Source organism: Neovison vison, chromosome 13, assembly GCF_020171115.1.
Source record: "Neovison vison isolate M4711 chromosome 13, ASM_NN_V1, whole genome shotgun sequence".
NCBI lineage: Eukaryota > Metazoa > Chordata > Mammalia > Carnivora > Mustelidae > Neogale > Neogale vison.
Genome location: NC_058103.1, coordinates 95,585,908 through 95,657,996, shown reverse-complemented (window position 1 = coordinate 95,657,996; position 72,089 = coordinate 95,585,908). Strand labels below are relative to the sequence as shown.

The window sequence follows — 72,089 nt, the reverse complement described above, 5'->3', positions numbered from 1 at the left end:
AACACAGAAAAAGTTTACTTTGAAAATCACTGATATATTCACATTGATGAGAGATAATATTTACAAACCTGAAATAAGAACATGATACTTTTAAAAAACTAAAGAATAAAAATACTATTTTTGGGAGCTAAATAAAATAAAAAGAGTGATAAATAAAATTAAGACAAATCAATAGAGTGTTGAAAGAGTCAAAGAAGTCTCCACGAAAGTAGAATTTTAAAAAATCAAAGAAATGAAAAATATGAAAAAATTTTGAAAAATCTAAGCAAGAGGTAAACATTCAACTCATATTTGTCCCAGGAGAACAGAGAGGACAGAGGGGAAGAATTTAAAAGAAACACTGAAAGGAAGACTCATAGCAGGAAGATTTAAGTCTTAAGGTACAAAAGATGTACTGAGCACCCACCCTAGTGATGAGAAAACAATAACTAAGGTGCATTATTATGAAGTTTGACTACCCTAGAGATTGAGAAGATTATAAAATTATTGAGAGAGATAGAAAAAAATATAGGCCACAGAAAGTATTCAAAATTCAAAAGACATTAGAATATTCAGTAACAACACTGGGCCCTTCAATAGGGTAGAAAAGTGCCTGAATCTGATTTTCAGCCTAGAATTCTAGATAGAACAAAACCATCAGTCAGGTATGAAAGTAGAATTAGACCTTTTCAACCATGCAAAGATTTGAAAAACTTACTTTATAAGTACCCTTTCTTTGAAAGTATGGGTAGGATGTGTGCCAGCAAAAGCAAAATAAGGAAGTGATAGGCTCAAGAATTCCATGTAGGGGTGGCCCAAAGCACTTTTAAGATGAGAACTGTGTAGCAGTCATAGGAGTGATAGAAACAGATGAAAGTATAAGGACAGAAGCTCCAGGAAGGGAGGCTTCAGGAAACAGAAGTGGGAATTTATATTATCTATGATGATGGAGCATCTTAGTTATAAGGGCAAAGGCAATAGGATGGACCAAGTTGATGGGCGTAGGGACACATTTATAGAAAATTGTCTGTATCATTTAGGACTCTAAGAGAAAACTGATGACACACTCCAAATAGAATAATTCACAAAGAGAAATTCACAGAGGGACTGTCTATAAAATTGCAGACATGGACGAGGCAGAGGGGGCAATACCATAATCAGGGATTAGAAGCAGTAGAGCTGTTTAACACCATGATACCTTAGGGGACTGGCAGAGAGAATAGATAAAGAAACTCAAAAGGAGAGAGATTTTCTTTTTCCAGACTTTATTTTCTTAAAGCAGTCTTAAGGTTTACAGCAAAATTAAAGGAAGGATACGAAGATTTCCCATATACCTCCTGTGCCCACACATGCATAGCTTCCCTCATTTTCAGTGTCCCCCAACAGAGTGGTGTATTTGTCACAACACATCATAACCACCTAATGTCCATAATTTACATTATAGCTTTCCCTTGGTGTTGGATATTTTGTAGGTTTGGACAAATGCAAAATGACATGAATTCATCATTATATTATTATAGAGTAGTTTCACTTCCCTAAAAATTGTCTTTGCTCTGCTTTTCATCCTTCCCTATCCACACCCTACCTCCTGCTGTTCAAGCCCTGGCAAGCATTGATCTTTATACTGCCTCCATAGTTTTGCCTTTTCTAGAATGTCATATAGTTGGAATCATACAGTAGGTAGCATTTTCAGATTGACTTCTTTCACTTAGTGATATGCATTGAAGTTTCCTCTATGTTTCCCTTTCTTTTTTTTTTAAAATTTATTTATTGGACAGACAGAGTTCACCAATAGGCAGAGAGGCAAGCAGAGAGAGAGAGGGAAGCAGGCTCCCTGCTGAGCAGAGAGCCCAATGAGGGGCTCGATCCCAGGACCCTGAAACCATGACCTGAGCCAAAGGCAGAGGCTTTAACCCACTGAGCCACCCAGGTGCCCCTCTTTTTTTTTTAATTGAAATACAATTGACGTGCAATGTAACATTAATTTTAGGTGTAAACCATTGTGATTTGATTAATTTTAATTTTAAAATTAAATTTTAATTAAAATTAAAATTAATTTTAATTAAAACATTAATTTTAGGTATAAACCATCGTGATTTGATAACCATATCACCATTGTGATAGACATTATGTTATACTCACCACTGTAGCTATCATCTGTGTAGATATCATCTGTGATCTTACAACACTATTACAATACCATTGACTGTATTCTTTATGCTTTATCTTTTATCTCTGTTACTTATTTATTCCATAATTAGAAGCCTGTATCTCCCATTCCCCTTGACCCATATTGCCAACCCCCCAACCTCCTCCTCTCCATCAGTTTTTTCCCTGTATTTATGGGTCTATTTCTGCTGATTTATTATTATTTTTTTAAGATTACACCTGTGGGTAAAATCATATGGCATTTGCCTTTCTCTGATTTATTCCAGTCAACATAATATACTCCACCTCTACCTATGTTGTTGCAAATGGCCAGATCTCATTACATTTTATGATTGAGTAGTATTCTATTGTAGATATATGGCACATCTTTTTTTTTTTCTATTCACCTGTCAGTGGACACTTGGGTTGCTTCCATATCTTAGCTATTGTAAATAATACTGCAATAAACATAAGGGTTCACATATTTTTTTGAATTAGTGTTTCCATTTTTTTCAATTTTCTTCTTTCAAAGAACCAGCTACTAGTTTCATTGATTTGTTCTACTCTTCTTTTGGTTTCTGTTTCATTGATTTCTGCTCTGTATGATTTTGATAGATTCATGCCTCACATTGAGGTCTTTTATCCATTTCGAATTTATTTTTGTGTATGGCATAAGAGAATGGCTGAGTTTCATTCTTCTATAAATAGCTGCCCAATTTTCCCAGCAACATTTATTGAATAGACTGTTTTTTTTCTCACTGTATATATTTTCCTGCTTTGTCAAAGATTATTTGACCACAGAGTTGAGGGTCCATATCTGGGCTTTCTACTTTGTTCCATTGGTTTATGTGTCTGTTTTTGTGCCAGTACCATGCTGTCTTGGTGATCACAGGTTTATAGTAAAGCTTGAAATCAGGCAATGCGATGCCCCCAGTTTTGTTTTTTTTTTCTTTTTCAACATTTCCTTAGCAACTTGGGGTCTCTTCTGGTTCCACATAAATTTTAGGGTTGCTTGTTCCAGCTCTTTGAAAAATACCAGTGGAATTTTTATTGGGATGGCATTGAAAGTATAGAGTCACAGGGGGCTCTAGACAGTATAGTTCTTGACAATGTTTATTCTTCTGGTCCATGAGCATGGAATACTCTTCCATTTTTTGTGCTCTGATCTTTATTATTTCTCTTTTCCTTCTGGATTTAATCTTTACTTGTGGTTCTTTCTCCAGCTCCTTTAGGTGTAAGGTTAGTTTGTATATTTGAGATCTTTTTTGTTTCTTGAGAAAGGCTTGTATTGTTATATAATTTTCTCTCAGGACCATGTTTGCTGCATCCCAAAGGTTTTGGATGGTTGTGCTTTCATTTTCATTTGTTTCCATGATATTTAAAAATTCTTTAGTTTCCTGGTTGACCCATTTATCCTTTTGTAGAATGCTCTTTAGCCTCCACATAGTTGAGTTCTTTCCAAATTTTCTCTTGCAATTGAGTTCCAGTTTCAAAGCACTGTGTTCTGAAAATATGCAGGCAATGTTCCAGTTCCTGTTTCAAAGCATTGTATTCTGAAAATACACAGGTAGTCCCCCCCACCTTTTTGTGCCAGCTTCCATTTTCTTTGGATAGATACCTAGTAGCAGAATTAGTGAATCATATGGTATTTCTATTTTTAATTTTTTGAGAAACCTTCATGCTGTTTCCCAGAGTGGCTGTACCAATTTATATTCCCACCAACAGTGCACAAATTTTTCTTTTTCTCCATATCTTCACCAATGCTTTTTATTTCTTATCTTTTTGATTCAAACCATTCTGAAAGGTATAAGGTGATATCTCACTGTGGTGTTGATTTGCATTTCTCTGATGATTAGTGATGCTGAGCATTTCTTTATGTGTCTGTTGGCTAGCTGTCTTCTTTGGAAAAATGTCTACTCAGATCCCCTGCCCATTTTTAAATTGGATTTCTAATTTTTAATTTTTTATTAACATATAATGTATAATTAGCATCAGGTTTACAGGTCTGTGAATCACCAGGTTTACATGCTTCACAGCACTCACCATAGCACATACCCTCCCCAATGCCCATAACAAATCACCCTCTCCCTACTCCCCCCAGCAACCCTAACTTTGTTTGTGAGATTAAGAGTCTCTATGGTTTGTCTCCATCCTGATCCTATCATTTCATTTTTTCCTTCCCTACACCCCACCTCCCACACATTTCCTCTCAAATTCTTTATATCAGGAATATCTTATGATAATTGTCTTTCTCTGATTGACTTATTTCCTTCAGCATAATACCTTCTAATTCCATCCACATCATTGCAAATGGCAAGATTTCATTTCTTTTGATAACTGCATAGTATTCCATTGTATGTATATACCACATCTTCTCTATCCACTCACCTGTTGATGGACATCTAGATTCTTTCTATAGTTTGGATATTGTGGACGTTGCTGCTATAAACACTGGGGTGCATGTGCCCCTTTGGATCACTACACTTGTATCTTTAGGGTAAATACCCAGTAGTGCAAATGCTGGGTCTCTATTTTCCACTTTTTGAGGAACCTCCATGCTGTTTTCCAGAGTGGTTGCACCAGCTTGCATTCCCACCAACAGTGTAGGCAGGTTCCCCTTTCTCCACATCCTTGCCAGCATCTGTCATTTCCTGACTTGTTAATTTTAGCCTTTCTGACTGGTGTGAGGTCATATCTCATTGTGGTTTTGATTTGTATTTCCCTGGTTCTGAGTTATGTGGAGCATTTTTTCATGTGTCTGTTGGCCATCTGGATGTCTTCTTTGCAGAAATGTCTGTTCATGTCCTCTGCCCATTTCTTTTTTAAAATCTTTTATTTCTTTTCAGTATTCATTAACAGTATTCATTGTTTTTGCACCACACCCAGTGTTCCATGCAATCTGTGCCCTCTCTAATACCCACCACCTGGTTCCCCCAACCTCCTGCCCGCCCCCCCCCCCGCCCCTTCTTGATTAGATTATTTGTTCTTTGGATGTTGAGTTTGCTAAGTTCTTTATAGGTTTTGGATACTAGCCCTTTATCTGATAGTTCATTAGCAAATATCTTCTCCCATTCTGTGAGTTGTCTTGGTTTTGTTGACTGTTTCCTTTGCTGTGCAAAAGCTTTTGATCTTGATGAAGTCCCAATAGTTCATTTTTGCCCTTGCTTCTTGCCTTTGGTGATGTTTCTAGGAAGAAGTTGCTGTGGCTGAGGTCAAAGAGGTTGAAGAGGATTCCTGTGTTCTCCAGGATTTTGATGGATGCCCATCTCACATTGAGGTCTTTCATCCATTTTGAGTCTATTTTTGTGTGTGTGGTTTAAGGAAATGGTCCAGTTTCATTCTTCTACATCTGGCTGTCCAGTTTTCCCAACACCATTTGTTGAAGAGACTGTCTTTTTCCATTGGACATTCTTTCCTGCTTTGTCAAAGATTAGTTGGCCATATAGTTGAGAGTCTATTTCTGGGATCTCTATTCTGTTCCATTGATCTGTGTGTCTGTTTTTGTGCCAGTACCATACTGTCTTGATGATGACAGCTTTGTAATAGAGCTTGAAGTCTGAAATTTTCATGCCACCAACGATAGCTTTCTTTTTCAACATTCCTCTGGCTATTTGAGGTCTTTTCTGGTCCCATATAAATTTTAGGATTATTTGTTCCATTTTTTTTTAAAAGATGGATGGTACTTTGATAGGAATTGCATTAAATGTGTAGATTGCTTTAGGTAGCATAGAGATTTTCACAATATTTATTCTTCCAATCCATGAACATGGAACATTTTTCCATTTTTTTGTGTCTTCCTCCAGTTTTTTATGCATACTTTATAGTTTTCAGAGTACAGATCCTTTGCCTCTTTGGTTAGGTTTATTCCTATGTATCTTACGGTTTTGGGTGCAATTGTAAATGGGATTGACTCTTTAACTTCTCTTTCTTCTGTCTTGTTGTTGGTGTATAGGAATGCAATGGATTTTTGTGCATTGATTTTATATCCTAATGCTTCAGTGAATTCCTGTATAAGTTCTAGCAGATTTGGAGTGGGGTCTTTTGGGTTTTTCACATAAAGTATCGTATCATCTGCAAAAAGTGAGAGTTTGACTTATTCTTTCCCAATTTGGATGCCTCTAATTTCTTTTTGTTGTCTTATTGCTGAAGCTAGAACTTCTTGTACTACATTGAATAGCTGTGATGATAACGGACATCCCTGCTGTGTTCCTGACCTTAGTGGAAAAGCTTTCAGTTTTTCTCCATTGAGAGTGATATTTGCTGTGGGCTTTTCATAGATGGCTCTGATGATATTGAGGCATGTACCCTCTATTCATGCACTTTGGAGAGTTTTGATCAAGAAAGGATGCTGTACTTTGTCAAATGCTTTTTCAGAATCTATTGAGAGTACCATATGGTTCTTATTCTTTCTTTTATTAATGTATTGTATCACATTCATTTGTGGATGTTGAACCAACCTTGCAGCCCAGGAATAAATCCCACTTGGTCATGGTGAAAAATCCTTTTAATGTACTGTTGTATCCTATTGGCTAGTATTTTGGTGAGAATTTTTGCATCTGTGTTCATCAAGGAGATTGGTCTATAGTTCTTTTTGATGGGGTCTTTGTCTGGTTTTGAGATAAAGGTAACACTGGGCTCAGGGTGCCTGGGTGGCTCAGTGGGTTAAGCTTCAGCCTTCGCCTCAGGTCATGAACCCAGGGTCCTGGGATCGAGCCCTACATTGGGCTCTCTGCTCAGCAGGGAGCCTGCTTCCCTTCCTCTCTCTGCCTGCCTCTCTGCCTACTTGTGATCTCTCTCTGTCAAATAAATAAATAAAAATCCTTATTAAAAAAAGGTAACACTGGCATCATAAAATGAGTTTGGAAGTTTTCCTTCCACTTCTATTTTTTTGGAATAACTTCAGGAGGATGGGTACTAATTCTTTAAATGTTTGGTAGAATTGCCCTGGGAAGCCATCTGACCCTGGGCTCTTGTTTGTTGGGAGATTTTTGATGACTTCTTCAATCTCCTTACTGGTTATGGGTCTGTTCAGGTTTTATCTTTCTTCCTGGTTCAGTTTTGGTAGTTTATATACCTCTCTAGGAATGCATCTATTTCTTTCAGATTGTCAAATTTGCTGGCATATAGTTGCTCGTAATATGTTCTTATAATTGTTTGTATTTCTTTGGTGTTGGTTGTGATCTCTCCTCTTTCATTCATGATTTTATTTATTTGGGCCCTTTCTCTTTTCTTTTTGATAAGTCTGGCCAGGGGTTTATCAATCTTATTAATTCTTTCAAAGAACCAGCTCCTTATTTCATTTATTTGTTCTACTGTTGTTTTTGATTTCTGTTTCATTGAATTCTGCTCTGATCTTTATGATTTATTTCTCTTCTCCTGGTGGGTTTAGGTTTTCTTTGCTGTTCTTTCTCCAGCTTCTTTAGGTGTAAAGTTAGGTTGTGTACTTGAGACCCTTGTTTCTTGAGAAAGACTTGTATTGCTATACACTTTCCTCTCAGGACCACCTTTGCTGTACTCCACAGATTTTGAACCATTGTGTTTTCATTATCATTTGTTTTCATGAATTTTTTCAATTCTTCTTTAATTTTCTGGTTGACCCATTCATTCTTTTTTTTTTCAATTTATTTATTTTCAGAAAAACATTATTCATTATTTTTTCACCACACCCAGTGCTCCATGCAAGCTGTGCCCTCTATAATATCCACCACTTGGTACCCCAACCTCCCACACCCCCGCCACTTCAAACCCCTCAGATTGTTTTTCAGAGTCCATAGTCTCTCATGGTTCATACCACCCTGAATGCGCCCAATCTTGTCTGATCTCGGAAGCTAAGCAGGGTCGGGCCTGGTTAGTACTTGGATGGGAGACCCATTCATTCTTTAGAAGGATACTGTTTAGTCTCCATGTATTTGAGTTCTTTCCAAATTTCCTCTTGTGATTGAGTTCTAGCTTCAGAGTACTGTGGTCTTAAAGTATGAAGGGAATGATCCCAATATTTTGGTACCAGTTGAGACCTGATTTATGACCCAGGATGTGATCTATTCCGGAGAATGTTCCATGAGCACTAGAGAAGAATGTGTATTCTGTTGCTGTGGGATGGAATGTTCTTAATATATCTGTGATGTCCATTTGGTCCAGTGTGTCATTTAAGGGCTTTATTTCCTTGTTGATCTTTTTTTTTTAACAATTTATTTATTTTCAGAAAAACAGTATTCATTATTTTTTCACCACACCCAGTGCTCCATGCAAGCCGTGCCCTCTATAATACCCACCACCTGGTACCCCAACCTCCCACCCCTCCGCCACTTCAAACCCCTCAGATTGTTTTTCAGAGTCCATAGTCTCTCATGGTTCACCACCCCTTCCAATTTACCCAAAAGCACATACCCTCCCCAATGTCCATAACCTACCCCCCTTCTCCCATCCCCCCTCTCCCCAGCAACCCACAGTTTGTTTCGTGAGATTAAGAGTCACTTATGGTTTGTCTCCCTCCCTATCCCCATCTTGTTTCATGGATTCTTCTCCTACCCACTTGAGCCCCCATGTTGCATCACCACTTCCTCATATCAGGGAGATCATATGATAGTTCTCTTTCTCTGCTTGACTTATTTCGCTAAGCATGATATGCTCTAGTTCCATCCATGTTGTCGCAAATGGCAAGATTTTGTTTCTTTTGATGGCTGCATAGTATTCCATTGTGTATATATACCACATCTTCTTGATCCATTCATCTGTTGATGGACATCTGGGTTCTTTCCATAGTTTGGCTATTGTGGACATTGCTGCTATAAACATTCGGGTGCACGTGCCCCTTTGGATCACTACCTTTGTATCTTTAGGGTAAATACCCAGTAGTACAATTGCTGGGTCATAGGGCAGTTCTATTTTCAACATTTTGAGGAACCTCCATGCTGTTTTCCAGAGTGGTTGCACCAGCTTGCATTCCCACCAACAGTGTAGAAGGGTTCCCCTTTCTCCGCATCCTCGCCAGCATCTGTCATTTCCTGACTTGTTGATTTTAGCCATTCTGACTGGTGTGAGGTGATATCTCATTGTAGTTTTGATTTGTATTATCCTGATGCTGAGTGATATGGAGCACTTTTTCATGTGTCTGTTGGCCATCTGGATGTCTTCTTTGCAGAAACGTCTGTTCATGTCCTCTGCCCATTTCTTGATTGGATTATTTGTTCTTTGGGTGTTGAGTTTGTTAAGTTCTTTATAGATTTTGGACACTAGTCCTTTATCTGATATGTCGTTTGCAAATATCTTCTCCCATTCTGTCAGTTGTCTTTTGATTTTGTTAACTGTTTCCTTTGCTGTGCAAAAGCTTTTGATCTTGATGAAATCCCAACAGTTCATTTTTGCCTTTGCTTCCCTTGCTTTTGGCGATGTTCCTAGGAAGATGTTGCTGTGGTTGAGATCGAAGAGGTTGTTGCCTGTGTTCTCCTCTAGGATTTTGATGGATTACTTTCTCACATTGAGGTCCTTAATCCATTTTGAGTTTATTTTTGTGTGTGGTGTAAGGAAATGGTCCAATTTTATTTTTCTGCATGTGGCTGTCCAATTTTCCCAACACCATTTATTAAAGAGGCTGTCTTTTTTCCATTGGATATTCTTTCCTGCTTTGTCAAAGATTAGTTGACCATAGAGTTGAGGGTCTATTTCTGGGCTCTCTATTCTGTTCCATTGATCTATGTGTCTGTTTTTGTGCCAGTACCATGCTGGCTTGATGATGACAGCTTTGTAATAGAGCTTGAAGTCCGGAATTGTGATGCCACCAACTTTGGCTTTCTTTGTCAATATCCCTTTGGCTATTAGAGGTCTTTTCTGGTTCCATATAAATTTTAAAATTATTTGTTCCATTTCTTTGAAAAAGATGGATGGTACTTTGGTAGGAATTGCATTAAATGTGTAGATTTCTTTAGGTAGCATAGACATTTTCACAATATTTATTCTTCCAATCCAGGAGCATGGAACATTTTTCCATTTCTTTGTGTCTTCCTCAATTTCTTTCATGAGTACTTTATAGTTTTCTGAGTATAGATTCTTAGCCTCTTTGGTTAGGTTTATTCCTAGGTATCTTATAGTTTTGGGTGCAGTTGTAAACGGGATTGACTCCTTAATTTCTCTTTCTTCTGTCTTGTTGTTGGTGTAGAGAAATGCAACTGATTTCTGTGCATTGATCTTATATCCTGACACTTTACTGAATTCCTGTACAAGTTCTAGCAGTTTTGGAGTGGAGTCTGTGACCCGAGGCCACGCTGACCCCGCGTGGGCTTCGCCCCGGTTTAGCATCTGGAGCGATGTCCCTCAGTGGCACAGACTTTTAAAAGTCCCGATTTTGTGCTCCATTGCTCTGCCGCTTGCCGGGAGCTGGCCCCTCCCCCCGGGGTCTATCTTCCCGTCGCTTTGGATTTACTTCTCCGCCAGTCCTACCTTTCAGAAAGTGGTTGTTTTTCTGTTTCTAGAATTGCTGTTCTTCTTCTCTTCGATTTGCCGATGGATTTGCAGGTGTTTGCAATCTTTAGATAAGCTCTCTAGCTGATCTCCTGCTAGCTGAAGTAGTCTTAGCCTGCTACTTCTCCGCCATCTTGACTCCTCCCTCCTTGTTGATCTTTTGCTTGAATGATCTGTCCATTTCAGTGAGGGGGTGTTAAAGTCCCCTACTATTATTGTATTATTGTCAATGTATTTCTTTGATTTTGTTTTAATTGGCTTATATAATTGGTTGCTCCCATGTTAGGGCATAGATACTTAAAATTGTTAGAGCGTCTTGTTGGACAGACCCTTTGAGTATGATATAGTGTCCTTTTTTATCTCTTATTATAGTCTTTGGCTTAAAATCTAATTTATCTGATATAAGGATTGCCACCCCAGCTTTCTTTTTTTTTTTAATTAGGTTTATTTATGTTCAGCATAACAGTATTCATTATTTTTTCACCACATCCAGTACTCCATGTAATCCATGCCTTCTATAATACCCACCACCTGGTACCCCAACCTCCCACCCCCTCCGGCACTTCAAACCCCTCTCAGATTGTTTTTCAGAGTCCATAGTCTCTCATGATTCACCTCCCCTTCCAATTTACCCCAACTCCCTTCTCCTCTCTAACTCCCCATGTCCTCCATGCTATTTGTTATGCTCCACAAATAAATGAAACCATAGGATAATCGACTCTCTCTGCTTGACTTATTTCACTCAGCATAATCTCCTCCAGTCCCGTCCATGTTGCTACAAAAGTTGGGTATTCATCCTTTCTGATGGAGGCATAATACTCCATAGTGTCTATGGACCACATTTTCCTTATCCATTTGTCCGTTGAAGGGCATCTTGGTTCTTTCCATAGTTTGGTCACCGTAGCCATTGCTGCTATAAACATTGGGGTACAGATGGCCCTTCTTTTCACATCTGTATCCTTGGGGTAAATATCCAGGAGTGCAATTGCAGGGTCATAGGGAAGCTCTATTTTTAATTTCTTGAGGAATCTCCACACTGTTCTCCAAGGAGGCTGCACCAACTTGCATTCCCACCAACAGTGTAAGAGGGTTCCCCTTTCTCCACATCCCCCCCAACACATGTTTCCTGTCTTGTTAATTTTGGCCATTCTAACTGGTGTAAGGTGGTATCTCTATGTGGTTTTAATTGAATCTCCTTGAGGGCTAGTGATGATGAACATTTTTTCATGTGTCTGATAGACATTTGTTTGTCTTCATTGGACTCAAAATGGATAAAAGACCTCAATGTGAGACAGGAATCCATCAGAATCCTAGAGGAGAACATAGGCAGTTCTCTCTTTGATATCAGCCACAGCAACTTCTTTCAAGATATGTCTCCAAAGGCAAAGGAAACAAAAGTGAAAATAAACTTTCAGGACTTCATCACAATCAAAAGCTTCTGCACAGTAAAGGAAACAGTCAAAATAAGAAAAAGGCAACCCACGGAATGGGAGAAGATACTTGCAAATGACAGTACAGACAAAAGGTTGATATCCAGGATCTATAATAAACTCCTCAAACTCAACACACACGAAACAGGCAATCATATCAAAAAATGGGCAGAAGATATGAACAGACACTTCTCCAATCAAGACATACAAATGGCTATCAGACACACGAAAAAATGTTCATCATCATTAGCCCTCAGGGAGATTCAAATTAAAACCACATTGAGATATCACCTTACACCAGTTAGAATGGCCAAAATTAACAAAACAGGAAACAACATGTGTTGGAGAGGATGTGGAGAAAGGGGAACCCTCTTCCACTGTTGGTGGGTATGCAAGTTGGTGCAGCCTCCTTGGAGAACAGTGTGGAGATTCCTCAAGAAATTAAAAATAGAGCTTCCCTATGACCCTGCAATTGCACTCCTGGGTATTTACCCCAAGGATACAGATGTGAAAATAAGGGCCATCTGTACCCCAATGTTTATAGCAGCAATGGCCACGGTCGCCAAACTGTGGAAAGAACCAAGATGCCCTTCAACGGATGAATGGATAAGGAAGATGTGGTCCATATACACTACGGAGTATTATGCCTCCATCAGAAAGGATGAATACCCAACTTTTGTAGCAACTTGGATGGGACTGGAAGAGATTATGCTGAGTAAAATCAGTCAAGCAGAGAGAGTCAATTATCATATGGTTTCATTTATTTGTGGAGCATATCAAGTATCATGGAGGACAAGGGGTGTTAGAGAGGAGAAGGGAGTTGGGGTAAATTGGAAGGGGAGGTGAATCATGAGAGACTATGGACTCTGAAAAACAATCTGAGGGGTTCGAAGTGGCGGGGGTGTGGGAGGTTGGGGTACCAGGTGATGGGTATGATAGAGGGCACGGATTGCATGGAGCACTGGGTGTGGTGAAAAAATAATGAATACTGTTTTTATGAAAATAAATAAATTGAAAAAAAAGAATAAATAAATTCTGAGTAAATTGAAAAAAAAAAGAAGAAGTTGTATCCCCAAAATTTTTAGAGGAAAAAACCCTATATGTATACAAAAAATAATGTTAGATACAATGAAAGGTAAAATATGACTATAATAATGAAGGTTCCCAAAGATTTTTTTAAAAGAAAGGCATTGTTAAGATAAACTAGTTAAGAAACATTAAAAGAGGGAAGGGGAAAAGTTAAAAAAATTGAATATGAAAAAATTAATTTAAAAAAATTAGTTTACTCTGCAAGACTAAGGAATTTGGGGAGAAAGCCATTAATTCCATGTTTTGCTTTCCCCTCTTTCGAATTCTGCTGTTCTCCTTGGTGAGTGAGCTTGGTCTTGGCTGGATATTCTTTTGATCTTCTCGGGGAGGGATCTATTGTAGTGATTATCAAGTGTCTTTCCCCGAGGTGGAATTGCACCACCCTTGCTAGGGGCTGGGCTAAGTAAGATGCTTGGGTTTGCTCTCAGGAGATTTTGTTCCCTGAACACTTTCCTTAGTGCTCTGGAGGATAAGAATGAAAATGGTGGCCAGAAGAGCCAAGAGCTTGGGGCCCGACTCCTCAGTGTGCCCTTGGAGTAAAACACTAAATCACTCCAATCTCCCTGGTCTCTGGCCATGCTCCATGCTCACCCAGCCTGTGACTGAGCATATCCATCTCTGATGCATGGTCCCATTTGGAGTATCCAAACCAAGCATATTCCTGCCTCCACAGGAGGAAGGTGAGTCTCCCTGTTTCTGCCACTTTTGGGGTCCTTGCTCAAAGAGCAGTGGCCTAACTGCTTCGGATTGCACGTTAAGGTAACCCCAAGCTCAAAGTGCACTCCTCAGCTCCATCTCTGTAGCCAGCTTCCCTGCTCTTATACCTGTGAACTCTGCTATACTCAGAGACCCCTGATCCTTCTGTGACCCTGTGGGACCTGAGAACATGCTGTCCCCATGAGGGCTCCACTCCTGCATAGCCTCTGGAGTGATGTACCTCAGTGGAACAGACTTTTAAAAGTTCTGATTTTGTACTCCATTGCTCCGTTACTCCGCCACTTTCCAGGAGCCAGCCCCTCCCTCTGGGGTCTACCTGTTGCTTTGGATTCACTTCTCCGCAGGTCCTATGTTTCAGAAAGTGGTCGATTTTTTGTTTCTAGAATTGCTGCTCTTCTTCTCTTCAATCTTCTGTTGGATTTGTAGGTGTTTGAAATGGTTTGATAACTATCTAACTGAACTCCGGCAACCTGATGTCATCTCGGCCTGCTACTCCTCCACCATCTTGTCTCCTCCCTTAAATTAGATTTTTGTTGTTGTTAAGTTGTGTAAGGTCTTTATATATTTGGCTATTAACCCCTTATTAGATATATTATTATTGCAAATTATCTTCACCCTTTCAGTAGGTCACATTTTTATTTTATTGGCTTTCTTCCTTTGTTGCATAGAAACTCTTTATTTTGATGTATTTCCAGTAGATTATTTTTGGATTTGTTTCTCTTGCCTGAGGAGACATATCTAGAAAAATGTTGCTATGGCTAATACCAAAGAAATTACTTCCTATGTTCTTCTCTAGAATTTTTATGGTTTCAGGTCTCACATTTAGGTCTTTAATCCATATTGTTTTTTTTTTTAAATATATGGTGTAAGAAAGTGGTCCAGTTTCATTCTTTTCCATGTAGCTCTCCAGTCTTCTCAAAACAATTTGTTGAATAGGCAGTCTTTTTCCCATTATATATTATTTCCTCCTTTTTCATAGATTAGTTGACATGTAAGTATAAATTTATTTCAGTGATCTGTATCCTGTTTTATTGATTTATGTATCCATTTTTGTGCCAGTACCATAATTCTTTGATTACTACCACTTCATAGTATACTTTAAATGTGGGATTGTGTGATACCTCTAGCTTTATTCTTCTTTCTCAAGATTGCTTTGGCTATTCAAGGCCTTTTTTGGTTCTATACTCATTTTAGGTTTATTTGTTCTAGTTCTGTGAAAAATGCTCTTGGTATTTTGATAGGGATTGCATTGCATCTGTAGAATTGTTTGGGTACACTATGTCCTTCTTAACATTAATTCTTCCAACCCATGGGCATAGATAATCTCTCCATTTGTTTTTGTTGTCTTCAATTTCTTTCATCAGTGTTTTATAGTTTTCAGAGTATAGTTCTTTCACCTCTTTGTTTAAGTTTATTTCTAGCTGTTTTATTCTTTTTGGTGTAATTGCAAATGGGATATTTTCTTAATTTCTCTTTCTGCTATTTGTTATTAGTGTATATAAATGTATCTAACTTCTGCATATTAAGTTTGTATCTGCAACATTATAAAGTTAATTCCCTTATAATCACTTCACAGAGTGTATGATATAAAGATAATTTTAGGAAGAAAAATTTCTAAAAGATATGAAATGGAGATCAGGCTGTTAGAATAAAACTGAGATAGAACCTAAAGTTCTTTATCAGAGAGCATTTCTAGATGAAAGGTATTCACAAGTATATGTGGATTCATAGATGGGACAGTTATAGGTTGATTTAGAGAAATAAATCTTGTTTCTCTTATTTCTATCTTATTCATCATTATATGTCTGGTATCCCATATAGAGTCTGACATATAGTAGCTAATCATTAAGCACATGTAGAAGACACTAAAGAAAAGAAATATTATGGAGTTTTTTTACTTAAGATCTTTATTGAAAACATCAGTAAACTGTTTAAGCAATTCATGTAGTATTAGATTTGGATAGCTCTCCATTTTCCCAAGGATCCAACATCTGTAAGTGATATAGTCCTTTGGGACAGTAGAATTGGAAATGCACATCATAGTCTAGAGGGCGTATTACACATCATAACATTTTCTACTTCTAATCTAGGAAAATAAGCCATTTTCTTTACTTGTTCTGGGAAATTCAGATGCATTTCTCTGTTCCTTGGATGAGGAACACATCAACTTTTAAATTATTCCCTCAGTGTTTTGATTCCTGGCTGGCTGGCCCTGGCCTCTAGAGACTTGATTTTCTCAGTCACAATCCATGATACTAGTCAGCTCATTGTTACATCATGGAAAGAACTGATATATACCAAAATATAGAAGACAAAGCTTTCTGCTGTAGATGGGGGAAGAGGAACCTCTACCTCCTCTATAGTTCCTGGCTATACCAAAACTGTTGCCAGCAAGTGGTAGGTGGAAGTTTGGCATAATATTATTTACATAAAGTACTCTGTTTTTTGAGAAATGGGGTATACATAATAATGGGAATAACTCTGTGAAGTACTCAAAGAATAGTGGTAAGAAGCAGAAGCTTCTAGCAAGGAAAAGGTGTTAGGGAAACTTAGTGATCATATAGAGTAGACCTTAACCATGGTGGACAAACAATTTCCTCTTTTGCTTCATGCCCACAGGTAAGGCATTTTAAATAAAGGCTGAACAGGAAATTGAGAAGAAAATATGGCCATCTCATATTGTCAGAGTGAGCCATTCTTAAAAAGTCTAAATTAAAGAAGGTTTTTCTGATTTAGGGGTCTTCAGGGAGTACCAAATCATTAAAACAATCTTCCAAAATTTTGAATCTTGTCATTCCTAAAATAAAGTCAGTAAAAACCTGACTTATGGTTTTTCAAAATGGCCACTGTAAAGTCGATGGGAGACATAGGGCCTGACATGTTTCATTTTGGAGGGATGGAGTTGGTAGTAGCAACTCTGGAGGTGAATAAAGAAAAAAATCCCTTAAAAGCAAAGAGACTCTTATTTGAAATTAATATGGGTAGAATAGGTATCTTAGAGGATTCCAGAAAACAAATTCATGAATCATGAAGCAGAGTCCAATAAAACAATTAAACTTGGAAATATTTGACACTTTTTCCTATAATATCATCAGCTAGTTTATTCACTTACAAATCCATCCATCCATCCATCTGACAAACACATATTAAGGACTGTAGTGTGCCAGAAGTTATTTTAGGCACTAGATAGATATATAAATGAGACATGCTTCATATATTTAAGGGACTCTCAAATATAAACTGAAAAAGTATAATGCAATGAGTAAGTGGTTTTTTTGTTTGTGTGGTTGTTTTTGTTTTTGTCTTTGTTTTGATATGTGAATGGAGTATTACTATGGGAGCCCATATTTCTCCAGTGTTTGCTAGAAATTATTCATAAGAATTTCAGGCATTTTGGAAAAAAGGCCTTCTGAGACTAGGCAGATGATTTAACAATAGTGATTTTTTAAAAAAAATATGTATTTATTTTTAGACAGAAATAGAATGTGCACAAGTTGGGGGAGGGGCAGAAGGCAGAAGGCAGAAGATGAGAAAGAAGCAGACTTCCCACTGAATGGGGAGCCCAATGCTGGGCTTGATATCATGACCCATGAGATTGTGAACCATGAAAATATGACCTAAGTTGAAACCAAGAGTCAGGCTTTTAATGGACTGAGCCACCCAGGCCCCTCCAAAATAGTGATTTATCAGTAGTCACATAGGATTGTAGTTTGAGGAAAATAGGAGGAGATGGTAGTGATTAGAAGTCAAATGTTCCTGGCATCTTCTCTAAGCTGTTTCTCAGATTTAGTCTTCTGGATCCAAGGAGAGTAGTTGAGGATAGAGTGGGGAGAGAGAAGTCTAAACAAACATTAAAGGGCAATATTTTAGATATTACATATAAGAAAAATAGTTTCTCTAATGAACTTGTTTCTTTCAAAGGAAGTATAAGCATCATTATCATCATAATGACAACAGTGATAATCATTTAAATAAGTATGAATTATATACCAGGTATTTTTTTCTGAGCTTTACATGCATTAGTCCATTAATCCCTACAATCATACCTATGAGGTAGATACTATTACTATCTCCATTGCACTAATGGACACATTAAGGGAGAGAAATGAGTGAGTTGCTCAAGGTCACATAGCTAGTAACTGGTCAACTGAGATTAGAACCAAAGTACCCACACTACATTATCTATTTTTTTAAATTTATTCTTTATTTTCAGCATAACAGTATTCATTATTTTTGCACCGCACCTAGTGCTCCATGCAATCCGTGCTCTCTATAATACCCACCACCTGGTACCCCAACCTCCCACCTCCCGCCCCTTCAAAACCCTCAGATTGTTTTTCAGAGTCCATAGTCTCTCATGGTTCACCTCCCCTTCCAATTTCCCCCAACTCCCTTCTCCTCTCTATCTCCCCATGTCCTCCATGCTATTTGTTATGCTCCACAAATAAGTGAAACCATATGATAATTGACTCTGCTTGACTGATTTTACTCAGCATAATCTCTTCCAGTCCCATCCATGTTGCTACAAAAGTTGGGTATTCATCCTTTTTGATGAAGGCATAATACTCCATAGTGTCTATGGACCACATTTTCCTTATCCATTTGTCCGTTGAAGGGCATCTTGGTTCTTTCCACAGTTTGGTGACCGTGGCCATTGCTGCTATAAACATTGGGGTACAGATGGCCCTTCTTTTCACTACATCTATTACACAAGCAGCAAATGATCCTCTCCTATTGAAATCAGCCCTTTTCTGATCCTAATGCTTTCTTCTTGCCTAGTTTACTATGGGCCACAAAGTATATAGGAAATTAAGATAATTGCTACATTTCGGTATTCTCTGCTGTTGGTTTATCTGTGAGACTCAAGATCCCTGGTCTCCATATATCCCTCTATATGGTGAGAGTATTTTTGTATACTATCTCCTTACAGAGTAGTCTCAGAGGTCACAGAATATCTCCTTACAGAGAAGATAGGTAAGTTCAATGTCTTAGGAATAGGAAAAATGAATATAAGTTATTTCTTTTACATGTTGTATATATTCACAATGATGATAAAATCACTGTTCCTCCATGTTGTCCCCCACATTGTTCTTAATAGACCTTCTTGGGGCCTTCACTCTCAATCCACTTTTATCTTCATAGAATCCTATAATTACACAGCTAAACTATTCATTAAAATTCTAATTGAAATCCCTTATCTTGCTAGGAAGAAACTGTTTCAGAAGGAAGTTGAATGACCTTCCTAAAGTCATAAAGATTTTGGTGGCTGAGCTGTCATAGGAATCCATATGTCTTAATTCTTCTTCAGTGCTCTTTAAAGCTGCCTTTCAAACTGGAATATATGTCATATAAGTACCCCACACTTTCTAAAATTCAATTCTTTGTAAGGACTTTGAAGAAATTAAAGGAATATATAATATTATATGTGCATGTCTATATGCAACATATGTAAGACTCATAAAGATAAAATGTTTCAAATAATGACTTTGTTTTTATGATTCCTTATCCTACTGTTCTAAAAGTCTTTTTGAATGGTTTGCTCAAAAATGGATCTTACTGAGGTAGCGTACTCTTTAAAAATAAACTCCATGTATTTCTGTTTTCTAAAAATCCAGTATTGGGGCACCTGGGTGGCTTAGTCATTGGGCGTCTGCCTTCAGCTCAGGTCATGATCCCAGGGTCCTGGGATCGAGCCCTGCATCAAGCTTTCTGCTCAGTGGGAAGCGTGATTCTCCCTCTCCCACTACCCCTGTTTCTGTTCCCTCTCTAACTGTGTCTCTTGGCGTCAAAAAAATAAATAAAATCTTAAAAAAAATAAAAATCCAGTATTCTATTTTTATGCTTGCCTCTAATATCCCTTCCTCACTTGACCTTATTCCCTATTTCTCAGGATTTCCTTTGCTCTGTCCCCTAGCTCAGGGAAGGCTAAAGTTCTACCACATAGCCTTCACCATAGTCCCATGATCGCCAGGTTTGGAGGGCTGAAGTACCATTCTTTAGGGAAGAATTTTCAATAAATCTTCATTTGAATCTATTTATCAATGTTTTCCTTCTTCATTTTATAAAATTATTTTGCTTTTCATTTAAATGAATACTCACCAGTGGCAATGTGACTCATAAAGATGGACAGTTTTCATCCTCAGAAGAAATGAAGGACTAATAACTCCCTCTTTCTTTTACAGCTTTCTTCCCCTTCATCAGTACATTTCCTTCTCTTCCATTTTCCTAGCCTCTCAGTTTCAGCTTGCTCCTTCCATATTATGTTACTAAAGCAGGGTCTGAAAGCAGTTCTTTGCTTTGCAAGCTTTTTGTTTCCAGGAAGGGCTATGATAAGTAACTTTTACTCTGGGAGACACTGACTTCTTCATTTACATCTTTATCTAAGGAAAGAGCATCGACAGTGGTTATGATGATAGCTAATATTTTAAAAATGCCTCTTGTATGAAGGTAATCCAGTATTCTTTGAGTCATTTAATCTGTTTCAGGATCTCTGTGCTAAACCCCCTAATTCCTCAAATTGGCATGATAACTATTCTCTGTGATTACTAAAAGGTTGGCTAGATACATGGATGAACACTGGATTGTGGGTAAGGAAGAAGTTCTGCACAGATTCTTACTTTTCCCCAAAGCATTTGTTCCCTTGAGGAGTGTTCACAGTTCACTCACCTGTAGGGAAAGCCTCTGTACTTCCAGCTCTCTCCATAGTCATCCTCTAGATACTATATCCCTGAAGATTAAACACAGAATGGGAATTCACTAGATGTTGTTAAAAGAGGAACAGGAACAGGTTTTTTTAGATTTCACATATAAGTGAGTCATGCAGCATTTCTTTGTTTGGCTAATTTCACTTAGCATAACATCCTCCAGTGTCATCCATATTGTTGCAAATGGATAACAGCTAATGTTTTATAATCTCTTCTTTTAATGACAGAATTATAGACATAATTATTATTATATTATTTTTATATCACATTTCCTTTTTCCATGTGAGAGTAGAATGGTTGTTACCAGGGATAAGGAGGTGGGGGATAGGGAGATGTTGCTCAAAAACAAAGTTGCAATTATGAAGGATGAATGAATATGTTTAGAGATCTAATGTACATAATAATGACTAATGTACAGAATAATGCTGAAATTTGCTAAGAGAGTAGATTTCAGGTATTCTTGTAACTGAAAAACCTGTGAAAACTGAAAACTGAAAAAAATGGAAAAAATTATGTGAAGAGATTCTGTTAATTGATGATAGTACTCACTTCACTATGTATATGACTATCAGATTATTGTGTTGTACACAATAATATAATTATTATTATATTTTATATATTTATATTATATTATATATTATTATATTTTATATATATAAATATATATAATTTCTATTTAAAGAGAATAAAAAGAGAAACAGGCTTGGGAGGTATAGTGTACCCAGGGTAAAGTAAACCTGCTTGACCAACCAATACAGCTACTCTAAGAGTAAGTGCTAGCTTAGGATAGCTAACTCTTTCTAGATGACAGCCTAGGAAGGAAATGCCCTAACCTAGCCTCCATGGATGGCTTATCTCCTCTCAGAGTTCCCATAAACATAATTTCTTGCTCCAGATTATATTGGCACAACCCCAGACTTTTCTTAGAGTGTGAATAGAGCATTCCTAAATATTTATGGCAGATCCATTCAAATTTTATTAAAAACCTGAATATGCTGGATGAACCTCATTTTAGACATAGAAGACATAAAGTTACCTTTTTATTTTTTTTAAAGATTTTATTTATTTATTTGACAGACAGAGATCACAAGTAGGCAAAAAGGCAGGCAGAGAGAGAAAGGGAAGCAAGCTCCCTGCTGAGCAGAGAGCCCGATGTGGGGCTCAATCCCAGGACCCTGGGATCATGACCTGAGCTGAACGAAGGCAGAGGATTTAACCCACTGAGCCACCCAGGCGCCCCAAGAAAGTTTATAATAGTCGCTTCCTATGTCATTTCTAGAAGCCAAAGTCTATTAAAAAGTTACCTTTTTTTTTTTTCACCACACCCAGTGCTCCATGCAACCAATGCCCTTGGTGAAAAATAATGAATACTGTTTTTCTGAAAATAAATAAATTGAAAAAAAAAGTTGCCTTTTTAATAGCTTGCCATAATGGTGTTCAAATTCCAATTGGCTTTGGTAGTATGACAGTAATGACTACAATTTAATACTAAATCCTGCCAATTGCATCTCGTAAATATTTTCTAAAGAAAACACTTTATTTCTTTCAAGAGCTTTTGCTTTATCTGTAGTTTAAGCCACTTCTAATCCTACTTCAATTTATTTACTAAATATGATTAATTAAAACACTGAGGTCCACCCTGAGCTATTCATGGATGTGGGAATATTTACCCTTTGTTAAATAGTCCCACAATGCTGAGTTTTCTGAGTGTTTTGTTTTCTGCTTTCTGTGTCATATTCCTGCTAAGTACTGGTCTTTTCTCTGTGTATCTACTTATAGTGAATCATTACTTCTTTATGAATGCCTTTTTAACAGATCAGGAAGGCATATGTCAATGTCTGTTAAAATGATGCACAAATTAAGTCAGTAGATTGCAGGGAAGAAACACTGGGTTTCTTCAGTTAATAGTATACATAAGTTTTAGTGCCTGGATGCTATTATATCTATTTGGTTTTGGTTTTAGAAAATCTTTGTTTTTTTTTGGTCTTATAGAATTTTAAATTTGTTTTTTTATGCTTACCTCCTGAGGATAGGCAATATTATAAAATAGCACATCTTAGAACAGAAACAACTCTTCAATATTGGCTGTTTGTTATAACAAATACTTGCTTTGATGGACAGTTTTTATATTACTTAAAAGAGGAAGCATATTTGGTAAAGTGAATGATTATCTTTTTAAAAAAATTTTTTTAAATTAAATTTATTTATTTTCAGCATAACAGTATTCATTATTTTTTCACCACACCCAGTGCTCCATGCAATCTGTGCCCTGTATAATACCCACCACCTGGTACCCCAACCTCCCACCCCCCTGCCACTTCAAACCCCTCAGATTGTTTTACAGAGTCCATAGTCTCTCGTGGTTCACCTCCCCTTCCAATTTACCTCAACTCCCTTCTCCTCTCTAACTCCCCATGTCCTCCATGCTATTTGTTATGCTCCACAAATAAGTGAAACCATATGATAATTGACTCTCTCTGTTTGACTTATTTCACTTAGCATAATCTCTTCCAGCCCCGTATATGTTGCTACAAAAGTTGGGTATTCATCCTTTCTGATGGAGGCATAATACTCCATAGTGTCTATGGACCACATTTTCCTTATCCATTTGTCCGTTGAAGGGCATCTTGGTTCTTTCCATAGTTTGGCGACCGTGGCCATTGCTGCTATAAACATTGGGGTACAGATGGCCCTTCTTTTCACTACATCCGTATCTTTGGGGTAAATCCCCAGTAGTGCAATGGCAGGGTCATAGGGAAGTTCTATTTTTAATTTCTTGAGGGATCTCCACACTGTTCTCCAAAGAGGCTGCACCAACCTGCATTCCCACCAACAGTGTAAGAGGGTTCCCCTTTCTCCACATCCCCTCCAACATATGTTGTTTCCTGTCTTATTAATTTTGGCCATTTTAACTGGTGTAAGGTGATCTCTCAATGTGGTTTTAATTTGAATCTCCCTGATGGCTAGTGATGATGAACATTTTTTCATGTGTCTGATAGCCATTTGCATGCCTTCATTGGAGAAGTGTCTGTTCATATCTTCTGCCCATTTTTTTCAATTTATTTATTTTCAGAAAAAAAGTATTCATTATTTTTTCACCACACCCAGTGCTCCATGCAATCCGTGCCATCTATAATATCCACCATCTGGTACCCCAACCTCCCACACCCCCGCCACTTCAAACCCCTCAGATTATTTTTCAGAGTCCATAGTCTCTCATGATTCACCTCCCCTTCCAATTTACCCCAACTCCATTCTCCTCTCTAACACCCCTTGTCCTCCATGATATTTGTTTTGCTCCACAAATAAGTGAAACCATATGATAATTGACTCTCTCTGCTTGATTTATATCACTCAGCACAATCTCTTTCAGTCCTGTCCATGTTGCTACAAAAGTTGGGTATTCATCCTTTCTGATGGAGGCATAATACTGCATAGTGTATAGGGACCACATCTTCCTTATCCATTCGTCCGTTGAAGGGCATCTTGGTTCTTTCCATAGTTTGGTGACCGTGGCCATTGCTGCTATAAACATTGGGGTACAGATGGCCCTTCTTTTCACGACATCTGTATCTTTTGGCCATTCTAACTGGTGTAAGGTGATATCTCAATGTGGTTTTAATTTGAATCTCCCTGAGGGCTAATGATGATGAGCATTTTTTCATGTGTTTGATAGCCATTTGTATGTCTTGACTGGAGAAGTGTCTGTTCATATCTTCTGCCCATTTTTTGATGTGTTTGTCTGTTTCGTGTGGGTTGAGTTTGAGGAGTTCATTATAGATCCTGGATATCAACTTTTTGTCTGTACTGTCATTTGCAAATATCTTCTCCCATTCCATGGGTTGCCTCTTTGTTTTTTTGACTGTTTCCTTTGCTGTGCAGAAGCTTTTGATTTTGATGAAGTCCCAAAAGTTTATTTTCACTTTTGTTTCCTTTGACTTTGGAAACATATCTTGAAAGAAGTTACTGTGGCTGATATAGAAGAGATTACTGCCTATGTTCTCCTCTAGGATTCTGATGGATTGAATTCATACAGCAATTCAGCAACATGGCAGGATACAAAGTCAATGTGCAGAAATCAGTGGCTTTCTTATACACTAAAAATGAAAATACAGAAAGGGAAATTAGAGAATCGATTCCATTTACTATAGCACCAAGAACCATAAGATACCTGGGAATAAACCTAACCAAAGAGGTAAAGGATCTGTACTTGAGGAACTACAGAACACTCATGAAGGAAATTGAAGAAGACACAAAAAGATGGAAGACCATTTCATGCTCTTGGATTGGAAGAATAAACATTGTTAAAATGTCTATACTGCCTAGAGCAATATATACTTTTAATGCCATTCCGATCAAAATTCCACCAGTATTCTTTAATTTTTTGTTTAAATTTATTTGACAGACAGAGATCATAAGTGGGCAGAGAGGCAGGCAGAGAGAGAGGAAGGAAAGCAGGCTCCCTGCAGAGCAGAGAGCCCAATGTGGGACTCGATCCCAGGACTCTGGGATCATGATCCGAGCCAATAGCAGAGGCTTTAACTCACTGAGCCATCCAGGCACCCTGATTATCTTATTTTTATTTGATGGTTTTGTTGTATTTAATAGTGGTTGTTGGTATGTTCAATACTAGGACTTGAGGAAAACTTTAGCAATAATTTTATTCCCACACCTTGAAGTGGCAGAATGGGTCAGCCTGGGTGGCAAGCATACCCATTCCTCAGATCACAATATCTTCTTCCTACCTTCCTGGAACAGTAGATAAACTGCATGATCAGTGGAATAACGGCATCTGGTCAGAGCCTGAAGAATTTTCATATATGACCCTGTGTTGTTGCATATTGTGGCTGCTTGCCTATTGCCAAGGATTAAGCTATATAAGCTTTGGTTAAGGAAAAAATGTCCATTCACCACCATACATGAAGCCCTGAGATCTTTATGAAAGATTAAACTGAAAATACTGCCAGATCAGTGTACCCAATGTTGAACAACAGCATAAGTTTCCAAGTTGGCTAGATTTCTCAGCATCAACAAAAAATCTAGAAATAGCTAGATTTTCTTGTTACCAGTCTACCATTTAGCTTCTCTCATACTGCTTACTAAGGTAGGTATATAGGGAAAGGATTAGTGCTCTGCTGAGTTTCATAAAAAAAATAGATTAATACAAAATTAGTAACATTAATAGATTGGTATTTTGGTTTCATATATGTGACATATGTCATATGGTTTCAATGTTTCTAATTTTCATGTCATCACTTAATATTTACCTGTCTTGGCTTATAAGATATCAAATGGGACAATTAAATGTATCTTAATACAGTTCCTTAATGACACAGATCAATCTGATGATTTCAACAGCAGTAAAATAAATCTATTTCAATCCTATTTGGGATAATTGTAATTTTTTTTTATAGCCATATTATTAAAAACAAGTGAAGAAATGGAACCGGCGAATTACACAAGGCTGACAGAATTTGTTCTCACTGGCCTATCCCAGACTCGAGAGGTACAGCTAGTCCTATTTGTTATATTTTTATCCTTCTATCTGTTCATCCTTCCAGGAAATATTCTTATTATTTGCACCATCAGGCTTGACCCTCATCTGACCTCACCCATGTATTTCCTGTTGGCTAATCTGGCCTTCCTTGACATTTGGTACTCCTCCATCACAGCCCCTAAAATGCTCGTAGACTTCTTCGTGGAAAGGAAAAGAATTTCCTTTGGTGGGTGCATTACACAGCTCTTCTTCTTGCACTTCGTTGGGGCCTCCGAGATGTTCCTGCTCACAGTAATGGCCTTTGACCGCTATGCTGCTATCTGCCGCCCTCTCCACTATGCTACCATCATGAATCGACGTCTCTGCTGTATCCTGGTGGCTCTCTCCTGGCTGGGGGGATTTATTCATTCTATAATACAAGTAGCTCTCATTGTTCGACTTCCCTTCTGTGGGCCCAATGAGTTAGACAGTTACTTCTGTGACATCACGCAGGTAGTCCGTATTGCCTGTACCAATACTTTCCCAGAGGAGTTAGTGATGATTTTTAGCAGTGGTCTGATCTCTGTAGTATGTTTCATTGCTCTCCTAATGTCCTATGCCTTCCTCCTGGCAATGCTGAAGAAACACTCAGGCTCAGGTGAGAGTACCAGCCGGGCCATGTCCACCTGCTATTCCCACATCACCATTGTGGTGTTTATGTTTGGGCCTTCCATCTACATTTATGCTCGACCATTTGACTCTTTTTCCCTAGATAAGGTGGTGTCTGTGTTCCATACTGTGATATTCCCTTTACTTAATCCCATTATCTACACCTTGCGAAATAAGGAAGTAAAGACAGCCATGAAGAAGTTGGTCAACAGATATATTTTATGCAAAGAGAAGTGAAAGATAAGTGGCCTATTTGATAATCTTTCAAGTGTCATCGTCCTAAAGTAGGAAGCATTTGCAGCAGTAATAACACCTTCACTACCTGTTTTCATCTGAGTTCTTAAATCTCACCAAATTTTCCCTCTGTTTGGTAAAAAAACAAAAAAAAATTAAGATAGAGATAAGTATCGGTCACAGAACTCAAGATTTTGTCACATCCTAGAAGCAATTTTTATGAATTCATAGTAGAGTTTGTTTATTACATGAGCCCCCTTCACATTCCAGAGGAAGTTTCCAACCAAGTAGTGGTGTTTATAGCCAGTCTCTACTTACATCCTTCAGTGTGAAAGCAGACTTGGAGGAAAGGGATTCTAGTTTGACTAGAATTCACAGACATTTAGCTATGTGATTTTTAAACATTATTATCTCCTTTGTCATTTTTGTGTGTTTTCTCTATTTTCTAATTGTTTCTCATGTTAAATTTATGTTAGTAGGGTGTTGTTTTTGTAGCCCTATAATCCAAAATTCTTTCCTATTAAACCATTTTTTTTAAGTACATATGAAAGGGACCTGGATGTACTGGTTCTCATAATCCATTAGTGAATTATTTAGTAGAGATCAATTTACTATTCCCTGGCACTAAGAACCCAATTACTGACTTTGCTTCAGAATATAAAAGATAGATTAAAACATTTGAGTCCACACAAATTTATTTGCTTAAATTAACTTTCAATTTCAAAACTAGGATTCTGTCCATCAAAGAGCAAGAGCATTTTGTGTGTTCTGAGCTTTAGTCTTATGTTTTCTTCGATAACATAATATGATTAGATTTTGAGGGGAACAGATATCTGTGAGCATCAGAAATGAAAAAATATAAATGAATGATGAAAACCTCAGGTACACAGGATAAAATGATGGTGCATCAAGTTTATTCTTTGCTTTGGGATTTTTTTTTCTCTTGAATGATCCTCTTTTATCTTCAAAGCTAGAGTGACTTCTCTTCTAAGAACCCAAATATACAGATTGAAATTATGATTCCTGAATTTTAAGTTGACTTTTCATTGTCTGGAAATGAATTAGACTTCTCTAATATTTTACAATAGAGCATGAAAAAAATCTACCATACAAAAGATATATACATACATAATAAAAATGATTTATGTTTATAGATTTTAGTTTCCTTATTGTAATTTCTCTGTATCCGAAATAGCCAGATTCTTCTATACATTTTGTCATGTATCCTTCATCAGACAGCAAATTTCCAGGGTTTGCATTTATTTATTTATTTATTTATTTAAAGATTTTACTTATTTGACAGAGAGAGAGAAATCACAAGTGGCAGGTAGAGAGAGACAGAGGAGGAAGCAGGCTCCCCGCAAAGCAGAGAGCCTGACGTGGGGCTCGATCCCAGGAGCCTTGGATCATGACCTGAGCCAACGGCAGGGGCTTTAACCCACTGAGCCACCCAGGCGCCCCCAGGGTTTTTATTTATATCATATAATAAAACCATTTCTGGACTCTTTAGTTAATATCTATTAATTCCATGTTATGAGCAAAGATAAAATTAGTATATACCTTTCTTTTCTTTTCTTCAACTCATATTGTAGTGATTAAAATTTTTGTCTTTAATTTACTTTCTATGACTATACTTTAATTAATTACAACTTTTTTCCATTTTATTTTATTTCTTCTCAGTGATCCAAAATTCATTGTTTATGCACCACACCCAGTGCTGCATGCAATACATGCCCTCCATAATACACACCACCAGGCTCACCTGTCCCCCCCCCCAAAAAAAACCCTCAGTTTGTTTCTCAGAGTCCACAGTCTCTCATGGTTTTTATCCCCCTCTGATTTCCCCCATCTCACTTCTCCTCTCCATCTTCCAATGTCCTTTGTGTTATTCCTTATGCTCCACAATTAATAACAACTTTAGTAGACTTTGGCTTCTAGAAATGACATAGGAAGCGACTATATAAACTTTCCTGGGGCGCCTGGGTGGCTCAGTGGGTTAAAGCCTCTGCCTTTGGCTTAGGCCATGATCTCAGGGTCCTGGGATAGAGTGACGCATCAGGCTCTCTGCTCAGTGAGGATCCTGATTCCCCCTCTTTCTCTGCCTGCCCCTCTGCCTACTTGTGATTTCTGTCAAATAAATAAATAAAATCTTAAAAAAAGATAAACTTTCTCCCACTTTCTTACTCCCCTAAATAAAGTTTTGTTATAGGACTTCCCCCCAATTTATGAAATCTTATTAACTATTAAAAGATATGCTAAGCATAGAAATTATAATAATATATTTTTGTATCCATGTTAATCAGGGATATTGGTCTATAATTCTCCTTTGAGAATGGACTTTGTCTGGTTTTGGAGTCAAGGTAATACTGGCCTCCAAGAATGAATGTGGAAGTTTTCCCTCCTATTCCCCCCCTACTACCTTCTATTTCAGAAGACTAGGTATTATTCTTGAAATGTCTGGTAGAATTCCCCTGGGAAGCCATCAGGCCCTGGTCCTGCACTCTCATTGTTGGGAGATTTTTGATTATTACTTCAATTTCTTTGCTGGTTTTGGGTCTGTTCAGGTTTTCTATTTCTTCCTTAAAGTTTCAGTTATGGTTGTTTATATGCTTCTAGGAATTTATCCATTTCTTATAGATTGACCAATTTATTTGCATGTAATTCCTCATAATATTCTCTTATATATCTTGGTGTTGGTTGTGATTTCTCCTCATCCATTCATAATTTTATTTATTTGGGTCCTTTCTCTTTTCCTTTTGGTAATTCTGGCTAGGGGGTTATTAGTCTTAATTATTAATTAACTTATTAATTATTAGTCGTTAAAGGCATATTAAGCCTTTCAAAGATCCAGCTCCTAATCTCATTGATCTGTTCTTTTTAAAAATTTCTCTATTATTGATTTCTGCTCTAATTATTATAAAAGCATTTGTGGAGCAAAGGAAACAGTCAACAAAACTAAAAGGGAACTGGCAGAATGGGAGACTATATTTGCAAATGACATATCAAACAAAGGGCTAGTATCCAAAATCTATAAGAATTTTCCAAATTCAATACCAAAAAAAAAAACCCTAAAAATCCAGTCAAGAAATGGGAAGAAGACATTAACAGACATTTCTCCAACAAAGACGTACAAATGGCTAGCAGACACATGAACAAATTCTCAACATCACTCAGCATCAGGGAAATCAAAACCACAAGGAGATACCACCTCTTACCTGTCACAATGGCTAAAATTAACAACCCAGGAAACAACAGATGTTGGTGAGGATGTGCAGAAAGGGGAACCTTCTTACACTGTTGGTAGGAATGCAAACTGGTGCAGCCACTCTGGAAAACAGTACGGAGGTTCCTCAAAAAGTTAAAAATAAGTCAAGCAGAGAGAGTCAGTTATCATATGGTTTCACTTATTTGTGGAGCATAACAAATAGCATGGAGGACAAGGGGCGTTAGAGAGGAGTAGGGAATTTGGGTAAATTGGAAGGGGAGGTGAACCATGAGAGACTATGGACTCTGAAAAACAGTCTGAGGGGTTTGAAGTGGCGGGGGGGGTGGGAGGTTGGGGTACCAGGTGGTGGGTATTATAGAGGGCACGGCTTGCATGGAGCACTGGGTGTGGTGAAAAAATAATGAATAATGTTTTTCTGAAAATAAATAAATTGGAAAAAAAAAGTTAAAAATAGGGCTACCCTATGGCCCAGCAATTACACTACTTGGTATTTATTCAAAAGATACAAACACAGTGATTCAAAGTGGCACATGCACTCCAGTGTTTATAGCAGCAATGTCCATAACAGCCAAAATATGGTCAAAGCCTAGATGTCCATTGACAGATGAATGAATAAAGCAGATGTTGTATGTACGTATGTTGTATGTATGTATGTATGTATATATGTATGTATATATGTATGTGTGTGTATACACACACACACGTGCATATGCAGCCACCAAAGAGAATGAAGTCTTGCCATATGCAACAGTGTGGATGGAACTAGAGGACATTATGGTAAGCAAAATAAGTCAGTCCAAGAAAAATGTATACCATATGGTTTCATTCAAATATGTAATTTAAGAAATAAAACACATGAATATAGGGGAAGGGAAAGAAAAACAAGATAAAAACAGAGAGACTCCTAACTATAGGAAACAAACTAATGGTTAGTTGAGGAGAAGTGGGTGGGGATATGGGATAACTGGGTGATGGTCATTAAGGAGGGCAATTGATGTAATGAGCACTGGATGTTATATGCAACTGATGAATTTAATGATTCTGTGAAACTAAATTCTATCTGTAAAACTAAATTCTATCTGTGAAACTAATAATATACTATATGTTAACAATATTGAATTGAAGTAGAAAATTAAAAAAATTATAGTAATATAAATCCAGGCACACCTATCACATTAAAAAAATAAGTGTATTACCATTTCCTTTGGAATATGCTATATGCCCCTTAATCTCATTCTTTTCTCTCTCTGCTCAGAAGGATATTACTATCCTGTTTTGTCCTTTTGCTAAAGATTCCTCAGTGTCCCTTTTTTTTAATTTTTAATTTTTTTAAAATTTTCTTCAGCATAACCGTATTCATTGTTTTTTTTCCAATTTATTTATTTTCAGAAAAACAGTATTCATTATTTTTTCACCACACCCAGTGCTCCATGCAATCCGTGCCCTCTATAATACCCACCACCTGGTTCCCCCAACCTCCCACCCCCTGCCCCTTCAAAACCCTCAGATTGTTTTTCAGAGTCCATAGTCTCCCATGGTTCACCTCCCCTTCCAATTTCCCTCAACTCCCTTCTTCTCTCCATCTCCCCTTGTCCTCCATGCTAATTGCTATGCTCCACAAATAAGTGAAACCATAGGATAATTGACTCTCTCTGCTTGACTTATTTCACTCAGTATAATCTCTTCAGTCCCATCCATGTTGCTACAAAAGTTGGGTATTCATCCTTTCTGATGGAGGCATAATACTCCATAGTGTATATGGATCACATCTTTCTTATCCATTCATCTGTTGAAGGGAATCTTGGTTCTTTCCACAGTTTGGTGACCGTGGCCATTGCTGCTATAAACATTGGGGTACAGATGGCCCTTCTTTTCACTGCATCTGTATCTTTGGGGTAAATACCCAGGAGTGCAATGGCAGGGTCATAGGGAAGCTCTATTTTTAATTTCTTAAGGAATCTCCACACTTTTCTCCAATGTGGCTGCACCAACTTGCATTCCCACCAACAGTATAGAAGGGTTCCCTTTTCTCCACATCCTCTCCAACACATGTTGTTTCCTGTCTGGCTAATTTTGGCCATTCTAACTGGTGTAAGGTGATATCTCAATGTGGTTTTAATTTGAATCTCCCTGATGGCTAGTGATGATGAACATTTTTTTCATGTGTCTGATAGCCATTTGTATGTCTTCATTGGAGAAGTGTCTGTTCATATCTTCTGCCCATTTTTTGATATGATTGTCTGTTTCGTGTGTGTTGAGATTGAGGAGTTCATTATAGATCCTGGATATCAACCTTTTGTCTGTACTGTCTTTTGCAAATATCTTCTCCCATTCCGTGGGTTGTCTCTTTGTTTTTTTGACTGTTTTCCTTTGCTGTGCAGAAGCTTTTGATCTTGATGAAGTCCCAAAAGTTCATCTTTGCTTCTGTTTCCTTTGCCTTTGGAGACATATCTTGAAAGAAGTTGCTGTGGCTGATATCGAAGGGATTACTGCCTATGTTCCCCTCTAGGGTTATGATGGATTCCTGTCTCACGTTGAGGTCTTTTATCCATTTCGAGTTTATCTTTGTATATGGTATAAGAGAATGGTTGAGTTTCATTCTTCTACATATAGCTGTCCAGTTTTCCCAGCACCACATGGTCCTCTCAATTGATGCAGAAAATGCATTTGACAAAATCCAGCATCTGTTCCTGATTAAAACGCTTCAGAGTACAGGGATTGAGGGACATTCCTGAACTTCATCAAATCTATCTATGAAAGACCCACAACGAATATCATCCTCAATGAGAAAAAGCTTGCAGCCTTCCCGTTGAGATCAGGAACACGACAAGGATGCCCACTTTCACCACTCTTGTTCAACATAGTATTAGAAGTCCTAGCAACAACAATCAGACAACAAAGAGAAACAAAAGTTATCCAAATTGGTAATGAAGAAGTCAAACTCTCTCTCTTTGCAGATGACATGATTCTTTATATGGAAAACCCAAAAGACTCCACCCCCAAACTACTAGAACTCATACAATAATTCAGCAACGTGGCAGGATACAAAATCAATGTGCAGAAATCAGTGGCTTTCTTATACACTAACAATGAAAATACAGAAAGGGAAATTAGAGAATCAATTCCATTTACTACAGCACCAAGAACCATAAGATACCTGGGAACCAGCCTAACCAAAGAGGTAAAGGATCTGTACTCAAGGAACTACAGAACACTCATGAAAGAAATTGAAGAAGACACAAAAAGATGGAAGACCATTCTATGCTTTGGATCGCAAGAATAAACATTGTTAAAATGTCTATTCTGCCTAGAACAATCTATACTTTTAATGCCATTCTGATCAAAGTTCCACCAGTATTCTTCAAAGAGCTGGAGCAAATAATTCTAAAGTTTGTATGGAATCAGAAGAGACCCCGAATTGCTAAGGAAATATTGAAAAACAAAAATAAAACTGGTGGCATCACGTTACCTGATTTCAAGCTTTACTACAAAGCTATGATCACCAAGACAGCATGGTACTGGCATAAAAACAGACACATAGACCAGTGGAACAGAGTAGAGCCCAGATATGGTCCCTCAACTCTATGGTCAATTAATCTTCAACAAAACAGGAAAAAATATACAGTGGAAAAAAGATGGTCTCTTCAATAAATGGTGCTGGGAAAACTGGGCAGCTATATGTAGAAGAATGAAACTCAACCATTCTCTTACACCGTACACAAAGATAAACTCAAAATGGATAAAAGACCTCAATGGGAGACAGGAATCCATCAGAATCCTAGAGGGGAACATAGGCAGTAATCTCTTCGATATCAGCCACAGCAACTTCTTTCAAGTTATGTCTCCAAAGGCAAAGGAAACAAAAGCGAAGATGAACTTTTGGGACTTCAACAAAATCAAAAGCTTCTGCACAGCAAAGGAAACAGTGAAGAAAACAATGAGGCAATCCATGGAATGGGAGAAGATATTTGCAAAAGACAGTACAGACAAAAGGTTGATACCCAGGGTCATAGGGAAGCTCTATTTTTAATTTCTTGAGGAAGCTCCACATTGTTCTCCAAAGAGGCTGCACCAACTTGCATTCCCACCAACAGTGTAAGAGAGTTCCCCTTTCTCCACATCCTCTCCAACACATGTTGTTTCCTGTTTTGTTAATTTTGGCCATTCTAACTGGTGTAAGGTGATATCTCAATGTGGTTTTAATTTGAATCTCCCTGAGGGCTAATGATGATGAGCATTTTTTCATGTGTCTGATAGCCATTTGTATGTCTTGATTGGAGAAGTGTCTGTTCATATCTTCTGCCCATTTTTTGATGTGTTTGCCTGTTTCGTGTGTGTTGAGTTTGAGGAGTTCATTATAGATCCTGAATATCAACCTTTTGTCTGTACCGTCATTTGCAAATATCTTCTCCCATTCCGTGGGTTGCCTCTTTGTTTTTTTGATTGTTTCCTTTGCTGTGCAGAAGCTTTTGATTTTGATGAAGTCCCAGAAGTTTATTTTCGCTTTTGTTTCCTTTGCCTTTGGAGACGTATCTTGAAAGAAGTTGCTGTGGCTGATATCAAAGAGATTACTGCCTGTGTTCTCCTCTAGGATTCTGATGGATTCCTGTCTCACGTTGAGGTCTTTTATCCATTTTGAGTTTATATTTGTGTACGGATTAAGAGAATGGTCGAGTTTCATTCTTCTACATATAGCTGCCCAGTTTTCCCAGCACCATTTATTGAAGAGACTGTCTTTTTTCCACTGTATATTTTTTCCTTTTTTGTTGAAGATTAATTGACCATAGAGTTGAGGGTCCACATCTGGGCTCTCTACTCTGTTCTACTGGTCTATGTGTCTGTTTTTATGCCAGTACCATGCTGTCTATGATCACAGCTTTGTAATAAAGCTTGAAATCAGGTAAGGTGATGCCACCAGCTTTATTTTTTTTTCAACATTTCCTTAGCGATTCGGGGTCTCTTCTGATTCCATACAAATTTTAGGATTATTTGCTCCAGCTCTTTGAAGAATGCCGGTGGAATTTTGATGGTAATGGCATTAAAAGTATAGAGTGCTCTAGGCAGTATAGACATTTTAACAATGTTTATTCTTCCGATCCAAGAGCATGGAATGGTCTTCCATCTATTTGTGTCTTCTTCAATTTCTTTCATGAGTGTTCTGTAGTTCCTCAAGTACAGATCCTTTACCTCTTTGGTTAGGTTTATTCCCAGGTATGTTATGGTTCTTGGTGCTATAGTAAATGCAATCGATTCTCTAATTTCCCTTTCTGTATTTTCATTGTTAGTGTATAAGAAAGCCACTGATTTCTGCACATTGACTTTGTATCCTGCCACGTTGCTGAATTGCTGTATGAGTTAAAAATAGAGCTTCCCTATAACCCTGCAATTGCACTCCTGGGTATTTACCCGAAAGATACAGATGTTGTGAAAGGAAGGGCCATCTGTACCCCAATGTTTATAGCAGCAATGGCCACAGTCGCCACACTATGGAAAGAACCAAGATGCCCTTCAACGGATGAATGGATAAGGCAGATGTGGTCCATATACACATTGGAGTATTATGCCTCCATCAGAATGGATGAATACCCAACTTTTATAGCAACATGGACGGGACTGGAAGAGGTTATGCTGAGTGAAATAAGTCAAGCAGAGAGAGTCAATTATCATATGGTTTCACTTATTTGTGGAGCATAACAAATAGCATGGAGGACAAGGGGCGTTAGAGAGGAGTAGGGAATTTGGGTAAATTGGAAGGGGAGGTGAACCATGAGAGACTATGGACTCTGAAAAACAATCTGAGGGTTTTGAAGTGGCGGGAGGGTGGGAGGTTGGGGTACCAGGTGGTGGGTATTATAGAGGGCACAGCTTGCATGGAGCACTGGGTGTGGTGAAAAAATAATGAATACTGTTTTTTCTGAAAATAAATAAATTGGAAAAAAAAAGTTCATACCCAGGATCTATAATGAACTCCTCAATCTCAACACACACAAAACAGACAATCATATCAAAAAATGGGCAGAAGATATGAACAGACACTTCTCCAATAAAGACATACCAATGACTATCAGACATTCAGACATATCAGACATGAAAGAAAGTTTATCATCACTAGCCATCAGGGAGATTAAAATTAAAACTACATTGAGATATCACCTTACACCGGTTAGAATGGCCAAAATTAGCAAAACAGGAAACAACATGTGTTGGAGAGGATATGGAGAAATGGGAACCCTCTTACACTGTTGGTAGGAATGCAAGCTGGTGCAGCCTCTTTGGAGAACAGTGTGGAGATTCCTCAAGGAATTAAAAATAGAACTTCCCTATGACCCTGCCATTGTACTCCTGGGTATTTACCCCAACGATACAGATGTCGTGAAAAGAAGGGCCATCTGTACCCCAATGTTTATAGCAGCAATGGCCACGGTCGCCAAACTGTGGAAAGAACCAAGATGCCCTTCAACAGACGAATGGATAAGGAAGATGTGGTCCATATACACTATGGAGTATTATGCCTCCATCAGAAAGGAAGAGTACCCAACTTTTGTAACAACATATACGGGGCCGGAAGAGATTATGCTGAGTGACATAAGTCAAGCAGAGAGAGTTAATTATCATATGGTTTCACCTATTTGTGGAGCATAGCAAATAGCATGGAGGACAAGGGGAGATGTGTGTGTGGGGCAAAATGGACACATGGAGGGTCGAATTGTGAAGGAAATTTCTCACTGTACAAGTTATTTTTAATTTTTATTTTTGAAACATGAGTATATTATTTATTTTTAAGAGGAAAAAAATAAAATGTTTAAACAGAATGTCTGATTTCTAATCCTTATCTTTTCCAGTTATCTCCATATTTGTAAGTTATACAACCATCCACCAGTTATGCCATTCAAAATCTCAGGAGTTATCTTTGCTTCCTCATCTCTCATATCCAGTCTATCAGTAAGTCCCCTTGACAATTTCTCCAAAATATATCTTTGGTATTCAATTGTACCTCCATCTCCTGTTCCACTCCTAGCCTAACCTACCATCCTCTCTTGTCTATGATACTTCAAATGCTCCCTAACTGGTCCTCTTGCTTTCATTCTTCCCTTCTAAACCGATTCTTTACTTGTAACCAGAATAATCTTTTAAATGTTTATAATATCTCAAATATAATGATGATCAGTTGCCATTTGATCTATCTCTGGGCCTTCCTCTCTGTCTTGCCTATTTTTTTTTCTATTTGGCCACTATTTTGCAACAGTGGCCTTTCTTTGTCCTCCTTTCTTCTTCTTAGTGCACCATCTTCTTCCTGCTTCATGGTCTTCTATCAGCTCTTTCTTTAAATCTTCACATAGTGGGATTATTCCAGACATTCAGATATCTGTTGAAAGGTCACCTGTTCAGAAAGGCTCTCTCTGGCTACCTCACCTAGCACAGCAGCCTCTTCCCCAAACCCTTTCCAGCATAGCACTCACCACTATCAGATTATTTCCTTCCTGGTGTGTTTGTTTAATGTCTTCTCCATGCATTTGAATGTAAAGTCCCCAGGAACAGGAACTTTTTTTGCCATGTTTGGTGTTACATTGCTGACTGTATAAGGGAAACTGGTTCATGATTTTTTGTTTCTAAGATTATTTAAAATGATAAATTTTTCCCAGCAGAATAAGAAGTCTCCATTCAAAGAACTCTTTGTGTGTGTGTGTGTGTGTGTATATATATATGTATATATACATATATATATATATATATATATATATATATGATTTTATTTATCTACTTGAGAGAGAGAGAGTAAGTGAAAGAGAGAGAGGGAGAGCAAGCAGTGGAGGAGGAGCTGAGGGAGAAGAGAAGCAAACTCCTCACTGAGCAGAGAGATTGACATGGTTCTGGGACTCCAAGATCATGACCTGAGCCCAAGGCAGATGCTGGACCACCCAGGCACCCCTTTTTATGATTACTAGTTTATACCATCAGGTTAATTATGAGTGTTGTTTCAAACATTAGGAGGAAAGGTCACTCATTATGTCTATATATGTTTATGAAAAACACCTCACATCTTAGTCTTTAGTGATAAAAGACTATAGCATACTCTAAGATGGGGAGATTTCTGCCCATATTTTACTGTTTGTTTGTTTCTTTTCTTTTTTTTTTGAAAGGAAACCAATTATTTATTAGATTTTTTTCTTAGGTACATTATCATTTCTGTTACTTTAAGATATATCATAAAATTATACAGTTGACTCTTGAAAAACACTTGTTGAAACTACATGGGCCCACATATATGGACCTTGCTTTTCTTAAATTTAGATTTAAATTTATTAACATATGGTATAGTATTGCCTTCAGGAGTAAAATTTAGTGATTCATTATATAACACCCAGTGCTCATCACAACAAATGCTGTCCTTAATATGCATCACCCATTTAGATCATTCCCCCATCCACCTCCTTTCCAGCAACCTTCAGTTTATTCTCTAAACAATGTTGAGTCTCTTATGGTTTGCCTTCCTCTCTGTTTTCATCTTATTCTATTTTTTCTTCCCTCCCATTATGTTCATCTTTTTATTTTAAAGATTTATTTATTTGAGAGACACACAGAGAGAATAAGCAGGGAGAGGGGCAGAGGGAGAAGGAGACAGCAGAGAGGGAGCCCATAGTGAGGTTTGATCCCAGGACCTTGAGATCATGACCTGAGCTGAACTCAAGAGTCAGACATTTAACCAACTGAGCCATTCAGGTGCCCCCATCTGTCTTCTTTCTTAAATTCCACATAAGAGTGAAATCATATGGTATCTGTCTTTCTCTGACTGACATTTCATTTAACATAATACATTCTATTTCCATTCACTTGTTACAAATGGCAAGATTTCATTCTCATTGCTGCCTGAGTATATTCCTGTGTGTGTATGTGTGTGTGTGTATATACAAGATATATGTATATATATATCACACACATACATACATATATATACACACATACATCCACATATGTACGTGATATCATACACACACACATATATATATATTATATATCATATATATATGATATATATATCTTCTTTATCCATTCATCAGTAGATGGGCATTTGGACTCTTTCCATAATTTGGCTTTTGTTGATAATGCTGCTATAAACATCAGGGAACATATGCCCTTTTCTATCAGCATTTTTGTATCCTTTGGATAAATATCTAATAGTGCAATTGCTAGGTCACATGGTAGTTCTATTTTAACTTTTTGAGGAACCTCTACATCATTTTCTGAAGTGCCTCCACCAGTTCGCATTCCTATCCATAGTGTAAGAGGATTCCTCTTTCTCCACACCCTCACCAGCATTTATTGTTTCCAGGGGTGTTAATTTTAGCTGTTGTGACAGGTATGAGGTGATATCTTATTGTGGCTTTGATTTGTATTTTCCTAGTGCCAAGTGATTTTTGAGTACTTTTCATATGCCTGCTAGCCATTTGTATGTCTTCTTTGGAGAAACGTCTGTTCATGTTTTCTGTCCATTTATTTATTGGATTACTTGTTCTTTAGGTGTTCAGTTTGGTAAGTTCTTTGGAGATCTTGGATAGCAGCCCTTTATCTGATAGGACATTTGCAGATATCTTCTTCCATTTTGTAAGCAGCCTTTTAGTTTTGTTGACTGTTTCCTTTACTGTGCAAAAGCTTTTTATCTTTTTATTTTTTATTTTTTTAAAATTTTTTAAAATATAAAACTATAAAATACTTACTTTTAAAATTTTTTTAACATCTTAAGTTATTTTTTTTCATGTTCCAGAATGCATTGTTTATGTACCACACCAAGTGCTTATATCTTGATGAAGTCCTAACAGTTCACCTTTGCTTTTATTTCACTTGTCTTTGGAGATGTGTCTAGCAAGAAGATGCTGCAGCCAAGGTCCAAGAGGTTGCTGCCTGTGTTCTCCCTTAGGATTTTGGTGGATTCCTGTCTATCAAATGTTTTTCACCCTTTCTCTTGTGATGTGACATATCATGCTGATTGTTTTGTGAATATCAAACCATCCTTGAATCCTGAGCATGAATCCCACTTGATTGTGGTGTATGATTTTTATTTTATTTTTTTATTATTATTTTTATTTTTTCCAATTTATTTATTTTCAGAAAAACATTATTCATTATTTTTTCACCACACCCAGTGCTCCATGCAAGCCATGCCCTCTATAATACCCACCACCTGGTGTATGATTTTTAAAAATGTGTTGTTGAATTCGGTTTGCTAATATTTTTGTTGAGGGTTTTTGCATCTATATTCATGAGAGATATTGGCCTGGAATTCTTTTTATGGTGTCTTTATCTAGTTTTGGTGTTTGGCCTCACAGAAGGATTTTGGAAGTTTTCTTCCTCGTCTATTTTTTGGAATGGAGAAGAATAGGTATTAACTCTTCTTTAAATTTTTGTTAGAATTTGTCTGTGAAGCTGCCTGGTCCTGGACTTTTTTTTTTTTTTTGGAAGGAGGTGGGTAGTTTTTTAATTACTGATTTAATTTCATTGCTGGTAATGTTCAAATTTTCTATTCCTTCCTGCTTTAATTTTGGTGCATTATATTTTTTTTAAGAATTCATCCATTTCTTCTAAGTTGTCCAGTTTGTTGGCATATGGGTTTTCATACCATTCTGTTACAATCCTTTGTATTTCTGTGGTGTTGGTTGTTATTTCTCTTCTTCATTAGTGATTTTATTTACTTGGGTCCTTTCTCTCTCTCTCTCTCTCTCTCCATCCCTCCCTCCCTCTCTCTTTGACGAGTTTGGCTAGAGGTTTATCAATTTTGTTTATGTTTTCAAATAATTAACTCCTGGTTTCATTGATCTGTTCTTCTTTTTTTTCCAGTTTCTGTATCATTTGTTTCTGCTCTAATCTTTGTTACTTCTATTCTTTTGCTGGATTTGGGTTTTGTTTGTTGTTCTTTCTCTATGTCCTTTAGGTGTGACAGTAGGTTGTTTATTTGAGATTTTTCTTACTTCTTGAGATAGGCCTGTATTGCTATAAACTTCCCTCTTAAAACCACTTTGCTGCTTCCCAAATATTTTGGATAGTTGCATTTTCATTTTCATTTGTTACCATATGATTTGTGATTTCTTCTCTAATTTATTCATTGACCCATCCCTTATTAAGCATATAATTTAACCTCCATGTATTTGTCTTCTTTCCAGATTTTTTCTTGTGGTTGATTTCTAGTTTTATAGTATTTTGGTCAGAAAATATACATGCTATGACTGATTCTTTTGTATTTGTTGAGACTTGTTTTGTTGCCTGATATGTGTCTATTCTAGAGAATGTTCTGTGTGCACTTGAAAAGAATGTGTATTCTGCTGTTTTAGGATGGAATGTTCTGAATATGTCTGTTAAATCCATCTGGTCCAGCTTGCATTCCCACCAACAGTGTAGGAGGGTTCCCCTTTCTCCGCATCCTCACCAGCATCTGTCATTTCCTGACTTGTTGATTTTAGCCATTCTGCTGGTGTGAGGTGATATCTCATTGTGGTTTTGATTTGTATTTCCCTGATGCCGAGTGATATGAAGCAGTTTTTCATGTGTCTGTTGGCCATCTTGATGTCTTCTTTGCAGAAATGTCTGTTCATGTCCTCTGCCCATTTCTTGATTGGATTATTTGTTCTTTGAGTGTTGAGTTTGCTAAGTTCTTTATAGATTTTGGACACTAGCAACCACTCCAGAAAACAGCATGTAGTTTCCTCAAAATGTTGAAAATAGAACTGCCCTATGACCCAGCAATTGCACTACTGGGTATTTACCCTAAAGATACAAACTTAGTGATCCAAAGGGGCACGTGCACCCGAAAGTTTATAGCAGTAATGTCCACAATAGCCAAACTATGTAAAGAACCTAGATGTCCATCAGCAGATAAATGGATAAAGAAGATGTGGTATATATACACAATGGAATACTATGCAGCCATCAAAAGAAATGAAATCTTGCCATTTGTGACAACATGGATGGAACTAGAGCGTATCATGCTCAGCGAAATAAGTCAAGCGGAGAAAGACAACTATCATATGATCTCCCTGATATGAGGAAGTGGTGATGCAACATGGGGGCTTAAGGGGGTAGGAGAAGAATAAATGAAACAAGATGGGTTTGGGAGGGACAAACCATAAGTGACTCTTAATCTCACAAAACAAACTGAGGGTTGCTGGGGGGAGGGGGGTTGGGTGAAGGGGGGTAGGGTTATGGACAATGGGGGGGTATGTGCTTTGGTGATTGCTGTGAAGTGTGTAAACCTGGTGATTCACAGACCTGTACCCCTGGGGATAAAAATAAATGTTTATAAAAAGTAAAAAATTAAAAAAAAAGAAAAAAATCCATCTGGTCCAGTATGCCACTCAAAACTACTGTTTTCCTTGTTGATTTTCTGTTGGGATGATATGTCCATTGATGTAACTGGGGTGTTGAATTCCTACTATGATTGTATGATGATGAAATGTCTTTGATTGTGCACTGTATTCTTTAGAAAACATTTTATGTTTAGTATTTAATTTTTTTTCCTCCTGCTCCTTGTCACATTAATTTTTTTTCTTTTCAGCATAACTGTATTCATTGTTTTTGCACCACACCCAGTGCTCCATGCAATCCATAGTATTTAAATTTTTAAAAAATCTTTCTCTTTAAAACAAAATTATCTAAAATTTAAATTATGTTGCCTTCTATTACATGATTTTTAATTATTTTTTTCTGTTTAATATTTAATTAAAAAATAGTTTTTCATTATTGCTTTAGGAGAGCATAGGAGACAATTATGTCTAACATAGAAACAACAAATACCAAGGGTATAATAGGATCTACTTGGGAGAATTTCCTCTCTTTATGTGGAAGGACTATGTAAAGGACATTTTGTGAACATACTTTATTTTGCCTTTGCCTATCTTTTTTTAACCAGAAATACGTTGAATCCAACATATTTACCACCTACTTGACCACAATATTTTTTATCTAGATTTGGCAATGATTTTCTATCAGTTATACCATTTTTCTCTTTTTGAATTGCAATATAAAATATGAAATAATTTCCTTACTGAGACCTAATAAATATGCTTATCTTCCCATTGTTTCTGTCACTGATGGAATGTTGATTTTATAAATCCCAGAAGTGGCACAGTGTCTGTTTAACTGATTTGTATTTGAACATTTGTACCCAACAAGTCTCAAGTCTAATCTTTGATTGTATCTTGTTGGCATTCTAATAATTCCCACTGAAAGTATTCTATAGCTTGGTTAGCCTTCAAATTCCCAAAGTACTTTCTCCATTACATCACGAATTGGCTGTGTATATCAATGTGTAAGAGGCTCCTATGTGAGAAGAGATATTTAAGAATAAAGGTAAGAATAATTAGTAATTGTTCTTCCCACTAGAAGGTGATTCTGCTGTGTAAGAGTAGTGTTGGACTGCTAGAGAAGTAAATGTTTTTATCTTTATATTAATGAAGAATAGAAAGGAGGAATAAATGGAAACATATTACTGTTCTTCTAGTGGGACATTTACTGTCATGGAATGTAATGTCAGAATTACAGTATAATTAGACTAATATAGGAGTTATGTATTGAGTGATACAACACCTTTTATTTGTTCACAATAATATATATCTAGTTATTCCAAGTATTTAAAATTAATTTATTGTGGATATACAAAATCTTTGGTAAAATACTAATTGTCTTGGAGATGTTAATACTTAGTATTAAATTTACCTATCACATAGTAACTGAGAGAAGTGAGGGATGTTAGCGGATAATGAATCCCATCTGTTAAAGAGTTAATAGAATAACAGAAGCTTGTGATTGAAAATAAAGCACAAGATACAGTGGAGGAACCTGCAACTTTTAACCTTAGAGGTACTTAAAGTTTTCTCTCTCTCTCTTTTTTTAAAGGGATTCTGATGCAGGGCTCAATCCCAGGACTCTGGGATCATGATCTGAACCAAAGGCAGATGCTTAACCAACTGAGCCACCCAGGTGAATTCCACCCCCCCTTTTTTGATGTCTTAAAGACAGCATCAGTGTTTGAAAAACTATGAAATAACCAGAACATAATAGTGTGCATCTACACACTACTTGGGAGTTAAGTAGAGAGGGATTTCTGATTCATTTTTCTAACAGCACCTTTATGCACAGAAGGAATGATAAATATTGAAGCCAATGAATGCTTAAGTAGAAGAGGAAGAAAGGGAGGAAGGGTGGGAGGAAGGAGAGATAAGAAAAAGAAAGAACAAAAGAGAAATAAAGAAATAAAGAGAAAGGAAGGAAGGAAGGAAAAGGGAAAGAACAAAAAAAGAAAAGAAAAAAGAAAGGAAGAAAACTGATTTGGGTGGTGCCATTTGTACATTTTTGTGCTTCGTTTTGCTTAGGAAACAATGTATTTGTCTATATATGTGCCTTTGTGATGTAAATTATCTCTTTCATAATTTCCAATTCAGACTATACATGGAAACCTCTGTTACTAATTAATCTATTTAGGTTTAGACACAAAAACAGGTATTTTTATGTTTTGAATAGATGTGCTGTTGTAAAAATTTCCATTGGTTTCTTGATTTGGGATTTTATTGCTTTTCTCTTCCTTCTTTCCCTTTTTCATTCTGTCTCATGTTACATTTAGTTATTGGATCCTTCTTACCCTACTTTCCACACTCCATATTCCACAACAATATTTAAAAACAGGTGCACTATGTAACTGAAAGCATGTGAAATACTGTTTTTTATTTTTTTTAAAGATTTTGTTTATTTATTTGACAGAGAGAGATCACAAGCAGGCAGAAAGGCAGGCAGAGAGAGTGAGAGGGAAGCAGGCTCCCTGCTGAGCAGAGAGCCCAATGTGGGACTCGATCCCAGGACACTGAGATCATGACCTGAGCCGAAGGCAGTGGCTTAACCACTGAGCCACCCAGGCACCCAATACTTTTTTGTTTTTTTAAGATTTATTTACTTGAGAGAGATAGAGAGAGGGTGAATGGGAGGGGCAGAGGATGAGATGGAGGGAGAATCTCAAGAAGACTCCACTGAGTGCTGAGTCTGATGCAAAGTTTAATCTCATGACCCTGAGATCTTGTCTGGAGCAGAAACCAAGAGTCAGAAGCTTAACTGACTGTGCCACCCAGGTGCCCCTGTGAAATATGTTTTAAATCACTAATATTTTGCTCTAGTTCAAAAGTCTTCAAACTTTTTAAGTTTTTCATTTCAGCAATAAAGAGCATGCACAAGCAATATTTACATTTTATTTGTATATATTACATTCAATCACACCATGATTCTATGTGAAGTATAAAAATTTCAAAAATAGAGCTTCAAAGAATGGGATATAATAATGCATGTATAGAATTTTTATTATTATTATTTTCATGCCACTAAATTATGCATGTTGAGTGACCACATTACCAATTTAAAGGCCACTGTACAGATAAGCCACAGATCTTAATTTCTCCAGAATGACCAGAATTTTATATTTAATAAATTTAAACCATAGACCACCTAGGTGGGTTGATATTCTACAGAGGAAAAGGAAATATTTCAAATAAGTAGGATTTTTTAAAGTCATCATTCCTAAGATATAATTTGCATATAGTAAATGTAACAATTTCTGGACAGTTTAGTAAATTTTGTGAATGAACAGACACTTGTAACCATTATTGTCAAGATATGGAACATTTCTGTCACCTTAAAAAACTCAGCCATTCCTCTTTGCTTTTTTTTCCCCCCAATCCTCACCTCAAATACCATTCAAATAAAAACCTGAAGAACTTGATAACTGAATTTAAGTTTTTTCTCAGTCAGAGACATTTTCTTTTGCCTCATGCAAATCATAAACAAGTCCATGGCAGGGGCATTTCATAGTCCCACGTGAGAGAACAGTTAAATAGAAACACAGAACTGAAGAAGCAGAAAAGTGTGGCTTCAAACCAGGGTGTTGACAGATAGAAATATAGAAGAATAATGGGTAGGTAAGATTTCTTAGGTTGTGGGGAAGTGATGGTATAACAGATGTGGCACATGCTGTTTTAGTTTGAAAAGAACTGTGATCTAGACACAAGAGACGGAGATAAACTCTCTACTTCCTGGTGTTCTGTAGGCAGAGGAGATGGAAAATGATAACAGCACAGTGGTGAAAGAATTCATCCTTCTTGGTCTGACACAGTCTCGAGATATTCAGCTCCTGGTCTTTGTGTTAATTTTAATTTTCTATCTCATCATCCTTCCTGGCAATTTCCTCATCATCCTCACCATCAGATCAGACCCTGGGCTCACAGCTCCCCTCTACTTCTTTCTGGGTAACTTGGCCTTCCTGGATGCATCCTATTCCTTCATTGTAGCTCCCAGGATGCTGGTGGACTTTGTTTCTGAGAAAAAGGTAATCTCCTACAGGGGTTGCATCACTCAGCTCTTTTTCTTGCACTTCCTTGGAGGAGGGGAAGGATTACTCCTTGTTGTGATGGCCTTTGACCGCTACATTGCCATCTGTCGGCCTTTACACTATTCAACTGTCATGAACCCTAGAGTCTGCTATGCCTTGCTGTTGGCTCTGTGGCTTGGAGGCTTCATCCACTCCATTATCCAGGTGGCCCTCATCCTCCGCTTGCCCTTCTGTGGCCCAAACCAACTGGATAACTTCTTCTGTGATGTGCCACAAGTCATCAAGCTGGCCTGCACAGACACTTTTGTGGTGGAACTTCTGATGGTCTTCAACAGTGGTCTGATGACCCTCCTGTGCTTCCTGGGGCTTTTATCTTCCTATGCAGTCATTCTCTGTCATATACGTGGGTCTACTCCTGAAGGGAAGAGCAGAGCACTGTCCACATGCACCACTCATGTTATTATTATACTTCTCATGTTTGGACCTGCTATCTTCATCTACACTCGCCCATTCAGGGCCTTGCCAGCTGACAAGGTAGTTTCCTTCTTCCATACTGTGATCTTTCCATTAATGAATCCTATGATTTATACCCTTCGCAACCAGGAAGTGAAAACTTCCATGAGGAGGTTATTGAGTCGGCATGTGGTCTGCTGAATGGATTTAATAACAGAAAGTAGGAAGAGGAAATTCTTGCTGTAAATCAAACATTCATTTAACAAATATTGTTTTTTGCTGAGTACCTCTTATTTGTCAGGTACTTTTGTAGGCAATGAAGGAGAGTTATGCATAATTAGGGAATGAGCTTGGTATGCATAAAGAATACTAAAGAAATACCTGAGTGTTTCTCATTTGGAGTATGATGAATAATTGTGAGACTTAGGGGAAAATATATGTTACTCTAAGGATCAAATCACTAAGGTCTTTTAGGTTGAGATAAGGAGTTCTATTCCAATCGCTGTAAGAATACATGTTAATATTTTAAGCAGGAGAGTTACTCATCCACAATTTTTTCTTCTATGGTTTAGAGCAACATCAAGATTCTGGGCAGAGATCAGTAAGCTGCAAAACACCATCAAGAGACAAATGTTATTCTGAAGACTTTTTTGAAAAAAAGCCTCTCTCTCCATATATATATAATATATCTATATATATATCTATATATATCTCAATTGATAGGTATATTCCTCCCCCACCCCAGTTTGGTAAATGGGAAAGAAAGTAAAATAATTGATTTTATAGAAAAAAAGTCATTAAATTATTTCATTTGATTTTTTTCAGAGCTTCGTGATTATTACTAATGGGTGTTTATAAATCCTCCCTGTATGTTAAACCTTGCCCTCAATTGATTTCATTCATTATGATAATAATAGTTATCTGGTACTATAGACTCTATTAGAGATTACATAAACTACTTTAGTTATTTTAAATGTGATGGGGTTTAGTGTGGGAAATTAGATACTTATAAAATCTTTTAAGGGATAGAAGACCATTTTTTATTATGTATATCCAGATATGATTTCCAGTAAAACAGTATAAAACTAATATGCCAAGTGATCTACCTCTGAAATAATCAGGGGATAGGGAAACAAGAAGCCATTTTGCCAGCTACTAACTGAAAGACTGTATCAATTAGCCATAGTCTGGGAATAGGAGCATGACAGAGAATACCTTTAAAGTTACTGCTTTCTCTCCAATTTTTTCTAAATTAAAGTTTTACATGAGTACATTTGGTAGTCATATTTTGGAACCCTAGATGCAAAGGTCCTAGAGGAACCTGTTTGTATGTTTTCAGATTTATTGGAAAACAAAACAATGGCAATAATAGTGGTAAAATGTAGGATAATAGTTTTGTAATTTTGAAAGTGAGAAAGGCCAGTGAAGTATGATATAAAAATAGTAAGTGAAAAGAAAAATACTTATATTTGATATGTTAAAATATATGTGTAGGTAAAATGTAAAAAACTGGAAAAATCTGCCTGTCACATAAGGATATGCAAATTATTTTCTCCTTATTTATAGAGGCTTGTATGGAAATAGAATTGAGTTCCTCCCTACTCCAGAATGGTACAAGGGAGCAACCATGCATAAAAATTATTAACTAAAAATTATAAAATGATAAAAGATTAATTTATTTAATACCCAGGAATCTTCAATAAATGAATATGAAGCAATTATATACCAAGAAGACAACTGGAAATGGGCAATTGAAAATAGTAGTTAAGGGACACCTGGGTGGCTCAGTCAGTTGGGCCACTGGGATCAAGTCCTGCATCGGGTTCCTTGCTCAGTGAGGAGCCTGCTTCTCTCTCTGCCTCTGCCTGCTTGTGTGCACTCCTTCTCTCTCTCTCTGATAAATAAATAAAAAAAATATTTTTTAAAAAAGAAATTAATAGTTAATTAACAAATGAAAAAATGTAAAAAGCTTGTAATTTTATTTTCAAAAACAGGTCATGAGAATACAGAGCATTGATTGTGGTTAGCTTGTAAAAGAAAGTTGCTCATGAATTATCAGCAACAGAAAAGTACAAAATAAAAATTATACGTTTCTATGAGGCTTCTAAAGAGTGGGTGAAGCAAGGAAGCCTTATTACTGAGATCCAGAGTGAGACAAAGCACATCCAGATGAGCAAATAGTTATGGCAGTTTTTCTATCTGTAGGCAAGTCATCTGGGCTGGATATGGGTACATGGAGAAGTGATTCTACCATACACTGAGATATTTGGTAGAGATGAGGAAAAAGCTCTAAGCTGTGGACAGATTGGTATTTGAAAAGGCTCCAAACACAAAAATAAATAGCCCAATTTTATAAACTTCTCCCCCAACAACCACTGACACCTATACCAGTAATTTGCTCAGAAAAGGGAGAGTGGAGAAAGAAATGAAAATCAGAGGGAATTTGTATATTCTCAGCCATTACTCAGTGCTTAGGTATTGATATCTATAGAGTTGAATCATTCAGAAGGGAAAACAATAATATCTGAAGTGTGGCTCAAACTCCTTCTAGCTCCATGTATCAGTAAGATAAAAGATCTTGCTGGCAATTGGCAGATATTGGAAGTAAAACTAATCTGAGCTAATTTCAGTTTAATTAAAGATTATTCTAAGCCCCAGTTCAACTAGACCTAGTTCCTAAGAAGGAATCTGAAGATCAGATCCTCATTCTAACTTCTTTTTATTTTTATTTTTTATTTTAATTTAATTTTTTCAGTGTTCCAAAATTCATTGTTTATGCACCATGCCTAGTGCTCCATGCAATACACGCCTTCCATAATACCTACCACCAGGCTCACCCCATCGCCCACTCTCCCCTTCCAGAGCCCTCAGTTTGTTTTATTTATTTTTCAGAGAGAGAGAGAGAGAGAGAGAGAGAGCGCATATAAGTAGGGGGAGCTGCAAGCAGAGAGAGAGGGAGAAGCAGGATCCCTGGTGAGCAAGGAGCCTGATGTAGGACTCAATCCTAGGACCCCAGGATCCTCACCTGAACCAAAGGCAGACACTTAACTGACTGAGCCACCAGGTGTCCCCCTCACTCTAACTTTTGGACAGAGGAAAAGGATTGAACTTTCTGAAGAACTAAGCAAAATAAAATAAAATTAAATACTATTCTTCATTTTCCATTGAAGATGGAAGTATTGGAAGTATTAGGAACATAATAAAAAAAATTAAGAGCTATGCCAAGAAAATAAAACAAGGAAGAGTATCTCAAAATTAATAGAAAAATATTTATAGACAAAAACTACCAGATGATATAATTATCAGACAAAGACTTTAGAAAACTACTATAAATACATAAAATAAGTGATAAATGAATAAGTAGATGAGGATTTTGATAGAGAAGTATGAACTCTAAATATTAATGGATATGCTAGATTTGAAAATAACAAGTTTTGAAATTCAAAGAAAGGATTTAGATGGGATGAATGACCAAAACTGTGGACAATGCATACAGAATGACCAAAGATGGTGAGACAGGTTATTAGAAATAATCCAAGCTGAAGTATAGATAAAAGATTAAAAATATTAATAGTATTAATATACTTTGGGGCAAGATCAAATGGTAAAATATATATGTAATTGGGATTCCAGAAGAGGAGAAAAAGAATGGGACAAGGAACAGAAATAACTGCCAAGAATTCATAAAAACATTATCCCAGATACTATGAAACTCAGCAAAATCCAAGCAGTATAAATACAAATAAGACCACAGTATAATAGGTGCTAACCAAATATGAAAAGAATTTTTTTTAAGATTTCACTTTAGTTTATTTTGAGCAAGAGAGAACACATGAGCAGGAAGAGGTGAAGGGAGAGGGAGAGAGATATAATCACAAGCACACTCCACACTGAGCACAGAGCCTGCCCAGTGTTCAATTCCACAACCCTGAGATCATGACCTGAGCCAAAATCAAGAGTCAGATGCTTAACACCCATGCACCCCTGAGAAGAAAATCTTAAAAGCAGTGCAGGAAAAACAAAAAACAAACAACAACAACAAAACCAGTTCAGAGGAGTGGCAAGAATGATAGTTGACATTTTATCAGAAACAATGGACAACATCTCAGTGAAATGCAGTATTTAAAATTCTTAAAGAAGAAAAACAAACTGTGAGGCTAAAATTCCATATCTAGTGAAAATAAACTTTGAAAAGAAAGGTTCAACATGCATTTTATTATTCATAAAAGCTGGGAATTTGTTGCCAGCAGACCTACATAAAAAAATCATGCCAAAGGAAATTCAGGTCAACAGGAAAATATGGAAGATGGAAATCCAAATTAATGAGGAAGAATGAAAAGATCTGGAAATGGCAAATCAGTGTGTAAAAGTGGCAAAAGTCCATTTTTACCTTGTATTATTTACTTTGTAAGATAATTATCTGCCTAAAAAGATAAGGTATTATGGGGCTTATAACATAAAGAAGTAAAATATATGACAATAATAGCACAGAAGACTTAAATGAGGATAAAAGATATAATATATATAGTAAAATACAGTCTTCATGAAGTATCCTTGAATAACAATTTGGAATGATTGGTAAGCTACAGATGAATATTGTAATCACTAGAGAGCATCCACACACAAAAAAATAATACACAGAGACATTATTTCTAATAACATCTTCACAGGAGAGAAAATGGAATATTAAAAAAAAATTCAATCCAAAAGAAGGAAAAAAATCCAAAGGAATGGAGAATAATGGGACAAAATATAATGAAATCAAATATAAATGGACCACATACAAATTAAAAAACATTTTCAGACTGTATGAAAGAACGAGATTCAAGTATATACTTTTTACAAGATATAAGATATCAATTCTTAAATATAAAGTCACAGATATGCTTTAAGTATGTGGGTGGAGAATAATGCCACAGGTGATGTTTAATTTTATGTGTCAACTGGCTATGGGTCTTCAGATTAAACATTATTTCTGATGTATCTGAAATAGTGTTATCATGAGATTACTATTTGAATTGGTGGACTCAGTAAAGTAGATTGCCCTTCAAAACGTGGGTGAGGGTCATTCAATCCACTGAGGGCCTGAATAGCAAAAAAGGCAGAGGGTGCAGGAATTCTCTCTTTTCTTCCTTGCTTCATTGATTGAGCTGATACATCTCATTTCATCTCTTCTAGTTCTTGGACTGGAAATTATGCCACCAGCTACCCAGGTTCTCAGACCTTTGAACTTGGACTGAATGACATGACTGGCTTTCCTGGGTCTTCATTTAGCAGATGGCAGATTATAGAACTTCCTCACTTCCATAACCACATGAACCAAATCATTATCATAAACCACCTCCCTCTTTCCTTCTCTCCCTCTTGCTTTCTTTCTCTTAATTATGTATCTATCCTACTGGTTCTGTTTCTCTGGAGAACCCAATATGTCTTGTAAGCATTAACCATGTCATGGTATGGTTGTGTTAATAACAAAGTAAACTTCATGGACCTAAAGTTAATCCGTATTTATAAAATAATTTCATAGTGATAAAAATATCAATTCATCAAGACATACAATCTTAAATATGATTCTTCTAGTAACAGAACTTAAACAATTTATGCATGAATACGGACATGTATAAATAAAGAAGTGGAGAACACAAAAGCATAGACTGAGATTTTAATAAAATTTTTTTAAATTTGTAGGACATGTGATAAAAAACCAGTAGACTATGGACTCTGAAAAACAGTCTGAGGGGTTTGAAGTGGCGGGGGGGTGGGAGGTTGGGGTACCAGGTGGTGGGTATTATAGAGGGCACAGCTTGCATGGAGCACTGGGTGTGGTGAAAAAATAATGAATACTGTTTTTCTGAAAATAAATAAATTGGAAAAAAAAAACCAGTAGAGGTATGGAAGAATTGAACAACACTAAACAATGTAACCTAGTTGCTATTTATAGAGTATTGCACTCTACAATGAGGAACACAAATACTTTTCAGGTCCACACAAGACATTTGTCAAGATAGAGGATATGCTGGTACAGAAAAAAAGTCTCAGTATATTTCATACAAAATATTTTTCTGACCACAATGGAGTTGAATTTAAAATAATTCAGAAAAAAACTATATACTTGTGATTTAAGCCAGACACTTTTATTTTTTTAATTTATTTTTAATTTATTTTCAGCATAACAGTATTCATTATTTTTGCACACACCCAGTGCTCCATTGCAAGCCGTGCCCTCTATAATACCCACCACCTGGTATCCCAACATCCCACCCACCCCCGCCACTTCAAACCCCTCAGATTGTTTTTCAGAGTCCATAGTTTCCCATGGTTCACCTCCCCTTCCAATTTCCCCCAACTCCTTCTCCTCTCTAACTCCCCTTGTCCTCCATGCTATTTGTTATGCTCCACAAATAAGTGAAACCATAGGATAATTGACTCTCTCTGCTTGACTTATTTCACTGAGCATAAGCTCTTCCAGTCCCATCCATGTAGTAGTATTTTTCAATAAATGTTTGGTAGATTTCAATAGAGGAGACATCTGGGTCTGAAATTTTCTTCATGGGAAGATTTTTAGGTACAAATTGAATATCTTTTTTTTTTTTTTTTTTTTTTGGATTTATTTATTTATTTATTTATTTATATTAGCATTTTTTTTCCAATTTATTTATTTTCAGAAAAACAGTATTCATTATTTTTTCACCACACCCAGTGCTCCATGCAAGCTGTGCCCTCTATAATACCCACCACCTGGTACCCCAACCTCCCACCCCCCCGCCACTTCAAACCCCTCAGACTGTTTTTCAGAGTCCATAGTCTCTCATGGTTCACCTCCCCTTCCAATTTACCCAAATTCCCTACTACTCTCTAACGCCCCTTGTCCTCCATGCTATTGGTTATGCTCCACAAATGAGTGAAACCATATGATAATTGACTCTCTCTGCTTGACTGATTTCACTCAGCATAATCTCTTCCAGTCCCGTCCATGTTGCTACAAAAGTTGGATATTCGTCCTTTCTGATGGAGGCATAATACTCCATAGTGTATATGGACCACATCTTCCTTATCCATTCATCCGTTGAAGGGCATCTTGGTTCTTTCCATAGTTTGGCGACTGTGGCCATTGCTGCTATAAACATTGGGGTACAGATGGCCCTTCTTTTCACGACATCTGTATCTTTGGGGTAAATACCCAGGAGTGCAATTGCAGGGTCGTAGGGAAGCTCTATTTTTAATTTCTTGAGGAGATTCCTCAAATTGAATATCTTTAATAAATACACAGCTATTCAACCTACTTCTTCTAGAATTAACTTTGGTAGTTAATGTCCACCTGACCATCACTCCCATTTAAAAATAGCAGTATTTTTCTCAAGATTTTGCCAATGCACTGTTATATTTTTATTATCACACTCATTACTCTCTGACATTCTCTTTCCTACTTGTTTCTTGTCTCCCTGTGGTAAAATTTAAAATTCCAAAGATCAGGGATGTTGTTTGTCTTGTCTATACTGCATTGTGGACACTTAAAATACTACCTGGTTCATGGGAGACAGTAAGTGATTGTTGAATTAGTATAGAATATAATGGAAGGTCAAAAAACTCAGAGATAAATTGTGCAGTACCTTAATATTAAAACAACAACAACAACAAAAAACAAAACCCAGGGCTTCTGGGTGGCACAGTCAGTGTGTGAATAACTCTTGGTTTCAGCTCAGGTTGTGATCTCAGGGTCATGAGATGGAGCCCCTTGTAGGGTGCTCAGTGTTGAGTCTGCTTGAGATTCTCTTTCCTACTCCCTCTGCCCCTCTTGCTCATGCTCTCTCTCAAGTAAATAAATCTTTAAACAAAACAAATGAAAAATACCCCATCTATAGGTGGGAATACACACTGAGAAAGGTAGTATTACTTTCCAAAGTCATAGAACATTTACAGATTAAAGATAACACAATGTTCTTAGCTTTTTACTTTATATTTGGCAATTTTTTCACTGTAATGGGTTATTTTTGTGTATATGATTTTGATCAGTAAATCAGCTATGCACTATCTTAAGTCAATCTGAGGATACAACTTTTGAAAATGTTTTTGTTCATTTGTTTTTTCTGAAGTTGTAAATCTAACATGATAAAGCTTTCTCAGCTGGGTTAAAGATACTCCATTCTGAGAATTAGTTTAGATCTTCAGCTTAATTTTATCCTATGTATTCGGGTGAATATTAAAAAGTGGGAAAGTCCCAAATCATAATTACATAAAATACCACATTTTTAAGAGTCTTTTGTGGCAGGACTCTAACCTACTCCAGGATGGGGCTATTATTCCACAATTATATATTATTATGTGTAATTAATAATTATTAATTATTTATAAAATTATATGACATTATTATATATAGTATATAATAACCTTTCCACTTATGTCTCCTTTCTCTGTTTTCCTGTTCTATATTTTGATCATTCTAACTCTCCTTAGCTCTTTTTTTCTCTCCCCTTTTTCTTCTTTTCACAGTGTGGTATTGAGCTGAAAACAGATTAGGACAAATACATATTTGATTATGAATTATAGTTAGTTCACAGAGATTTGTGTTCATTATTTCAATTGCAAAGTGACTCATAAACTCAGATTTCCCTTTAATGCAAAATAATAAAAACTGGTATAAAAAAGTTGATTGTAATTGCTCCGAACCCTAATTTATTTTAATAATCTTCAATACAGAATATAAAGTTATTCTTTTTTGTTTTTGCTGAGCTGAGTAAAAGTGAATAAACAACAAATAATGAGATCATGATACGTTTTCTATTTTGAAAGTCACTTTCCCTTGAGTAAATGGTCTATCTTACACCAAACAGTTTTTTTTCTATAAGAAGAATTATGTCTTCTAATATAAACATTATTTATATTCTGTTTATGAATTCATCACCAGCAAAATACTGATTCTTACATACTCATTACTGACTTGCACACTTTATTTGATTTCAGGGACAGATCACGGTGATGTTAGAAAATGAGTAAAGCACTTGCCTGGAGTGCAAGATCTTAAGGGAATTGCAAAAATCCCAATAACTTAGTAATAAAGATAAATAATATTTTATAAGACTCCACCCCCAAACTACTAGAACTCATACAGCAATTCAGCAACGTGGCAGGATACAAAGTCAATGTACAGAAATCAGTGGCTTTCTTATACACTAATAATGAAAATACAGAAAGGGAAATTAGAGAATCAATTCCATTTACTATAGAACCAAGAACCATAAGATACTTGGGAATCAGCCTAACCAAAGAGGTAAAGGATCTGTACTCAAGGAACTACAGAACACTCATGAAAGAAATTGAAGAAGACACAAAAAGATGGAAGACCATTCCATGCTCTTGGATCGCAAGAATAAACATTGTTAAAATGTCTATACTGCCTAGAGCAATCTATACTTTTAATGCTATTCCGATCAAAATTCCACAGGTATTCTTCAAAGAGCTGGAGCAAATAATCCTAAAATTTGTATGGAATCAGAAGAGACCCTGAATCGCTAAGGAAATGTTGAAAAACAAAATAAAACTGGGGCATCACGTTACCTGATTTCAAGCTTTACTACAAAGCTGTGATCACCAAGACAGCATGGTACTGGCATAAAAACATACACATAGACCAGTGGAACAGAGTAGAGAGCCCAGATATGGACCCTCAACTCTATGGTCAAATAATCTTCGACAAAAGAGGAAAAATACACAGTGGAAAAAAGTCTTTTCAATAAGTGGTGCTGGGAAAACTGGGCAGCTATATGTAGAAGAATGAAACTCAACCATTCTCTTAATCCATACACAAATATAAGCTCAAAATGGATAGAAGACCTCAGTGTGAGACAGGAATCCTAGAGGAGAACATAGGCGGTAATCTCTTTGATATCAGCCACAGCAACTTCTTTCAAGATATGTCTCCAAAGGCAAAGGAAACAAAAGCGAAGATGAACTTCTGGGACTTCATCAAAATCAAAAGCTTCTGCACAGCAAAGGAAACAGTCAAGAAAACAAAGAGGCAATCCACGGAATGGGAGAAGATATTTGCAAATGACAGTACAGACAAAAGGTTGATATCCAGGTTCTATAATGAACTCCTCAAACTCAACACACACAAAACAGACAATCTTATCAAAAAATGGGCAGAAGATGTTGCTGCGGCTGAGGTCGAAGAGGTTGCTGCCTGTGTCCTCCTCAAGGATTTTGATGGATTCCTTTCTCACATTGAGGTCCTTAATCCATTTTGAGTCTATTTTTATGTGTGGTGTAAGGAAATGGTCCAATTTCATTTTTCTGCACGTGGCTGTCCAATTTTCCCAACACCATTTATTAAAGAGGATGTCTTTTTTCCATTGGACATTCTTTCCTGCTTTGTCAAACATCGCCAACGGCAAGGGAAGCAAAGGCAAAAATGAACTATTGGGATTTCATCAAGATCAAAAGCTTTTGCACAGCAAAGGAAACAGTTAACAAAATCAAAAGACAACTGACAGAATGGGAGAAGATATTTGCAAACGACATATCAGATAAAGGACTAGTGTCCAAAATCTATAAAGAACTTAGCAAACTCAACACCCAAGAACAAATAATCCAATCAAGAATGGGCAGAGGACATGAACAGACATTTCTGCAAAGAAGACATCCAGATGGCCAACAGACACATGAAAAAGTGCTTCATATCACTCGGCATCAGGGAAATACAAATCAAAACCACAATGAGATATCACCTCACACCAGTCAGAATGGCTAAAATCAACAAGTCAGGAAATGACAGATGCTGGCGAGGATGCGGAGAAAGGGGAACCCTCCTACACTTTTGGTGGGAATGCAAGCTGGTGCAACCACTCTGGAAAACAGCATGGAGGTTCCTCAAAATGTTGAAAATAGAACTGCCCTATGACCCAGCAATTGCACTACTGGGTATTTACCCTAAAGATACAAACGTAGTGATCCAAAGGGCACGTGCACCCGAATGTTTATAGCAGCAATGTCCACAATAGCCAAACTATGGAAAGAACCTAGATGTCCATCAACAGATGAATGGATCAAGAAGATGTGGTATATATACACAATGGAATACTATGCAGGCATCAAAAGAAACGAAATCTTGCCATTTGCGACAACATGGATGGAACTAGAGCGTATCATGCTCAGCGAAATAAGTCAAGAGGAGAAAGACAACTATCATATGATCTCCCTGATATGAGGAAGTGGTGATGCAACATGGGGGCTTAAGTGGGTAGGAGAAGAATCCATGAAACAAGATGGGATAGGGAGGGAGAAAAACGATAAGTGACTCTTAATCTCACGAAACAAACTGTGGGTTGCTGGGGGGAGGGGGGTTGGGAGAAGGGGGGTAGGGTTATGGACATTGGGGAGGGTATGTGCTTTTGGGTAAATTGGAAGGGGAGGTGAACCATGAGAGACTATGGACTCTGAAAAACAATCTGAGGTGTTTGAAGTGGTGGGGGGGTGGGAGGTTGGGGTACCAGGTGGTGGGTATTATAGAGGGCACGGCTTGCATGGAGTACTGGGTGTGGTGAAAAAATAATGAATACTGTTTTTCTGAAAATAAATAAATTGAGAAAATAAAAATAAAATAAAATTAAATTAAATTAAAAAAATGGGCAGAAGATATGGACAGACACTTCTCCAATCAAGACATACAAATGGCTATAAAACACATGAAAAAATGTTCATCATCACTAGCCATCAGGGAGATTCAAATTAAAACTACATTGAGATATCACCTTACACCAGTTAGAATGACAAAAATTAGCAAGACAGGAAACAACATGTGTTGGATAGGATGTGGAGAAAGGGGAACCCTCTTACACTGTTGGTGGGAATGCAAGTTGGTGCAGCCTCTTTGGAGAACAGTGTGGAGATTCCTCAAGAAATTAAAAATAGAGCTTCCCTATGACCCTGCAATTGCACTCCTGGGTATTTACCCCAAAGATACAGATGTCGTGAAAAGAAGGGCCATCTGTACCCCAATGTTTATAGCAGCAATGGCCACAGTCGCCAAACTATGGAAGGAACCAAGATGCCCTTCAACGGATGAATGGATAAGTAAGATGTGGTCCCTATACACTATGAAGTATTATGCCTCCATCAGAAAGAACAAATACCCAACTTTTGTAGCAACACAGATGGGACTGGAAGAGATTATGCTGAGTGAAATAAGTCAAGCAGAGAGAGTCAATTATCATATGGTTTCACTTATTTGTGGAGCATAACAAAAAGCATGGAGGACATGGGGAGTTAGAGAGAAGGTGGTTGGGGTAAATTGGAAGGGGAGGTGAATCATGAGAGACTATGGACTCTGAAAAACAATCTGAGGGGTTTGAAGTGGCGGGGGGGGTGTGGGAGGTCGGGGTACCAGGTGGTGGGTATTATAGAGGGCACCGATTGCATGGAGCACTGGGTGTGGTGAAAAAATAATGATACTGTTATGCTGAAAATAAATAAATGAAAAAAAATCCAAATTAATTTTTTAAATATGTGATGAACAAAATAAATGCCAAACTTGAATAAAGATAGAATCAGTATGTTCTGTTTTTCAGAGTCCATAGTCTCTCATGGTTCACCTCCCCTTCCAATTTACCCAAATTCCCTACTCCTCTCTATCGCCCCTTGTCCTCCATGCTATTTGTTATGCTCCACATATAAGTGAAACCATATGATGATTGACTCTCTCTGCTTGACTTATTTCACTCAGCATAATCTCTGAAAAACAGTCTGAGGGGTTTGAAGTGGCAGGGGGGTGGGAGGTTGGGGTACCAGGTGGTGGGTATTATAGAGGGCACGGCTTGCATGGAGCACTGGGTGTGGTGAAAAAATAATGAATAATGTTTTTCTGAAAATAAATAAATTGGAAAAAAAAAGAATCAGTATGTGTCATGCTGAACCATACTGGGAACTCATGCAAAAGGAAATATCTGTAATATTGATGTCTACATTAAAAATTTGATTATTCTGTTTCCAATTTTCGCTTTAACTGTGATTTTTAAATATATTACATTGAAATGTTATTTATCTTGACTATTAAGGTTTTTGGTACCCTGGTAAATTTCGTACCTAAGGCAAATACTTCACTATTCTCACCTTCTCAATCTGGCCTTGCTTGCTTTTTTGATATATATATATATAGATATATATCTATATATATATCTTAGTAGAGCCACTTATTTATAGTTGGGAGGTTATTCTAAGATATAAATACCTTTTTAATCTTCTATTTACTTTTGACCTAATAAATATGCTTCCAAATAAGGTTCTGTTATCTCATTTACTGATAGGATTTTGATTTTAGAATTCAGAATTAATACAGTGTAGCATTATGTGACACATTTAAAAATATCTTTTCCAAAGCTCTGGTATTTCCCCATGTCTAATTTAGTTGACATTTTAATAGCTCTCTTAGGAAATATTCTGTAGGGTTCTGGTAGTCTCAAGTCTCCAAAGCCCTTTCTTCATTGCATCATAAAGCATTAAAGGAGTTTCCAAAGTCTAAGGTCCCTATGTGAGAACAAGTATTTGTGAACAATAAGAATGGTCAGTTAATTTTTTTTTCAGGAGAGGAAGGATGACTACTTTTTAAGAATTACATAAAACCCCCAGAGACTCTAATTTCCAGGGCTGGGAGTAGTATTCATACCTACAAGAAACAAGGAGAGGACAATGGAGAAGATACTAGAGCTATTCTACTGCTTTTTCTGCTGCCTTGGAATACAATGGAATAGAGGTCAGAATTTCGATAGAAATAGTAGAGCCAAGATCTAAATTTAGCAGTGTGGCATTTTCTTCCTCTCCCCTAGTAGATCTCCATATTCTCTTGATGCTTTGAATTACTTAAATGGTACCAAAAAACTTTCATTCTCTTAACATAAGTAAGTGAAATTATCAATAGTCTTCAGACAGTTGACATCTGGTGTTAAAACCAAGGAGCATATGAATGAATGATATGGTTTTTTTGTCCTTATAAAGTACAGATGAAGGAAACTACATAAAGTTAGGCTAAAGTCACCAGAGGAAAAACTTAACAGATTTTATGATTTTGGAGATGGTTAGCCCAGATATCTTAATTTCCCTGTATAACATATTTGAGGGTATTTTCTTTTACTATATTTGAGGGTATTTTCTTTCTTATAACATATTTGAGGGTATTTTCTTTTAATGGTTCTATTAACAACATAGGGCTTTGACAGAGAAAGTTGTAAAACTGAGAAAAGCTTGATGTACAAACAACTGACTGCCTTGGCAATTTTACATGAAAATTTTACTGCACTCCATAATTTCTTCTATTAATCACTCATATTTTTGTGGCTACCATCACCCAGGGTTTACCCTGCAGCCATTGACAAAGGATCTCATGATAATATGTCCATTCAGTAGAGCTACTTCTTAATATCTATATATTGTCAGGGTTAGCTTTGGTTTAAACGTTCTTGAATAAGTTACTTATTATTACTGTCATCCTTAAATACCATGATCCTTATATCCCTGTCTGATAGAAAGAGCCAACACATTCTATGTGAGAGATGAAAAGCCAGCCTTTTGAAAGCTGGGTGAGTTTCCCAGGGTGATACATTTAGCGAATTGCTGAGCCAACACTCACACATTCTAAAAAGGAATTAGAATCATATAAAAGAATTCAAAACTAATGATATTTCTTTTATTTTTTTAAAGATTTTATTTATTTATTTGACAGAGCTCACAAGTAGGCAGAGAGGCAGGGAGAGAGAGCTGGGGAAGCAGGCTCCCCACCTAGCAGAGAGCCTGATTTGGGGCTTGATCCCAGGACTCCAAGATCATGACCTGAGCCAAAGGCAGAGGCTTTAGCCCACTGAGCCATCCAGGTGCCCCACTAAGGATATTCCTAAAAAAATTAGGGTATTTAGAAGTAATTCAACCATCTCATTTTACTGATGAGTGAATTTCCTGGCTGAAGACCTATACATTTGTTTAGTGCTTTTCATGTCCATCATTAGCATCAGTATCAATTAAATCTTTGATCATGTACTTCAGCTTGAGCCACACTTTTAAGAATATATAAAACTTACTAATTTATACTTAATTTATAAGCTTCAATCCATATGCTGACAGACTTTACGCTCAAATTTTTGGAAACTGTTAAATATATTCATTTCATTAGAATGATATTAATGAGATTTATTTAAAAAGGTAAAGCATCTCATTTTATCAGGTTCACTTATATGCAGAAAAAATATATATGAGGGAATGGAAATTAATGAGTGGTTCAGATTTAGTAAACTGTAAGGATACCACTCAAGAGAAAATGATTATTTCTGAGTAGTGACTTATACATTTTATTTTGTTGACTAATTGTTAAGAATAGAATATGGTAGGAAGTGTATTTATCACTCATTTTTGTTTGAAAGGAAACAAAAATAAGGTTTTTTGTTTTGCTTTCAGAAATAATGGCAAGACAGGCATGGGATATAATGGAGTAGCAATTAACAAGAGGACAAGAAGAGAGATTGAAAATATTTCAGACAGAAAAGAACATGAATATATGATAGGAAGAAAGAAGAGAAAATGATAAAGAAGAGTAAGATTTAAAGTAAGCAAAGCAAATAGGGAAAGAAAACTGGGGGAAATGAGTTCAATAAATTAAAAGGGGAAAAGAAACTGTAGTCAACTTACAAAAACAAGTTAGGAAAATGACTTGGGAAAAAATAATTTAAAAATAAATAAGGAAAATGAAGTTGAAAGGGGAGAGAAAGAGGACAGAACATAAGGAAGGAAGCATGAGTGAATGTTTCAAAGAGAGGGGGAAGTAAGACCCTTGGGTCTTTAAACACCTGGCTCCAGAAGCTGATCTGACCAAGGTTTGCACTTTAGGCATGCACAGCTTACTGGTAGAAGTTTGTGTCCCCACCCTAAAAATGAAAGTGGCCCTTCTCCCTTACCTTTCCTACTCCTCTATTGTATCATCCTCACCACAGTGATAACAATCTATGAATTAGCTGAAATGGTAAGAAAGATTGGAGATACAGTAGTGAGGATTTAGATTTTTGTTTCAGTTTCCTTTGACAATTCTTTTCCCCACTAATTGGCTAAAATAGGATATTTTTATTCTAAAAAGGGCCATAATTTGTAGAAATTTCCCCAGAAATTTATTTTACCTAAAAAAATTCTCATCTTTTATGTAGTCTCAGATTTATGCCAGCCACTGTTTCAGAATCACAGGTACAGAAGGTACAAAGATGAGAAGAGGATATGTGATGAAAATGAATCAAATATGTTAGGTAGTAGGTAATACCATCTGTTTAGGTAATAGTTAAAAAACAGGAGTAAAAGACAGGAAATAGGCAGAGTGAAGGAGCCTATCACAAAGACCTTCAAAAATCCTCTGATGTCTTAGACATATCATTGAGCACTAACACATTATGAAATAATACAGTCTGAATGAGCTTGTAGGATTCAAAAATCCTAAGTAAGTAAAAGGGGGCTTTGAATTACTTTTCTGAGTATATTTTTATAGGGAGATAATGGAATGAATATTGAGACAAATGGCTGCCCAAATGTTGAAAAGTTGAGAAGTGAACAGAGAAGCTAATTTGGAGAGCCAAAAAAAAATTATTTTTCTTGGGTCTGTTGGTCACTTGCATGTCTTCTTTGGAGAAGCATCTGTTCATGTCTTCTGCCCATTTCTTTTTTTTTTTCAACATAACAGTATTCTTTGTTTTTGCACTACACCCAATGCTCCATGCAATCAGTGCCCTCTCTAATACCCACCACCTGGTTCCCCCAACCTCCCACCCCCGCCACTTCAAAACCCTCAGATTGTTTTTCAGAGTCCATAGTCTCTCATGGTTCACCTCCCCTTCCAATTTCCCCCAACTCCTTTCTCCTCTAACTCTTCTTGTCCTCCATGCCATGTTATGCTCCACAAATAAGTGAAACCATAGGATAATTGACTCTCTCTGATTGACTTATTTCACTCAGCATAATCTCTTCCAGTCCCATCCATGTTGCTACAAAATTTGGGTATTCATCCTTTCTGATGGAGGCATAATACTCCATAGTGTACATGGACCACATCTTCCTTATCCATTTGTCCGCTGAATAAATGGTGCTGGGAAAACTGGACAGCTATATGTAGAAGAATGAAACTCAACCATTCTTTTACACCATACACAAAGATAAACTCAAAATAGATAAAAGACCTCAATGTGTGACAGGAATCCATCAGAATCCTAGAGGAGAACATAGGCGGTAATCTCTTTGATATCAGCCACAGCAACTTCTTTCAAGATAAGTCTCCAAAGGCAAAGGAAACAAAAGCGAAAATAAACTTCTGGGACTTCATCAAAATCAAAAGCTTCTTCACAGCAAAGGAAACAGTCAAGAAAACAAAGAGGCAATCCACGGAATGGGAGAAGATATTTGCAAATGACAGTACAGACAAAAGGCTGATATTCAGGATCTATAAAGAACTCCTCAAACTCAACACACATGAAACAGATAATCATATCAAAAAAATGGGCAGAAGATATGAACAGACACTTCTCCAATGAAGACATACAAATGGCTATCAGACACATGAAAACATGTTCATCATCACTAGCCCTCAGGGAGATTCAAATTAAAACCACATTGAGATATCACCTTATACCAGTTAGAATGGCCAAAATTAGCAAGACAGGAAACAACATGTGTTGGAGGGGATGTGGAGAAAGGGGAACCCTCTTACACTGTTGGTGTATCCGGGATTGTGATGCCTCCAGTTTTGGTTCTTTCTCAACATGATTTTGGCTATTTGGGGTCTTTTCTGGTTCCATACAAATTTTAGGATTTTTTTCCCAGCCCTATGAAAAATGTTGATGGTATTTTGATAGGGATTGCATTGAATGTGTAGATTGAGTTGGATGGCACAGCTAAAATTTTGTGTAGGTCCCACTTTCCCTGTGTGTGTGTGTGTGTGTGTGTGCATGTGTTGTTTGTATATATTTATACTGTATATATAAACTGATATATTAAATATGACTTTCATAAATTCCACCTTTGGCTGTAATACAATGGAAACCTGTATATTATCCACTCAATTAGCTCAGGGATACTTAAACTAGTATTTTTGATGTTTCCTAAAATATGTATCCTAACAATGCACTATATAGACTTAGTTTTGTTTTTTGACTTTTCTATTTCTCTACTATTCTTTCTTTCCCTCACCCTTCTCTGTTCTAGTCTTTCTAATTACTGACCCTTTAGCGTTTTCTGGCAGATTTCCCCTTTTATAGCACCCCATATCCCACAGAATGTACTTAAAGCAACTGTGCTATTTAGTTAAATAGTATAAGGAAGCACTGGTATATATTATTACATTATATTCTTCTGTAGATTATCAATTTTCAAACTTTAGGGACACTTCATATCTGTTACAAAATTTTTTGAATGTGTATCTTAAGTATATGCAAATTATTTATAAAATACATATATACCATTATATCAATGTGCAAATATAAAAAAACATTTTGAATAAAATTAAAATGCAATGTGTACACAGAAGGATAATTATAAACACCATATATATATATATATATATATATATATATATATAGTATATATACTATTTTCTGTTCACTCTTCAATGAATCATTATGTGTCCCGTGTGTTTACCATAGCCCGCTAAACAGACTAAACCTTAAGTCTGGATTTTCCCTACAATCACTTGGACTTATAAGTCTAGGCTCTATAAAGGTGTGATTTTTAGACTAGTAATATAATTTTATTTAAGTACACAAAAAAGAACATCCACTGATTAAAGCTGTGTTAGTAATTTGTTTAAATGAACTAGAACGCACTTGCATTCTTCCACTACTTGTCAATCAGAACAAAAGAGAAAACTCATTCTAAACTTAGGTAACCACAGTAGCCTTAGTTTTCTTATCTTTGAAAGGAATTTATTAGATTCTAGGCTTTTAATTTTTACTTCTACCTATTTTATTCTATGATTTTATGCATTGATATAACTAATTTTTAAAAATGTTAAACTGGAAAATTTTGTTTTGTAGCATATTGTTTGTTGAAAGGCTAAATTCTCTCCTCTCTTGGGTGTTATACTAGGACCAGAGAAATATGGAGACTGGGAGTTTATAAGAAATAACTGTGATTTAGATAGGGTTAATGAAACTAGATGAACAAGGTATGGAGTTACTACATAAGTGGTATTTACCAGGGATATAGCTAGGAAATTGCCTCTAAGTTATGTGGAAAGTGGAGTTATCACTGGGATCCTAATGACAAGTATGGAGTCAGGGTAAAAGAAAGACACCAGACCAGAGGAGCATAATAGGAGAATTAATAAAAGAATACAGAGAGCAAGGCAGAGTAAGCACACAGGAACTGGGAATTCCACAGGAACTGAAAAAAAGGAAATACTCAGGAAAAAATTGCATTTGGTGAATGAAAAAAACTATAATTTCAAGAAAATAGCTACATTGCTCAAGCACAGTATAGTCACAAAAATGTAAAGATCGTAATAATTGGAGTTATGTTTCATCTCAGTTAGGAAACTTCTCAGATGATTCAGGAAGGTAGGAATCCCAACATGTAGGACGTCAGATTCTTAAAGTGGGAGAATCTTAAGCAGGCTCCATGGCCAGCATGGAGATGGACTCAGGGCTCAAACTTAACAACCCTGAGATCATGACCTGAGATGACCTGAGCTGATATCAAGAGTCAGATACTTAACCGACTGAGCTTCATATATGTAAAATATTCTTAGTTGGAGAAGAATGAGGTTCTAGAGGGAAGAAACGGTAATAACAATCAACTCTGCTTCTTGATATACTGCAGGCAGAGGAGATGGAAAATTACAACAGCACAGTGGTGAAAGAATTCATCCTTCTTGGTCTGACACAGTCTCGAGATATTCAGCTCCTGGTCTTTGTGTTAATTTTAATTTTCTATCTCATCATCCTTCCTGGCAATTTCCTCATCATCCTCACCATCAGATCAGACCCTGGGCTCACAGCTCCCCTCTACTTCTTTCTGGGTAACTTGGCCTTCCTGGATGCATCCTATTCCTTCATTGTAGCTCCCAGGATGCTGGTGGACTTTGTTTCTGAGAAAAAGGTAATCTCCTACAGGGGTTGCATCACTCAGCTCTTTTTCTTGCACTTCCTTGGAGGAGGGGAAGGATTACTCCTTGTTGTGATGGCCTTTGACCGCTACATTGCCATCTGTCGGCCTTTACACTATTCAACTGTCATGAACCCTAGAGTCTGCTATGCCTTGCTGTTGGCTCTGTGGCTTGGAGGCTTCATCCACTCCATTATCCAGGTGGCCCTCATCCTCCGCTTGCCCTTCTGTGGCCCAAACCAACTGGATAACTTCTTCTGTGATGTGCCACAAGTCATCAAGCTGGCCTGCACAGACACTTTTGTGGTGGAACTTCTGATGGTCTTCAACAGTGGTCTGATGACCCTCCTGTGCTTCCTAGGCCTTCTGGCCTCCTATGCAGTCATCCTTTGCCGTGTACATGGGTCTACCTCTGAGGGGAAGAGCAAGGCCGTTTCCACGTGCACCACCCATATTATTGTTATATTTCTCATGTTTGGGCCTGGCATCTTCATCTACACTCGCCCCTTCAGAGCCTTCCCAGCTGACAAGGTGGTTTCTCTTTTTCACACAGTGATCTTTCCTTTGTTGAATCCTGTGATTTATACCCTTCGCAACCAGGAAGTAAAAGCTTCTATGAGGAGGCTGTTTAATCAGCACATAGCCTAATGAAAGGGAAAAAAAAAAGAATAAAAAAATCAAGACCAGAGAATTTTATCTGAAATTAATTTATCCATTTCTAAATTCTGCATTTATTGAGCATTTTCATGAGATCTATTTTAGTCACTGGGAGAAAGAGGTATTAACGGGACAGGTAAAGTTACTGCTGTAGGTAACTAGGTACAATCTAGTGGGAATAGACAGCCATTAAAGATAGAAAATGAATAGAATGGTTTCAGGAAGAGATATAAAATCTAAAGGAAAGTAAAAGTACAGACAGATATATAGATAGGTAAGAGCTAGACTGTTTAGCTTAACAGATAAGCTAAACAGTCAACCATGCAACCATCTGGAGGCAGAACATTCTAGACAGAGGGAATAGGCAGTGCAAAAACCTGAAGATAGTAATTAACTTGGTATATTTGAAGAATAAAACAAAGTTCAAAGTGACTGAGGCATAATAAGTGAGTATGAAAAAGAATAGAGTTGAATATACCAGGTAGTCCAAAACATATATGAGTCTATGAAGTGAATATAAAGAGTTTGATTTTTTTATAATTATAATAAGAAACCATCCTAAGGCTTTATGCAGCAGAATGATTTCTCACATGTTGTTTTATAAATGTCTTAGGGCTGTAAACTCAAGATTTTGTGCAGATATCAAGAGTTAAAAATTATCATTAAGAGGGAAATATTATAGCAACATGGACGGGACTGGAAGAGATTATGCTGAGTGAAATAAGTCAAGCAGAGAGAGTCAATTATCATATGGTTTCACTTATTTGTGGAGCATAACAAATAGCATGGAGGACAAGGGGCTTTAGAGAGGAGAAGGGAATTTGGGTAAATTGGAAGGGGAGGTGAACCATGAGAGACTATGGACTCTGAAAAACAATCTGAGGGGTTTGAAGTGGTGGGGAGGTGGGAGGTTGGGGTACCAGGTGGTGGGTATTATAGAGGGCACGGCTTGCATGGAGCACTGGGTGTGGTGAAAAAATAATGAATAATGTTTTTCTGAAAATAAATAAATTGAAAAAAAATAATAAAAAAAAGAGAAAAAAAATGTAAACATTTACTCCCTAGATAAGAACCTTGAATCTGGCTGGTTTTAGCCAAGAAAATTCAAAGGAGGCCCAGAATTCTGGGGTTTCCTCCTTTGCTTTGCAATTAGTCTCATCCAGGGAGTCATATGCAAATCAGATTTTATCTATCCAAGCACTGTGAATCCCCAAATTTCCCCCATTTTCTCTTATTAATCCAGCTAAGTTCTTGTTGCATCTGTCCCAGGTATAGGTCTTGGGTTTCTCCAGCTCTGGAAAATGCCTTTATTCCCATTTTGCAGACTATGAAAAGAAACAACAAACAAACAAATGAGCAAAAGAATAGACAGGCTGATGAGTCCCCATTTAGTGGGAGAAAACCAACTTTTTGGGTTTAACCATTGTAAATGATCCAAAAGGATATTACAGGTATTTTGGTCATATTCATGTTTTTTTTTTTTTAATTCCAGTATAATCAACATAGTTAACAGAAGGTAACAGTTCCATTAACTTCAGGTATACAATATAATGATACAATTCTATACATTACTTAGTGCTCATAGTGATAAGTGTACTCATAATCATCTTCACCTATTTTACCCATCCCACCACACACCTCCCATTTGGTAATCATCAGTTTGTTCCTTTTAGTTAAGAGTCTGTTTTTTAGTTTGTCTCTTTTTGTTCACTTATTTTGTTTTTTAAATTCCAAATATGATTGAACTTATATAGTATTTGTCTTTCTCTGACTTAATTCACTTAGCATTACACTCTGTAGTTCCACCCATGTTGTTGCAAGTGGCAAGATTTCATTCATTTTTATGGCTAATATTCCTGTGTGTGTGTGTGTGTGTGTGTGTGCATGCACCTGTGAGCATGCATGTCATGCATGTGTGTATGACTTCTTTATCCATTCACTTACTGATGGATATAGGATCCTTCCTAATGTGACTATTGGAAATAATGCTGCTATAAATTAGTGGTTTTGTGTTCTTTGGGTAAATCAGTAGTGTGATTACTGGATCATATGATAGTTCTATTTTTTTTTAATCTTTTGAGGAAACTCTATACTGTTTTCCACAGTGGCTATACAACTTTACATTCCCACCAACAGTTCATGAAGCTTTCTTTTTCTACATATCCTTACCAACTCTTCTTGTTTCTTAAATTTTTTTTTAAATATTTAGCTGTTCTGCCAGGTGTGAGGTAAAATATCATTGTGATTTTAATTTGCATTTCCCTGATGATAAGTGGTGTTGAACAATTTTTCATGTATCTGTTGGCCTGCTGTATATCCTATTTGGAGAACTGTCTGTTCATGTCATCTGCCCACTTCTAATTGGATTATTTGTTTTACTGGAGTTGAGTTGTAGAAGTTTTTAATATATTTTTGTTATTAACTCTTTTTTTAAAAATTTATTTATTTTCAGAAAAACAGTATTCATTATTTTTTCACCACACCCAGTGCTCCATGCAATCCGTGCCCTCTATAATACCCACCACCTGGTACCCCAACCTCCCACCTCCCCACCACTTCAAACCCCTCAGATTGTTTTTCAGGGTCCATAGTCTCTCATGGTTCACCTCCCCTTGCAATTTACCCCAACTCCCATCTCTCTAACACCCCTTGTCCTCCATGCTATTTGTTATGCTCCACAAATAAGTGAAACCATATGATAATTGACTCTCTCTGCTTGACTTATTTCACTCAGCATAATCTCTTCCAGTCCTGTCCGTGTTGCTACAAAAGTTGGGTATTCATCCTTTCTGATAGAGGCATAATACTCCATAGTGTATATGGACCACATCTTCCTTATACACTCATCCGTTGAAGGGCATCTTGGTTCTTTCCATAGTTTGGCAACCATGACCATTGCCGCTATAAACATTGGGGTACAGATGGCCCTTCTTTTCACGACATCTGTATCTTTGGGGTAAATACCCAGGAGTGCAATTGCAGGGTCATAGGGAAGCTCTATTTTTAATTTCTTGAGGAATCTCCACACTGTTCTCCAAAGAGGCTTGCATTCCCACCAACAGTGTAAGAGGGTTCCCCTTTCTCCACATCCTCTCCAACACATGTTGTTTCCTGCTTTGTTAATTTTGGCCATTCTAAAAGGTGATATCTCAATGTGGTTTTAATTTGAATCTCCCTGAGGGCTAATGATGATGAACATTTTTTCATGTGTCTGATAGCCATTTGTATGTCTTGATTGGAGAAGTGTCTGTTCATATCTTCTGCCCATTTTTTGATGTGTTTGCCTGTTTCGTGTGTGTTGAGTTTGAGGAGTTCATTATAGATCCTGGATATCAACCTTTTGTCTGTACTGTCATTTGCAAATATCTTCTCCCATTCCGTGGGTTGCCTCTTTGTTTTCTGGACTGTTTCCTTTGCTGTGCAGAAGCTTTTGATTTTGATGAAGTCCCAGAAGTTTATTTTTGCTTTTGTTTCCTTTGCCTTTGGAGACATATCTTGAAAGAAGTTGCTGTGGCTGATATCAAAGAGATTACTGCCTATGTTCTCCTCTAGTATTCTGATGGATTCCTGTCTCACATTGAGGTCTTTTATCCATTTTGAGTTTATCTTTGTGTACGGTGTAAGAGAATGGTCAAGTTTCATTCTTCTACATGTAGCTGTCCAGTTTTCCCAGCACCATTTGTTGAAGAGACTGTCTTTTTTCCACTGTATATTTTTTCCTGTTTTGTCAAAGATTAATTGACCATAGAGTTGAGGGTCCATATCTGGGCTCTCTACTCTGTTCCACTGGTATATGTGTCTGTTTTTATGCCAGTACCATGCTGTCTTGGTGATCACAGCTTTGTAATAAAGCTTGAAATCAGGTAACATAATGCCACCAAATTTATTTTTGTTTTTCAACATTTCCTTAGCGATTCGGGGTCTCTTCTGTTATTAACTCTTAATACAATATGTTCTTTGCAAATATATTATCCCAAACAGTAGGTTGTCTTTTAGGTCTTTTAATTGTTTTCTGTGTAGAAACTTTTTATTTTGATGTAGTCCCAATAGCTTATTTTTGCTTTTGTTTCCCTTGCCTCAGGAGACACCTCTAGAAAATGTTCTATGGTAAATGTCAGGGAAATTATGGCCTGTGCTCTCTTCAAGGATTTTTATGGTTTTAGGTCTCACATTTAGATCTTTAATCCATCTTAAGTATTTTTGTGTATGGTGTAAGAAATTGGTCTAGTTTCATTCTTTTGCTGTCTAGATTTCCCAGCACCATTTGTAAAGAGACTGCCTTTTCCCCAATGTGTCTTTTTGTCTCCTTTGTTGAAGGTTAATTGATCATATAATCATGAGTTACTTCTGGGCTTTCTGTTCTATTGATTTATGTGTCCACTTT

At 37.0% G+C, this 72,089-nt stretch overlaps 3 protein-coding genes across 3 annotated transcripts; all 3 read left to right on the top strand.

Moving 5' to 3' along the window:
• The first annotated feature begins 25,964 nt into the window (after positions 1–25,964).
• On the top strand, positions 25,965–26,906 carry LOC122893424 (olfactory receptor 4M1). Its single transcript, XM_044230403.1, has one exon. The coding sequence runs from the start codon at positions 25,965–25,967 to the stop codon at positions 26,904–26,906; it is 942 nt and encodes a 313-aa protein (XP_044086338.1).
• A 19,307-nt stretch (positions 26,907–46,213) lies between these two features.
• Positions 46,214–47,140, top strand: LOC122893459 (olfactory receptor 4N4C). Its single transcript, XM_044230458.1, has one exon. It carries the CDS (start codon positions 46,214–46,216, stop codon positions 47,138–47,140), a length of 927 nt encoding a protein of 308 aa, XP_044086393.1.
• A 19,632-nt stretch (positions 47,141–66,772) lies between these two features.
• LOC122893427 (olfactory receptor 4N2-like) lies at positions 66,773–68,972 on the top strand. The gene is made up of 2 exons (XM_044230412.1): positions 66,773–67,674; positions 68,859–68,972. The coding sequence occupies exons 1-2, from the start codon at positions 66,773–66,775 to the stop codon at positions 68,941–68,943; spliced, it is 987 nt and encodes a 328-aa protein (XP_044086347.1). The 3' UTR covers positions 68,944–68,972.
• Positions 68,973–72,089: the final 3,117 nt, after the last annotated feature.

Coding starts and splice junctions, on each gene's coding strand:
- LOC122893427 (XM_044230412.1), top strand. CDS start 66,773: ATGGAAAATTACAACAGCACAGTGGTGAAAGAATTCATCCTTCTTGGT. Junction 67,675..68,858: donor AAAGCTTCTATGAGGAGGCT/GTTTAATCAGCA, acceptor CTTTGCAATTAG/TCTCATCCAGGGAGTCATAT.
- LOC122893459 (XM_044230458.1), top strand. CDS start 46,214: ATGGAAAATGATAACAGCACAGTGGTGAAAGAATTCATCCTTCTTGGT.
- LOC122893424 (XM_044230403.1), top strand. CDS start 25,965: ATGGAACCGGCGAATTACACAAGGCTGACAGAATTTGTTCTCACTGGC.